The sequence below is a fragment of the Artemia franciscana genome, chromosome 7 (genome assembly GCF_032884065.1).
Source record: "Artemia franciscana chromosome 7, ASM3288406v1, whole genome shotgun sequence".
Lineage (NCBI taxonomy): Eukaryota > Metazoa > Arthropoda > Branchiopoda > Anostraca > Artemiidae > Artemia > Artemia franciscana.
This window is the reverse complement of record NC_088869.1, coordinates 21,037,337-21,109,425: the sequence shown is the minus strand read 5'-3', so window position 1 is coordinate 21,109,425 and position 72,089 is coordinate 21,037,337. Positions and strand designations below refer to the sequence as shown.

The 72,089-nt window shown below is 34.8% G+C and overlaps 2 protein-coding genes across 2 annotated transcripts; one reads left to right on the top strand and one right to left on the bottom strand.

The window, feature by feature from the left end:
• The first annotated feature begins 426 nt into the window (after nucleotides 1-426).
• On the top strand, nucleotides 427-27,394 carry LOC136028977 (galactosylgalactosylxylosylprotein 3-beta-glucuronosyltransferase I-like). The gene is made up of 6 exons (XM_065706975.1): nucleotides 427-595; nucleotides 6,554-6,749; nucleotides 12,418-12,577; nucleotides 16,085-16,228; nucleotides 22,445-22,738; nucleotides 25,118-27,394. Exons 1-6 carry the CDS (start codon nucleotides 460-462, stop codon nucleotides 25,217-25,219), a joined length of 1,032 nt encoding a protein of 343 aa, XP_065563047.1. The 5' UTR covers nucleotides 427-459; the 3' UTR covers nucleotides 25,220-27,394.
• Nucleotides 27,395-29,430: 2,036 nt separating this feature from the next.
• On the bottom strand, nucleotides 29,431-70,600 carry LOC136028976 (RNA polymerase II-associated factor 1 homolog). Its single transcript, XM_065706974.1, has 9 exons — nucleotides 70,482-70,600; nucleotides 57,708-57,800; nucleotides 52,906-53,100; nucleotides 50,697-50,835; nucleotides 48,925-49,068; nucleotides 44,767-44,870; nucleotides 37,509-37,684; nucleotides 33,769-34,041; nucleotides 29,431-29,976 (listed from the first exon to the last, which is right to left on the bottom strand). Exons 1-9 carry the CDS (start codon nucleotides 70,520-70,522, stop codon nucleotides 29,510-29,512), a joined length of 1,632 nt encoding a protein of 543 aa, XP_065563046.1. The 5' UTR covers nucleotides 70,523-70,600; the 3' UTR covers nucleotides 29,431-29,509.
• Nucleotides 70,601-72,089: the final 1,489 nt, after the last annotated feature.

Sequence of the window (72,089 nt, the reverse complement as noted above, 5' to 3'; positions counted from 1 at the left end):
CCATACTCAAGAGTTCTCACCTGAATGTAAGAATTGAAAAAAAAAATCGGTTTCATAGCCAAGAATAAAAGTAACTTTCTCACAGTTTTGATCGGATGTGTTTGGTGAAATTGGATGAGGGAATATTCCAGAGGAAGAAAATCCATGGGTGGGGAACGCCTAAACCGGTATTCTCCACGCCACTCTTTCCGTCAAATGCATTTAATGGCAAGCAAGCAGCCAGCAGTGACAAAATCAAGTGATCGGTGTCTGATAATAGAAGGCAAGCAAAAGGTATATCAGGCTGATGTACTTCTGTGAAATTACCACTATTCTTAAAATTTGGCGCATTTGTAGTTTCAAAAAATTAAAAATATATTTCGCAAGTCCTGTAAGCAATAGATAACACCGGATCTCATAGATGGCATTTCTTATAAACAATTTCAAATTACTGGCATATTGGAATAATTAAGGTTTAATATGTTCTCTAAGAACAAAAATAGCCATTGGGTCAACGAAGTATTTCGCTTTAGATTACATAGAAGTTGCAATTGGACTGTTATCCTGTTTTATTTCCTCTTCGGAATCCTTTTGCTCTCGATTATTAGATTTTCAAGTATGCATTTGTTGGCTATTATAAAGAAAATAGCCTAGGGTTAATAATCAATTTGCAATCGCTAATTTGCAAAATATTGCGCCTCTTACACTTCTTATCTAGGTAGAATATGAAAACACCAATTGATTCATCTTTTTTGCTCTTTAAATACTCTAATTACTATTTTTTGCAAATTTCATTTTGAACCCATGTCATTAGAAAATGATTAATGCAAATACTCTCATTTCTCCTAAAACTATGTTCCTTTACTTTATCTTCCAGGATGAATAAGCATTCTGTCTGCTCTATCTCTCTACATATATATACATGGACATAGCTACTGTATTTTATTGAAAGGTGGGCAAGAGAGGGCACTGTTGAAGTGACCTAGGCTATTTAACAAACACACTACCTTATGAATTTAAAAACATTACACAGTATAATATAAACAATAAAGAAACTTTAAACAATCATAAATATAAGTGCTGGTGCTTGGCTTTACTAAAATTGTCAGCAATTAGCTGTTGCAGGCTACAGTTGTATTATGTGAACAAGCTTTTGGGTTGGCAATCATGAATGTTGTATACACTTGGTTTTCTTTAGCAAGATTTGCGACTAGTGTTGTAGTACTTATCACTCCTCCACTTCTAGCACAGGATGCTCTAGCTCATAATTGAACCAAGATCTACTTTAATAGCCCCAGGTATTGTGCTATTTATTTGCTTGTAGTTTTGAATGTATTTTGGCTCTGTAAGATTTAATTTACTTCAATTCAATTTATTTCTGACCTGTCAACAAAACAAAAGAGGGTTTGTAGCCCTAGTGACAGTATAAGACAAAAAAAAATTAAAAGAGAAAATAAACAATCAACAAAAAGAGAGATTACAATCAACAAACACAAACATGACTACATACTATACAAAGAGGGAAGACCACATTTGGTTGAGTTTTCTAGTGGATGATTTGAAATCTTCCACCCTTCTATCAATAATGTTTGCAGGCAGAATCAGTTTAAATTTTTGTACCAGAGAAGAATTACTGGTTCATGGAGGCAGATGCATCAGATAGGCTACTTGGTGAATTCAGAACAGATTTGGTTAATGTTTTTTTTTTATTTTAAGCACAAAGAAAAATCCAAAATTTTTTTATCTTTGTTTAAAAGAATCAAATTCTTTAAAAATTATACAAAAGTTTTTCTTGTGTAAATGATGGTATAGGGAGTATAGATTTCTAGAGGAGGGTTACACTGAATATTGTCTCTTGCCTATAATTCCCTTTGCAAGCAAAGTTTGGTCTCCTAGTGCTGTACAATAAAACTGATAGCAATGCAAAAAGAGAATGGCTTGTTACTGCTTATGCATACACACAAAATTTAAAATTGTGAAAAAAAATATAGATATTTTGTTTAAATTCACTTTATTTTACTCTCAGTAGACATTTTGTACAGCAAGCTGATGCAGAGATAAATCTCACACAAGTGGCACTGGTGTTATATGAAATGGAACTAATTTCAGTCATGATTCTTAGCACATTTATGCCTTTTGGAGCTGAATAAAAGAAATATTTAGAAAAGCAAAAATAACAAGAAGTCAGCATGGTATTTATGGGTTACCATGTGAATTAAAAAATGTAAGGAATAGAATGTTATCTCCATATATTAGGCATTTCAATTCAAAATAAGAGAACTAGGAGCTATATTGAAGTTTCAATCAAAGACTGAAAATAAAAATTAAAACAATTAAATGATTACTTGAGCAGATCCCCCTTTACCAAATTCCATGACCAAACTATAACTGGTTTGAACTATCTAGTTATAATACAAATACCATTGTAAAAAACACTATACCTTATTTTCTTTTTTAATGAATTCTATTTTATTCAGGAAATTATATTCACTGTATGCCTACCTTCTTATCCTTCAGTGATTGCATTTCTTTCCTATTTCCAGATTTATAGGGTGTATTCATTTCCACTTTTGAAAGTTTTAACACAAGATACCCTAATCTTGAACTGGTAGATTTTGGGAAGTAAAAGTACCTAAAAACAAATTGGACTAAGCAAATGTGGCAAAACAGGAAGCATAGAACATTTTTCAATTTTGCAATTAGCCAGGCTTGCATTTTTACTTGATGAAAAGGTTTCAAAAGCATTATGGACCACTATTTTTCTTGTTTTCCTCATAATAAACTATAGTTCTTTTTTTTATTATTAGAGGAAAGAACAAAGTCTTAAAAGGTTTTACGACAGTCTTTGGAAATCCTCTAACAGATCTTCCTCTGCCTTATATAGCACTAATGTATGTGTGTGTGTTTTTCAGAGCTTGTATAGCCTTCTCAAATTATATTTTTAAGAACATAGCCCTTTCCTTCTTTGTGGTTTTAGAGCAAATGCTTGGTCTAATCAATCCGTAGAGAAAAAAAAGAGATGCATAATTCTCAAAAATAGAGTAATTTATATACTTTTAGCCTGTTGCTACTAACAACTCACAACAACACTAAGCCACTTGAGGTCAACATCGCTACTCATGCTCCTCCTCTATCCTGACATATTCAAAGGATCCCTCTTTAAATTCTCCCAAGAAGTTCCTGTATCTTCCTTTTGAGCTTCCTCCCACCCTATTCAGAGGTGGGATCTGCTTTTTGCTTGGTCCTAGATGGTTGGCTGACTAGGCTTTGGACAAGCTTTGGTGGTCTGTCATTCTTCATCTGAAGAATGTGTCTTAGCCATCTCAACCGCTCTCTCATTATAGTCCTAATGATTCCTAAGCTTTTTTTTTTACAGCTTATTGTTTGAAATATGATCAGCCCGCCAAAACATTTGGTACCCAAAATAAAGTGTCTGGAAATCATCTAACAAATCTTCATCTGTCTTATAGATAACTAATGTTTTAGAACCATACATGACCACTTTCATCACTGTAGCTTCCAAGTGAAGTTGATTGATCTTCTTATTATCCAAAATCACATATTCCAAGTCTTAGCAACTTAGTCTTCTTAATATTAATTTTCAAAACCTTTCCTTGAACCCTAGACTCTGAAAACCTCCAAAAATTCATTCATTTTGAAACTATTTTCATTGAGGATCCACAAATCATTAGCATAATCTAAGTCTAGAAGAGTTTTACTTGCCCATGCTCTCCCATAGTCTTTGTTTTGCTCCTATTGGGCAAAGTCCATCTAAATTATCTGTATAACCAGGGATAGAATACAACCCTGCTCAACTCCTGATTCAACAGAAAACCAGCTACTAGTCTTATTTATTACCTTATATGCATTGATGCTGCTGTTTTACATAGCATTAATCAATTTAATGTATTTATCAGGTATCATAGGAGCACAGTAGTGCTGTCTAAGTAAAGAGCACAGTGTTTTTTTCATAATCTTCAGAATTGAAGACTAAGGGAGTATAATGATTCAAACAGTTCTCAATTTTTTAATGTTAGATAGAAAATTTAGTTGACAAATCCTCTCCCCTTGCTAAGACCCCATGGAACTTAATCTACAGCATTCCTAAGTCTAAAAACTATCCTTTTACTAAGTAATTTGATTCCTACAGAAATCAAGCTAATGTCTCTGTAAATAACACACCCAGTGCTTGGTATTAGTCCTTAAGAGTCCCTGTTTTTGGCTGAAGTCCCTTTTTATGCAGAAAATCCCTTAACTCCCCCAAAATTCCCTATTTCAGAGCATGGTATTTTGAAAATTGAAGCATGATATTGAGATCTTCTTTAGATAATATAGCTTCTCCACAAATCTGGTTATACTGAGCTCTTGATTATGCTATTGCAGTTCAGGAAGAAGCAACAAAATAGTGGGAACTTTGTTAGTGGCCCAAGTGTCTATTAACTGTTGTAAACATAGACAGCAAAAATAATAATGGCACAAAATTGGCCTATATGGTGGTTGAGATATATGGGTTACATTGTTATGCTGTTCAAGGATAGAGAGTAACATTAGCCTAAAGAGTGGTTGGGATGGATTGGTGGTAACATTCAAGGATAGATAATTTCCTGTAGCTTCATAAAATGAACCATACCAGTGTGAATTTGTTCAAATTGACTTGTATTCCAAAGGTACAAACTACATATCCTTTCCCTCTAAAGGCTAGCTATTAAACTAATAGCAGGCTGAGTGAGAAGAGGAGGGTACTATGGGTTTAATATTCAGAGGGCAATTATCTTGTTCTCAGTGTTTTTTCTGCTGTGTTTAGACCTTCTCGTCTTCATGGTCTTCCAAGTGAATTTAGGAAATACAATGAGGAACTGCAAATTTTTTTGCTCCTGGTCAACTAAAGAAGGCATGAGTGGCAGAAAGATAAATGACTGGTGTAGGATTGGTGATTCAATTCTGTTTTTACTGCAAAACATGCAGAATAAACTTTAGCTGTTGCAAAGGCTTTTAGACTTTGAAACAACATCCTTAGTTGGACAAGCACTAGAAACATGTTATGACCTGTTTCAATCCATTACAGTCACGATTGTGTGGATCTGCTTGGGAACAGTCCCAATCTGATGAGTGATCAGCTAGCAATGGAACAAAAACTCGTGAGACATTAGTGACAAAGATGCTGCATACAAAGCAGAAATCATATGGGCACTCAAGTTCTTGCAAGCATTTATGTCTGCAGCTTTGTGTGATGGAATCATTGATGTCTTTGAAGCCATGTTCCCTTGTAAGCTCCTCCCAGGATGTCAATGAGCGCAGAGAAAGTTTTGTACTTGATAACTGATGCATATCACCCACACTGTAAACAGAGTCTTATGAAGGATATAAGGAAAGTTCACTTTGTTCTTGAATACGATGAAACTACAAACAGTTAAGAAAAAAAAAGTGACAGATTAGAGTAAGTTTGATCCTCTTTAAGAGATCAAGTTGTGTGCCGCCATCTGGTAATGTATTTTGTGAGATATTTAACTGGTAAGGACATTACAAAACAGCTGATGTCATGTATTGGGAGCAAGAATTTATCCCTTTAAAGACAAATTATAATAGTAGCAGTGAGCCCAATGTCAAAAAAAGGTATGGTTGCAAATCAATACACTGAAAAAGTAAAGGTCTTTGAAAGAACTTTTGAACATTGGAATGTGTAACATCCCTGTTGTGCATAACACATTTATGAAAGGGCTCCATGACTTTGGCGAAGAGTCATTGAACTTTGTTGTCATCTTGAGGCATTTTTTCCTTGGTTGGCCTGTATGATGCAAGGATTTTTGAGAATGCCAAAAAAAGAAATGCATCCCACAAAATAGTTGCATTCAGCAGGTCCCAACAAGGTGGCTGACATTGGGTCCTGCTGTTTGCTGAGCGATTGATCAGCAGACTCTTTCTCACAACGCTTTAAAACAATAAAAACTTTAGCGTAAAGAAAGAGGCAGTGAGGATGGGGCAACCCCTTTCACATACAGAATAATTTCTGTTCGATTAAGTTTAATGTTGCTCCTTACTTGCAGTTAAAAAAACTAGTTTTTTTTTATTTAATTAAACTTAAAACCATTAGAAGTTACCTTAAATAAGAGTTACACGAAAGCAAATGCTACAAATTCTGTTCCCTTTGAAATGGAAAACCATAGTTTCAACAACTAATGATTTGAAAGATATGTTCATAATTGTCATGTCCAGAACTATGTGTCACAATTTTAGAGAAACATTGAGCTCCTTAATATGCAGTAATAGAATTTTAAGCCGTGTTGATTACTACAGCAAAAAATAATCTTTAGAAACTTTTTTTTTTAAATCTTATCTCATAACTTCATTCCATACATTGTGAATTATCTACTTTCAAAGTGATGCTTATCGTGATGTGTGCGCTGAATTTTATTGCACTTTATTGTTCATTATTCATATCCCTGACAAGCAGAAAAGCGCTGAAATTTTCCCTTTGCCTTAAAAAGCTGACGTTCTCCTATGCACCAAGTGTAAAATACAGCTCCCTTGTTTTGCGGGATAGTATACATATTTAAATGAAAAGTTTTTATTTTAGTGTCATCAGAAGACGATACCAAACCCTTTCAAGTTGAAGATAGTCCTCATTACAGACAGCTTAGAGCAGAAATTGCACGACTTAAACAGGCTAATAAAAAATGTGGAGTCCACTTTCATGAGAATTTAAATTTGCCAACTATATATGCTATAACGCCAACTCATTCAAGACCAGTTCAAAAGGCAGAGCTGACAAGGTAGTGTTTTCAAATTTCCAAGAGCCTAGGTCGCAAAAAGTATTGGTGGCTTATAAGATACGGAAACTGGCACTAGTGGTGAAATACACCATAAATCTTTGGTAGCCTTTGGTGTTTCTTGGCATTCTTACCAAACTTCATAATTTTGTCTCATTTAGGAACCGATATCAGACACTTACAATTACCCTACTTTGCCAATACACTAATTTGATTAAGATTACCTTATTATTACACTCAAAATGCCAGGAAATACTGAACGCTAGATGGTGTTGGTTATTTTTTGCAACACTACAATCAGTTTCCATTCTTACATGTTACTAATACCCTTTGTGAATATTAACTATGTGACTATGTGGATATTAAGGGAATGAAAAATAATTCATTGTGAGTAAAATGTGAAGGCTGCCTTAATTTGCTGTAGAGAAAAATTCATTTATTTCCAATTAAATTTTTGAACCTTTTTTTTTTGTACTGAATGGTGCTTCTAAAACCAAATTTAATACTAATAGTTGTCTTGTGAGGAATAAAGTATTCTCTTTCTCTGATTACAGTCCTCTTTTTAGTATTGAACTTTTAGTCTTTTTTTAGTCTTAGAGCTTTTGCCAAATATATTCGTGGTTTTATATATTGAGTTACAGAAATGCTGGAACCTTGCTTGACCCTAAGCTTAGCCCTATGGGGCTAACCTTAGAGGGTGGGCCAAGTAGGCTTGGGCCTACCCAAAGTCTCAGAAAAACTTAAAAACTGTTGTTGTTTTATTTTTTTTTTTTTATTATTGTGAAAAGGAAAATAAATGGTATTTTAGAAATGTAAAGCATGATAAATAAAAGCTATAAATTGAAGTGTTACCATTGGGAATCTTTATTAAAGAAAACTGACTATAAAGATGAATTTTATTGCACTGGAAACCTTAATGAAGTGAAGTTTATCAATCTTTATGTGTTGGAATGTGTAAGGAATGTAAAACCAGTTCTTTTTCATTGATATAGTAAAAACCTCTTTTTCTCTGTTTTTTTTTCTCCTACCTTTTTGTTTATTTGCAAATACTCTAAAAAAATAAATTTTAAGTTAATATGATTCTGGTTACTGGTTACGCGGTTCACAGAATATCTACAGGATTAGACAATTTGTAGAATATTTTATCAGAACTTATTGCTTTTCCTTTGTAAAACTAGTTTTTAAAAGCTAGTTTTAGTATTTTATCAAGGAGCATGTTTTATTTGAAAGGATCAGTCCATGTATAAAATGCATTTGAGTTTTCAGTTTCCAGAACCTGGTCAGTAAGACCTAACTCATGTTAGTATGGCCATAGGTACCAATACTTACACCAAGTAGAGCTTATTGCTCTCATAATCTAAAGACAAGATGCAACTCAAGTTAGAGAAGACTAAAAATTTTACTGAAAGGATTAATTAGTTCATATTGATAATCAAAACAGTAAATAGATCATCAAAGAAAGTTTAATTTGTATCCTTCTTAAGTCATATCTCTGAAACAAAAATCGGTTAAAGCTTGATAAAGATAATTGTGGTTGCAGCAGTAGTTTTGACCTAGTAAGGAATAAACCACAGCCTGTAGTCAGGGGCACGCAGTGGCGAGGCGTCCTCACGCAGAACCAATGCCTTGAAAATTTGGGTTGTCTTTGGCTTTTTAACCTAACTTATGTGGCTGCATTTGTCAAAACACTAAGCAATTTTATTGGCAGGTTCCTTATATTCCACCTCCAGACCCAAAACCCTAGCTTCGCCCCTACCCGTATTAACCCAAAATTAGTTCTTTCAAAAACAAATCGGATTGAAATAAAAGTACACCATTGGAATCGCCATGGCCAAAAACCTTATACTTAGAACTACAGTTCTTTAGCTTGAAGAACAAGGAAAAATACTTTTTTTCCAACAAAGGCACCGATGTGTGTTCCTATTTTTCCTTGCTGCCAGCAGGACACTGGAACATCATAGAGAGCTCGTTAAAGGGTCGATTTAAGTAAATTGGTACTTGTACCCGCTTTTGTAATTAACAAAACACAGTATCTAAAATAAAATATTTTGACGAAAACTACACCTTTATGCAAGGTGATGAATGATATCATAATCGAAGGTTACAAATGACGCTAAAAGTAAGACGTATATGACAACGTTAGTTATAATGTTATCTTACTACAGCGTGCTTTGTAGGCTTTGAATCATGGTCGTGGCATCAGGCGTAACTGTCATCATCTGCTAATCCCTTTATGTACCTCAGACACGTGTTGAAGAAAAAAAAATAGGACTGAATCAATTCAAAAAGTCCAAGGTTTCAATTTTCGCTACTACAGAGCAACTTGATCTTCAATCAAGCTACTTTAGTAGCTGTCAATACAAGATTATTTTTAGGCTTGATGATAGTGTGTATTTGAATGTTACCCACGTGGTCCCAGGGGTAAGTGTCATAAATTATATGGAAATTACTTTTGTCTTATTCATTGTTTTCAGAAAGGTGTGAAACAACCACCATTTGCAAAATTTGTACTTGGCTTATCTAAATTTGAATGTCTATATTTCGATGTTAGGCTCAGATTTGTAATAACTAAGCCAATAAACCCTTGTAAGTTAATTTTGGTGGAAAATTTCTTAAAAGGTTTGAAATATTTAGCGTACTCAATCAAACTTTGTGGGAAATATGAGTTCATATTTCAGTTATGCCTTTTGGTGATAGTGACCCTCTGTAACCTCCGTAGGGAGGGAATTTTTTTTTAATTTTTGTCATCAAGACATTTCCAAAAAGGGTTGTCGAACCTTAAAGAAACTTAATTAGTTGTTTTTACAGTAAAATTTTATGTTAACAGGGCTAATGGAATAGTAAAGTTTTTTGGGAATCAGAACAAGATCTGGCCTTTAGCAGGGATGGCACAGATGTCTCTACTATTTTTCTTTCTTTTTCTTTCTTCATCACTAGCAAGGCTCTGTAACAGCATAGAGAGCTGCTTAAGGGCTCACTTGAAAGGGAATTGCTATATCTAAGTGTTTGTTTTAAGTGGCAAAACATGGTATTAAAATTAAATAGAATTTTTAACAAAACTATATCTTCATATACAAGATGATATCATATTTAGTATATGGTATTTGAGTGTCTGCTGCTCGATTTCCTGTAGTCAGTTCTTTACTAGATTTTTTTGGTAACTATTGGCCGTGGCTCATCCTTTACTAGGTTGCATCTATTGCTGCCACCATAATCCAGCGATTGGCCAACAAGGACAGTATTTGGTAATCTGCCATCCTTCATCCATAGAATGTTTCCTAGCCATTTCATCCTTTCTTGCGTAATAGCCCTTGAAAGCTGAACTGGGCTACATTTCCTGCATAGCTTACTGTTTGAGATACAGTCTGTTAGTTGGGTACACAAAGCAATCCGTAGGCAATTTATCTGGAGAACGTCTAGCAAATCCTCCTCCGTTCTTTGGCGCACCCAATTTTCAAAACCATACTTGGCCACTGTCATCACTATAGTTTTCAATATTCTAATCTTTGTTTGCAGACTTATCTTCCTTTTCCTCCAAACGTTTTTCGATTGTAAAAAAAACATCCTGGGCCTTTACTATTCTACTTTTATCATCTCCAGTGCACCCACCATCTTTACTAATAATACTACCTATACTACCTAGCTGTCCACTTGATCGATCTTCTCATTACCTAAAATCACCTTCAGTTAGTCCTAGTCTTAGCGACTTAGTCTTCTTGACATTAATTTTCAAACCCATTCATGCTCCCTGAATTTGCAAAACCTCTAAAAGTTTATTCATGTTGCTAACATGTTCATCTAAGATACTTAAATTATCCGCATAATCTAAGTCTAGGAGAGCTTTCCTTCCTCATTTGGTTCCGTGTTCTAATAGGCCTGTTGCCTTTGCTCTGCTGCTTGGGCAAAGTCCATCAAAATGATCCATATAAGTGGGGGTATAACGAAACCCGGGTTAACTTTTGATTTAATGCAAAACCAGCTAAAATGTTCTGCCCATCTCTCTTTAACTCTTTCCTTCTCACTAATTGTAGTCATATTAATAAGTCCAGATTAACCATGTCCTCTTAGTTTATTAACATGCCAATACAATATTTTACTATTATGCCATCTGGCTGCAATATTCCAGATCTTCGCCAATTTTATCCATGGCTTTTTGTTAATAATTGGACGTTGGAAGAAAGCCGGGAAATTCTCCTCCATCGTGACCTTCAGGCATCTTGTAATGAAAAACGTTTAATAACCCTGACCGTCAGTAAAGGAAAAAGTTCCATACTGCTCATTCTTATTTCTCTCAGGCTACTACAAATCGACATCCAAATTTTATTGTTGAAATTTTATAAAAAAAAATTTTCAATACTAAAACAAGCAAAAATCAATTAATAAAAAAAAGGTTTTTCTGATGGAAGTAAAGAGTTAAGTTGTAACTTAAAGCAGACAACATTATTACCCCCAATTTACAAACCGGCTGTACAAACCAAGTACAAATAAACCGACTGATGGTATTTCCCATGTTTTTAAGATTATACAAAACTTTCACTTTACTGAAAACACAACAACACACGATTTTCTGTACTGTATAAAAATAAAGTGGTTTAGTACGATTTTACGACATAGAAACGAAGTATTCTTGTTTCTTATGCATATATTATATTATTTTAGATTCTTTCAAAGAATCTAAAAGATAAATTTTATACAAAAATACAATGCAGTACGATATTTTGCAGTAAATGCTCTGGCGATTAATAGTACTAGTAGAAAATAACAATTATATTACTGAGTATAAGGCCAACGAAGTTTCCGTTTTGATTTAAAACCTATCTTAGAAATGTACAACTTTATTAAAACACACACACACATTATCTTTAGTTGTCCTTTACATAAAACGTTATAGTGAGTCACGGTATATCGTAGGATCTCGTAACAAGGTGACTTTTAAAGTAGCGAAATTGTTTCAAATAATCTTGGTGGCAATGGTATGTACTATTTCTCTGACAGATAGAGGTAGTCTTATCTCTGCTCTTTCGCAACCCTTGGCACCTTAGTCTTAAAGATAAATTACTTTTAATTAAGGATCATTTTTGATTTTATTTATTATTACGTCAAACGGTAAGCAATAAACCTTGTGATTTTACCGGGAAGTTGTTATACTTATTGAAGCAAATTTGTAGTATATGGAATCTCATATTATATATCGCATTACACTTTTTAGAAATGGAAATCATTAGAAAAATGCGGTTTAGATCTGAATGCGGATTGTTTTCCCATGGACAATTATGTGTTGCATGGTCAAGAGTCGATAAACCTGACAATCTATTTATATGCACAGACAATGTGACAGCGAGGAATGTTGTATATTCGCAAGTTTTATGTAGTTAAAAACATTTATATATCTATCTATATTCACAGGTGGAACACAGGGACACAACTACAATGGCGCGTTACTAATATGGCGCGTAACGACTTAAGCGCGCGGGGGGGGGGGGGGCTTGGGGGGGGGGGCGTGAAGCGCCCCCACCAACAGCTAGTATACTATAAGAAACATAAACGAAAATAACAGACTAAATAGAGGGGCCTGATCAACTTTGACACTAAACTGTTGGTTGAAATATGCATTAATATTAAATATAAATTCTATTTTTATTTTATATCATTTTTGTATTTTTCTTTGCAGGCTTTCACAGACATTTTTATTAGTTCCCAATTTTCATTGGATTATTGTCGAGGATGCCGATAAGAAAACCGATCTAGTTGCTAATCTTCTATCGAAGTCAGGTCTAACTTATACTCATCTTAATGCTGCCACCCCCAAAGATTGGAAGCTGAAACTAGATGTAAGTACAGGATCGAAATGGACCCCTTCAGTATTGAATTCCACTTGCACGAAAATCTTATGCATTTCAAATCCGTTAGTAGTTAGACTTGGTTTTACTGACATCAAAATTCGATAACTTGAATGAATATAAAATTCACAATGCGTGAAAAAAAAAATTCGTAATGTGTACGTGACATTCCGCAAATATAACAGCATTTTGCAGCTCTGTGGAAATATTGCATTGCAATTTTAAATTCTGCACCTGTTGAGAATCGAGCATTATATCTTTGCCCCACAAAATATGTCTCCTCCTTTTTGCGTATCTATATTTGCAAAGTTTAGCGGCAACTTGACGTCCAACACCTATACCAACATCTTTAAGTATTTCAAATTCAATTTCTGTGCTGTATAATAATTATTTAAATTCATTTTTCAAAACTTGTCAGCCAACTGTGCTATCTATACTGACTTGTGATTTAGTGGTATTTTAAGGTTTTAATTTTTAGGTTCTGATTTATTTATCAAATGTTACTTTTATTTAAAGCATCTGGCTATGAGGAATTTTTATGGCGAATGTATAACTATAAATAACGTGTATTTTGTTTTCCTTTGTTTAAAAAAAAAAATCAAAGTCAAAAGTAAGGTTTTGTCAAGAACTTCTATCTGCTTACAGGCTGATATCAATTCATTGCAGTGCCAAACTACCGGAGATTAACACAGCTAGAACAAATATTTTGTTGGATATTGAATATCATAATCCCACATTGTTGTTTATCATTCTTTGAGACGTTTTAGATTAGCCATGTCACTAAATAAAAAGAGACTTGGGGTTTCCGAACGATTTAGAAGTTTTTAGGACAATGAATAAAAAAGAGCTGAAAATTTCTGTTGAATTACTATTCCTGCCTTATTTTGGAATTTATGTAGGGCTTGTGCATGAACCATAAATGTGGTGAGATATGCCATGAAACAATATTATTTAAGATAGTATATAATATTATTTAAGATTATTTAAGATTCGACAAGGAAATGATACAAGATTTAAAGAGTGAAGAACGGTAGAAAAATACACATTTTAGTCTATAAAGGCAGCCCAAATCGCAAACAAGATTCCGATGCGAATGATCGCAATGTTTGCGAAACGACAACAACTCATTAATAACAATCTCTAGATACCGAAATGACATAATATTTTTGTATTAAATTACAAAATATCGGCTCATTAATTCTGATTGTATCCAGTGCCAGTGCTCAGTTTTCATTCAGTTTTCATTAAATTAATTCATTTTTCGATAAATTCATTCAGTTTTCGATAAATTAAGAGCCGGATAGTCCCAAGGAAACCTAAATAAAAAAGCCAAGGAGTTGTCGTGAGACTTTTAACCAACAAGGACGGAGTTTTAGCTTGTTTCAGTCAGTGAAGTTTCCTCTACAAGCTACTGTTATGGTGCCATCAGGAGGTAATCATTTTAGCAGGTCACTAGTGTACAATAGGAGTAATAAGGGCCCTAGTTTTAATCCCTGTGAGTCACCGGTATGAAGTTACTGCTAAGGTGTCATCAGGAGGTATGCATCTTGGCATGTTATTAATGCCCGATCAGAATAATAAGGGTCCTGGTGCTGAGTGACACCAAATCATCAAGAGAACTAGGGCGTTATACGTGTCCATTTCCAAACACATGAATTTTTTGGCCATGTTGAGAATTTAAGATTCCACTACCTCTAACTCCTGCATTATTAATCTCTTAATAATAGAATTTCAGATAAAAGCGTATAATAGCAAAAAATAAAATAGAAATAGAATTTCTTGATTTACCGTGTCACTTTTTGTGTCTTAAAAAATTAATTTAATTCCTAATTTAAGTGACCTGACAATAATTTTCAGACCTTTACTTTCACACTGAACTCTCAAAACCTTAAAAGACTCATCCATTTTGCTAACTTATCCAGGACACATGTTTCAGTACATAATCAAAGTCAAAAAGTTCTATCTTTCTATTTAATTAATACTATATTCTCATTTAAGTTTTTCTCCTTATAACTTGTATTCCTTACGACATAATTTCTTTGCAGTTTCAGGGATGTTTTTTTTAGGGAATATTTTGCATTTAAGGGATCAACGATAAGGGTCACAGTGGTGGTCGCCATGTTTTTTTTCTAAAGACGACAAAATTATAAATTTTGAATCTAGCAAAATAATAAATGATTTAAAGTTCACCATTCTTCGATGATGTGAAATATGTAGTTGTTATCAATATCTTAAAAGCTTATTTGGGATAATCTCCAGAAAAACTTAAAATTAAGGAGGGGGATTCCCTTTCAAAATAAATTTTCTCTCGTACATTATTTTTGCTAGTAACTTTGATCTTCATAGAAGTTGGAGTCACCATAAACTGGGAAACTTTCCACACTATGCTGCTTTTCCACATACTAAAATATATTATTGTGCATATTTGTAAAGTCAAAATGGTAAGCAGTAGTGGCAATTGTCACAGCTTGGTTGTGGTTTGGCCACCAATTTCAGCATTCGCCAGGTGGCCATTATCAATGTAGCAAAATCAGCTAGATGCTTCACTGAAATTTTCATATTAATTACTTGTAAATGAAGTTTTTTTTTTTTTTAAATTAAGGAAAGTAATACTTCTTTTAAATCAACATAGCTTACATGTCGGGCGTTTCTGCAATCCCAAAAGAAAGGAAATTTAAGGAAAATTCCCCTTCCGCAGGAAATCTCCTCAGCAGAAAATTCCCCTCTCCTGCGTATTAATAACGATCGGATTTTCAAAAGATTAAAAGTATTTGGAAAGTCCCCCGCGGAAAATTCCCTCCACGTACATTTCTGCCGCAGAAAATCCCTCCTCACGAGAATCCCCCCTTGCAATTTACCACTGGAAAATTTTTCCCATATGTAAAATAACGATTAAATTTTTTTAATTTAAAAGTCTTTGAGAAATTCGGTTAGTATTATAAACTTACCCGTCTGGTATTGTTCTGTCAAGTATTTGTATTCAGGCATCCATAGTTTCAGTCTGTGCGAAATGCATTTAGAGAACTCTGCTGAAGGGGGGGGGGGCGAACTTTGTTCCATAAAACCATCGTAAGAGTATACTGAACAACTTTTAAAGTTTCTTAGCAATCGGATGAACTGTGTAGTAATGCATACAGGACAGAGACGCAGATATATCATATAATCGTAGACCCAATTTTGTCTATATAGATGTTGAAAATATGGATTCTAATATACAGCGTCAGCGTGAAAACAACTCTAACCTAGTCGAATTCGCGCTTCAGATTCAATAAACAAATAAACAAAACAAATATGATATAGTTGGTTAGAAAATAAAAATTGAATAAGTCGAAAATGTTAAAAAGTTATTTTCATTCTAAATTTTAGCTCGATCAGATGATTAGTTAAATGTAATAAAATCTAGTTATTCGTCAATTTATAAAAAAAATTTTTTATCAAGCCGATTAATTTGGCAACTGAAGCAATCACGTGGCAATAATATATCCTTGTAAATTGTAGCAGCCGCAGTGGAAGAAGCCCCGAGGGGTCATCCAAAGGAATGCTGCTTTAGAATGGATTCGACAAAATGCACCTCATGACGCTCAAGGAGTTGTTTATTTTGCTGATGATGATAATGTGTATTCATTAGAGCTATTTGAAGAGGTGAGAAAAATGAACTATTCCCTGAGTTGGATTCTTTTTACTCCTTTACTCTTTAGGTTAGGAATTTAATAGTTATTTTATTGCCAGGAAATTCCTTCTTTTAGTGTATATGCTTATCATGTTCTTCTTGTTTTGATTATTATGGAGCCGGTTTCGCACTGTTGGTGTTGATGGCCAGTTGTTTTATTGAATTTATTCGATTGAAATTATTTTATGAAGAGAGATTTACCGTCGTGATACTTTGACAAAAGCTTTCCAAACAGTTCGTGGTAACGAACTGTAAGTAAAGAGTGACCCGGCTCAATAGTAACTGAAAATCTAAAAAAATGGAATTTTGATACCAATAAATACATCAAAAGAATTGGATTGTTATGCTGATTTTAAATATGTAAGTTTCATTAAGTTTAGTCTTACCCATCAAAAGTTACGAGCCTGAAAAAGTGTGCCTTATTTTCAAAAAAAGGGGAAACACCCCCTAGCAGTCATAGAATCTTCATGAAAATCCACACCATTAGATTCGGCGTATCAGAGAACCCTGGTGTAGAGGTTTCAAGCTCCTATCTGCAAAAACGTGAAATTTTGTTATTTGTTTGCGTGCTTATTTGTTTTTGTTTTGTTTGTTTTTTAAGTTCTAGTTCCCTTTTTAAGTGACCAAAAAATTGGAGGGCAACTAGGCCCCCTCCCTCGCTCCTTTTTTTCCAAAAGTCGTCCGATCAAAACTTTGAGATAGCCATTTTGTTCAGTATAATCAAAAAAATGTAATAACTATGTCTTTAAGGATGACTTGTTTTCCCACAGTCCCTGGGGGAAGGACTGCAAGTTATGAACTTTGCCCATTGTTTACATATAGGATTGATTATTGGGAAGTATACAGACGTTTTCATGGAGGATTTTTTTCTGGTGGGGGCTCGAGGGTTACGGGGGAGGATCTTCCTACGGAAGAAGTTTTCATGGGGGAAGGGAATTTTCTATGAAGGGGGTGCCGGATTCCCCAGCATTATTTAAAAAAACAATCAGATATTAAATTTTAAAAAAAGAACAAGTTTTTCAATTGAAAGTAAGGAGCACCATTAAAACTTAAAACGAACAGAAAATATTACGTGTATGAAGTGGGCTGCCCCCTCTTCAGTACCTTGCTCTTTACGCTAAAATTTTAATTTCATCCCAATTCTTTAAAGACCACTCCTGGAACACAGCGTTCATTTAATTAGAACAATAAGCTTTTATAAAATTAATAAAAAAAATTAGCGTAAAGAGTGAGGTGTTAAGGAGGGGGCAGCCCCCTCCATATACGTAATAATTTATGTTTTTTTAAGTTTTAGTGTTGTTTCTTACTTTAAATTGAAAAATCTTATTCTTTTTAACTTAATTCAGAAAATATCTTTTTTTGTCTTTGCTGAGATGGACTAAACGTGACTTTCTGATTTTTGGTTAAGCCCGATCTTGCACCAACACGAGTCTGCGTTCTATAAAATACAAAATGAATGAATGAATGAATGAACTTTATTACCCGTAAAAGTATAAAGAAACACAAAATACGGAGTATTGTAAATAAACAAAAACAAATACAATAAACCGCGAAAAAAAATTCAAACTAACAAAGACAACATGAATTAAATAACTAGTATCAATATGGAAAAAAGGCTGCAGAGGGTCATAAAAGTGAATAAAGTTGATAGTCTTTTTACATAAATCGTCTGTATAAATGTAGAACTCGTCTAAAGTAGTTTGTCTAATAAACAATCAGATAAGTATATTTGTCATATGATGGCGTAGTGGGATTGATCTACGCTTTGTAATACGGGACATGGAGTTCAATGCAGCAACCCAATGCTGGACCTGGAATTTGACTGCGTTGATGAGACAATGCGAAACCATCTCCATAATAATCCAAACAAGAAGAAAAAAGATATGAGAATGAAGAGAAATATTATATATGTCATAAGTCATGGACAATAACCAAGAGAACTTACTTGAATACCCAAAAGCCCCAAATTATACCTGGATTTCAATTTTATACCATGATCGTTGTCTGTGCCCCTTAAACTTCACAGAAAACTGGGGCAACAGCCATGAAAAAGATCCTGTTTGTCTCTAAAAAAAAAACTGTAAAGATCAACTTGGATTGCTGTTGATTAAACAAGTAAATGTGGTTAATAAGGATGTATATAAAATTAACTGTGTGTATGTAAACACTTAAGATTGAGGTAAACTAATATAGAAACATGAAAATTCATAGAGAAAATTTTTTGAACCATGAGGAATTTACCCAAGCTATAAACATTAAAAAATAAAAACAGAAATGTGACATCATGATAACAGATGTGCAAAGACTGAAGACCAGGGCTGCTGACCGTAGTGAGGAGAGTTGTATAATGTTAGGGTATATTTGCAATAGCTAGAGGCCCGAGATTGCCATTGGTGAAAGCTGGTGGCACGAGCGAGCAGATGGAGTTGAAAAGAGCCAGATCCTTTGCTAATTAATTATAAATGAAATAATATATATAAAAAGAATCAACCATAAGTGAAATGAGTAATTAGTATAAGCTTAATCTAAACCTGGGGTAGTGTAGTTTACTAATAAATGATGAAGACTGATAATATAAGACTACATAATCATTCTCTTGTATATAAACTCTTAAATTTACTAAGTATTTACCTGAATAAACACTTTGTATAGAAACACTTTTACTCACTTTCATACAAAATAATTTCATCATTCACATTCAGTCAGGATCGAAAAACTCTAGAAATTAAAAAGTAATTTCTTTCCATATAGTCATGAAATGACTGAACAGTATTTATAGCCTGTGAACTGTGAACAGCAATTGCAAATTATGAGACAAGATTAGTCCATCTCTGCATTTTTTTTTTTTTTTAAGGCCCGCTGAGGCTGTTTTGGTTCCCCCATTTATAATGGGAAACTAAAAGTTGTTTTCCGACACATAATTGAAGCTTTTTTCCAATAGATTCCTTTTTAATTTCCACTAAAACATTTTCCCTGGGGGAGTAGCTAGTGGTTCTTTTATGTGTACAATGGCAATGTATAGTATGCGCTATGTATATGCATTTTTCTTGTGCTAGAACTATTGAAATGCACTATTGAAGAACAAAAGTATATAAGAAAATTAGACTGACAATTTTAATTTGTGCATTAAGTTTTGATATTTTATTTTATAGTTTGTAGCTGCTTATGTGTTACGAAGCAGCTTACATTAGGTTAATATTATATTGTTATTATATTATTATTAGGTTACATTTATTTTATGGATTATAAGAAAGGCTGCTTACGAAATCATGCGTATTTTGCTGTTGATTATCCTAATACGAGCGTATTGGAAAGTAGTGACATTTTTAAAATGGTGCTGCCCAGGGGTGGGTCCAGGATTTTCCTTAGGGGGCGCATAATAGGTTGCTTCAATAAACTTGCGAACAAAGAAATACCCGCAATTAAAAGTGAACCTCGACAATTATGTGTTGTAGGTAGGTAATGGAAATGGTCGTAAATTTAATCTAAAATCTGGTGAGTGTTTAAGTTCTAATAAATCTGTTGAAATTAAAATGGTATAAAAATATTGATACAAAAATTGTAATTTATAAAAAGCACCCCACCATAAAAATATAAAAAGCTGTTCACCATCTATAAAAAAAATATTATATTTAATATTTTCTGAATAATTTTTTGCCTTTGCACATCTGACCACTATAGCGAGTGAGTTAAGCTTTTTACTGTAAAAAAGAATAATTAGTTTTGAATCTTGAACCATCTTTTGGGGGTCATGCACTCTTTGTGACAATTCGTATAGGTCAAACCATTTACGTTGCCGCCTAGCTTTGTGGCATCGCTTATTGACTGTGATAGTAATGAAAAATGTAAAATGAAGATAAAGACACAACTTGGTAAAGGATACACTAAAAATTAAATACTAGTTCTTTTAGGGGGTAACAAAAAAAGCAACAGAACGAAGAGATAGAAATGCATAGAAGATCTTTAAAACGAGGGTTTTAAGTATTGGCAATAAAGCATTAACAAATCACTGTTTCTTTTTAAAAATAGTGTTTTAATAAGCAGTGTCAACTTTGACAAATCTCAAAAAATTTACTAATCAAAATTTTACTTTTCTTAACAACGTGTGTATCTTGTCGCTTTTTAAAGTTCAATATATTTCGCTTAAATTACAAAATTCACAATTTTATAAGAAAAAGTCTATTTTTCTATTTCCACTCCCGTCATATGTATTTATTACACGGTCGATGTCTACCTCAATATTTCGGTGATTGTTTATAATGGCCAGTCCTGGCATTCTAGAGTCCTGTCAGTTTAGAGCTCTTCGTTAGTATTCCCTCTTCTATTCGTCCTAAAATATTCGAATAAAGACCAAAATCGTCAGAAAAATAGGAACTCTATTAAAGATGAGTGTAGATATGTGCTTCAAACTAAGCCTATGAGTCGAAATACAAATAATTATGGTTTGGTTATCTTTGTATTTGATAGGTATAGATTGGTGATTTAAATTCTCAGGGTTTCAAGCTGTAGAGATTTCGATTTTTTATTATTTTTTTTTTTTTTTTATAATCTTTAATGTTTTCAGATATTCAATTCAAATGTTTAAATCTCGATATGTCTGTTGAGTACAAAAACACAAATTTCAAATTTGAATCAGACTTAGCATTAAGTAAGAGAATTGTCGTGTAAAAATTTGATTTATAAATCGTCGAAATATGAATGGATGGCATGTATCAAAATAAGTATAAAAATCCTCACCGGTATATATAGTAGTTTGAACAATTTTATGGACAAACATATTCAACCCCTATGCAAAAATATAACTATATTTTGTGACTGGTTGGTGTTGAGAAGGTGAGAAATCCTGAAGTAATATTGCAGTTGAATTCTGTTTCTGTGGTTAACTCAAGTTGTGTGAATTTTCCCTTTTTATCATTTTTTTTTAATCTATGAAAAAAATTAATGCTATTCCACTGATTCAAACTGAGAATTTAGAGACCCATCTATGCCAGCTAGATAAAAAATAAATAAACACATAATTATTTGCCTTCTTTTATAAACAATTTTTCGAAAATCTATTCTTCTTAAATGATTACTATAACCTTTGCCTCATATCCTTATTTTTAAGTGTATACTTATACAAGCCTTTATTAAAAGTTAAATAATATGGCCTTTATTTTAATGTTTTATGATGAACAGAAGTGATTTGTCATATAATGTAGACCTTTAATTAGATGAAAATAGGCAGTAAAGTGGCCACTATTTGCTCACCAAAATTCAAAATTTTAATTGATAATTTTTGCACTTCTCAAACATTTACTTTCTATTATACAAATCCCCTAAAAAACAACAATGTTGTGAAAACCACCCTTCTTTGCAAAAAAGGCAAACCAAAAAAAAACAAAACAGAAAGCCAAAAAAGTAATGATATCAATTTCTTTGCCTCAGTTTTCGAGCAAGACTCGGAAACAAATTTTGACAGTAAAAAGAATTAAATATTTTGCTTTTTGTGATAGCACAATCCTGAAGTATCATTCTGACAGCCTAAAGAAGCTACGATTTTAAATTCCCCCTCCTTGTTATTACGAAATGAAGATTTTTGCCTCCCAGTTGGCTTTTGTGGTAAAACGGACACATTCCCTTGATAAACTTAAATTTAATTAAATACTTTTTGGCAGTAAATACTTGTGTTGCAGACCGCACAAAGCAACTAGAACCTTTTTTCAAGCTTGTTTGCAAAAAGAAACAGTCTTAATTATTAAAAACTAAGCTATTAAAAACCAATTACAAAAAAATAACTTTCATCCCAAACCAGAGCAAGCAGGCCAAACCACAAATCCACCTCCATGTTAGCCCCCCCCCCTCTGGAGCCGCCACTGGTGCTTCCTAAGCCTGTGGAGAGCAAATTTTTGCTCAGAAGTTTAATAACTTCGTTAATTTTCATTTGCCGTAAGTTCTAGACATACAGAGTTAAATTTCGTTTTCTATCCATTATCAGTGCTATCTAGTTAAATTACGAGAACATTCTTTCGTGATATGAAATATTAAGGTCTGAAAATTTTGCTCCATGCAAGGGTAAGCATAGATGGTGTTGACTTTTTCTTTGACAAGCTTTCAATTGATGAAGAATTCTGGAGATTATCTTCTCGTAAAATTTCCTGACCGTGCTCTTAATTAAATTTCCATCAATTTATTGTTTCTTCTTATAGATGAGATCAACTAAAAAAGCCTCTGTGTGGCCTGTTGGTTTAGCTGGTGGTTTACTCGTTGAAAGGCCAATTTTAAACGCAGATGGAAAAGTATCTGAATGGTTTACTTTATGGCGACCAGAAAGACCCTTTGCCATAGATATGGCAGGCTTTTGTATCAGTCTGCAACTGATCAGGGATAACCCGAAGGCTGAATTTTCCTGGGAAGTACCTCGTGGTTATCAGGAATCCCATATACTTTCTGCCGTAGTTACAAAAGAGGAATTAGAGCCAAAAGCTGATGGCTGCACTAAGGTATGATTTTGGATGAGATAACAAATTGATTTTGGAACTTTGAATTTGCTGATGAATTATAGAGTATTTAAATTTTTAGAGAAACTTACAATTTTGAAATTTGAGATTAAAGTGGCAGTTTTGAAAAACAATCTGGTATTTGATATTTTTTAATTCCCTTGTCATTGTGTTTGAGCTGTTTTTATTTTAATCATAAAAAATATCTGGCTTAAACAAATCGATATTTCAGATTTTTACAGCCATTCACACAGGAATTTATCCTGGGGGAAGGGGTAAATAAATTAAACTGGCAAAGAGGTAAATTTGGCCTCAGCTGGTTTGCACACATTTGAGCAACCCATCAGTTTTTTAAAGACTGATAGGCTATAGTTGTGATGAATATTTTTTGGTCGACAAATTCGTAAGCTAAATCTCAATGACGTTTTTTCTTGATATATTCGTACAAAATATGTGTAAAGAAGAATCAAATTAAACTCCTTCCCAGGCAACATTGTGGTCATCCCAACCTCCTCCCGGATCTAACGCTACTCTTTCGTCAATTTCCTCAGCACCCATCCTGATATTTTAGCCACAATCTAGCAATATAATTGCTATAACTTTTGACGTCTGTGCAACGCAACGGGCAGACGAAGACTGTGGACAAGCGTAATGCATGAGAGCTCTTATAATTTATACTGTGAGTTGTTTTCCAATAATCAGAGGGACTATGCGTTTTTTCTTTAATATGCTTGAAGGCAAGTTTACTTCGCATACACTTAGTAGCTTTCATTAAGTGGTGACGGATTTTCTGTGTAGTCCGACAAGTATGCCATGTAGCAAAGTAGTATGCCATGTAGCCTAATGTATTGTCTCACGGATGGGGATTGAGTTGAAACTTCCAAGATCTTTTTGTGAGGTTGGGGGGGGGGGTCTGCTAGGGGGCCTAGGCTCTTTGATGAGTGTATTCCTAATGTAAGAGATTTAGTCTTCTGAACATCAAACATCAATTTTACGTTACATCCTCAGCTCGTCCACTTTCCTTACTTATCATGATACCTCTGTAAGTGAAGCAATCCACTTGGTAAATTTTCTCGGTGCCTAAATTCATCTGAACATATTCCTAATCACTGCAGTACCTCTACAAAAACTACTACTAAGGTGTCATCAGAACGTAAGCATCTTGGCAGGTAAATAGTATACAATAGCAGTAACTAGGGTCCTAGTAGTGACCCACATGTGATGCTGTAACCATCAAGAAAACTAGGGCTGCAGACTTTTTCAGTCACTACAGTATCCTCTACAAAAACTGCTGCAAAGGCTTCATGGGGAGGTGAGAATCTTGGTAGGTTATTAATATACAGTCGGAGAAACAAGGGTCCTAGTACTAACCCCTGTGTGACACCGAAATCATCAAGAGAACTAGGGCTTCATACTTTTTCAGTCACAACAGTATCCTCTATGAAAACTGCTGCTAAGGTTACATAAGGAGGTAAGAATCTTGGCAGGTTATTAATGTACAGTAGGAGCAACAAGGGTCCTAGTACTAACTCCTGTGTGACACCGAGATCATCAAGAGAACTAGGGCTTCAAACTTTTTCAATCACTACAGTATCTTCTGCAAAACCTACTAAGGTGTCATCAGGAGGCAAGCATCTTGGCAGGTTATTAATACACAGTAGCTATATATTAATGTTATTTTTCAGTTTCCTGACTAATAACAATACCTCTGTTATTGAAGCTATCCGCCTGAGAATTTTTCTTTTGCCTAAAATAAAACGTATAAAATTTAAACCGAAATAAAATAAATAAAGCAAAATTAGTTAATTAAATAAATAAAATTAAAATTTAAGACATTTAGACTTCAGATCATTAATTTTAGACCTTCGATGTACCCATCTTCCTTGCTAATAAGGATTTAATGAATTAATTTCAAGAGCATGGATGGAAGAAAAAAAGAAATAAATCGATCTTCAATAGTGTGTGAAAAAAAAACTGACATTCTTCGTAGTTGGAACTTGCTATTTTGTAATCTCTAAAAACAGCCGATAGACTAAGTCTATACTGGTTGCAACACTGTTCAAAATCAAAGTTTAGAAAAACTAGTAAGTATTTCATTGTTATATAGGGTATGATTTCAACTGTATGTTGTTAAATGAAGACAAAATCGTCAATACGCTCCCAAACCAATGGCGCTAGTCTTAATACTGTAATTGGCAAGCCCTGTAGTCCTTGCATTATAACTGGTGCGGCCATAGTCACATCACCATTCAACTTTAAATTGTGTCTCATTTCATAGTCATACTTAGAGGACTGAAACAAAAAGTATACCATTGGAATCGCCATTTATTTAGGGCTCAGCTTAGGAATTATTATCATTATTATTTTCTTTTTCTTTTACAGGTGCTTGTATGGCATACAAGGACAGAAAATCCGAAAATGACACAAGAAGAAATGCTCAAAAAAGAAGGGAAAAAACCTTCCAATTATAATATTGAAGTATAGCATTATTTTCCTTAGTCTGTGATGGTTTAGGATACTTTAAATTTCATTTTTTATACGAATTTCAGGGCTTCAGGTTGAGATGGCTCTTTTTAAGGGCCATCTCTAAATGTTTCTTTTCGGTATGAAATTTTTCAACCTCATATTTTTCTTGGAAATCATGTTTTTTGCTTGAAAAACAGAACCATTATGTAATGTTTAGTGACAAAAATGCTTTCATGAAAGATTTGGTTTGCATTTTGGGTAAACAAGTAACATCATAACCAATTTTTCTTGGGCGATGCTAACAATATGCTGCGAGTATGATTAGAGAACAAGTATTGGTAATTACATGATAATTACAGGACCTTGTATTTCTAGACTCCATTGCATTTCGTTTCATACTTAAGCCACATTACAATCCTACTTGTTTAAAATAAACGCCTGATTACGCTTCAAATAACGTATCCCGGGCGCTATTCAGTGAGTTGTGCTAGTGATCATCTTTGTTCTTGACCAATTGTTCTGACCATAGTTCTTGTTCTGACCATAGTTCTTGACCATAATCTTTGTTCTTGACCAATCAGTGTGAAGCAGAACTTTTTTTTAAATTGGAAGCATTTAACAGCAGTTACCCTATCTATATGCTGAACCTGGCTAAGATACAAAGACATATTATTAGTAAGCAAACTTAGAAATAAGTTAAAGTATTCAAACCAGTCCCTCGCCGTTTTGATTTTACTCTTCTTTAGTTCGTTAAGTACATTATGCGAAGTGGCACGTTATGCATCTTTACTATATTATGCAACATTAAGATAAATCTTAGATTTTTATCAACGGACTTGGTCATAAATTTATGTTAGATAATATTTCCCTTGCAGTTAGTAAAGAAAAGATGGATAGAGTTGCTTAAAACATCTTTGCTGAATAATATGTCATTGATGGTGAGTCATACCAGTCAACAGTGGACGGCTGGTTATAGATGAATGGTACTCATGCGCTGATTCAAAAAAAAATTGCTAGATGTCACAGAACTCAATAAACCCTATGTTTTACGATCAAGGTTTTCTTAAAATGAATTCTGCGAAATATTTTTCGATTTTCTTCCGAAATTTTAATTTCACAGCGTATTCCTTGGATTAATATTTAGAACGTTGAGACGCTGCCTATCAGGCAAAACGAAATGAGAGGCAATAGAAAAGAAATCAAGTGTCAACTGTATCAATTTCATACTATGGATTAGTTACACTCTTGAAAAAATTAGTATTAGTGGAAGTAGTAGTAGTAGTAACAGAAGATGTTGCTGTGGGATACTAGTACTGGTAGTATGGAGAAATGCCGTAGAGTGGTAGCCTTGATTTTAGTGAAAAATTATTCTTTGTGCAATTGTAATACAATTGAACTTTTCCCCAAGATTTCAAGCTCAGCACCGAAATTCCAATATTTGGGAAAATGGGAAAGAGCGGCAGCCTTGACTTTAGTGAGATATTACTCTTTGCACAATTGTAATGGAATTTTCTCTTAACGCAAGAAATGCAGCTCAAAAAATTTTGTTTTTTTACTCTCTCACAACAGCATTTTTCCCTCACTTGTAAACATTCTTTAAAGTTCATTCTAGTACATAGGTGACAGAAATTAAAAAATAAGGGTACAAATGGTAAGTGTGGGTATTGCGGAAGAGGATAATAATTTGGCCCATTTCCTCATGGAGTGCCAGGAGATTGAAAGTCTTAGGGATGAAATTTTGGGGGACCATTGGTTGTTGCTGCTTTCTGATGTCCTGAGGTCTTCGATGCCTGGAACCATATGCAAAATGGCACGATATGTGGAAAAGGCGGGAGAGGCTCAGTCGAGCCCGAGTGAATGAAAATAAGTATTGTTTTATATTGAGTGTGTGTTCTGTGCAGTGGTGTATTATTAAAATCATGTTGTGTATGGCCGTAGGGCTCAAATAAACTTTCTTTCTTTCTTTCTATAGAAGACACTGACCAGGTTTCTTTTGCCCATCTAACAGAGTTCTTACTTTTGGGAATCCATTTCCTTTTTAGCGGCATTTATGCCGCCAAAAGAAAAAAACAGTGGTTTTTCTCTGCAACACCATAATTTTATTGCCTCGAATGTCCCCAGTGATTGCTTTCTTGGTTGAGGATGTTTTTATAATTTTTATAGCTTTTGATCATAAAGATTATATTTCATACATATTTTCGTTGTTATTGATTCCTCAGAAATCGATTATTGAGCATACAGATGTGGATTTTTTTATTTGTCTTTTTTGCCCCCCCCCCCCTCCTCCCTCCTCAGTACTACAACCTCTTTGGACATTGTTTAGGCTTGAATACCAAACTCGTAGGGTTTTTTTTTCTCCCCTACTCTTTATTCTTTGTATACCGCGTCACTATTAGTAAGCATAGAAATCAAACAAACGTTCTTTGTACATTTACAAGTGTAGTAAAATTTTACTATTTATTCATCTGTATTTGACACGTGAGCATGTGTTAGACCTGTGAGGACTGCTCCTTCTTCCTTGCACAATTTTAACGTTTCTAATTTGTTTTCTAGCCACTAAAACTCCGGTGACAAACTACAGTTAAGCTATCTCAAAATAGCTCTCCGAGAAACTGACACTGTGTGTTAATATGTTTTCTGACACTGGCATTATTTACATCTTCATGTATTATGCTGTTTTCAGGTTCGCTTAAAAGATCATTTTTTGGAATAAGCAATTTTTGTTTCACTTTATACTAAAAAATTAGATTACAAGGAGAGCATAGTCCCATTGTTAAAAGGAAAAGAGAAAAATTGAAACTTAAAATTCTATTCCTGACTAAATATCAAACAGTCGACATGTACACTTTCGGGTCAAAAATAAGATAGGGATGTTACCATTTTGTATTCCTTTAGAAGAATCTGATTTGGTTGTACGCCCACGTAATGCTTATTTCAGACCAAGATAAAATAAAAATAACCATTTAGTCCTTCGAAATCGCTTATATGTGGCCTCATAAGGTCTGGCACCATTTCTGACTTGGATTTTTTTTTTTTTAGTCACGACCACTTTTTTGTTGATAAGCAAAAGAAAATTATATAGATATTAAGCAGAATAGGAATGAAGAGCCTTCTTGGAGATAAAGCGCATCTATTTGTTATGCTTGTTTAAGAACCCCCGCCCACCCCCTAAAAAGAAATCGCCATCAAGACTCGGAAATCGCTTACATTAGGCCCTCATCATAAGGTTCGACACAATTTCTGGCTTGGATTGTTTTTTCAAGTCACAGTTGCTTCTTATTTGTTTAGCAAAGGAAGATTATTGAGATCTTAATCGGAAAAGGAATGAATAGTCTTTTTTAAGAAGAAGCACATACATTTGTTAAGAGCGCCATGTTGAATTTTCTCCAGAATGATAACTGCTTGTTGCTTGGGTAGTTGTGATTGGGATTCTCGGCATCATCACTATGTTTACATTCTCAACTCATTTTCATTAAGACAGGAAATACGACAATGTTGCTTTCAGTGTAGCTTTTCTTCTTTATTCGTTCAGCTTTGACATAACTCAAATAAGGCGCAACCCAATGTTGCTCCCAAGAAATTGTGCAAAATTATTGTGCCATATAAGCTTAATTATAGGCTACAGGGCTTTTGTCGTAGGTGATTTTCCTTCTACACTTAAGTTTGGCTTTGAAGCTATTAAGTTGGATTTATTATCGTGAAATTAACACAAAGCGTGTAGCACACAAAATTGGTTCGAATTCGATTTCTTCGAAATCGCCTTTCCAAGGGTGCGTCAATTTTACACAAATGGTGCGATATAGTTTTCGTCAACTCCTATTTTAAAAAGCATACAATCCCTAATTTGGTGCTCTTCGTCACATAAATTGTCATTTATATTGTCGTTTTTTTTTATACCTATCTGACGAAAACAAGAACTTTTTTTGTACACAGACAATAATTTTTTAAAGATAAAATTTCTTTTTTTCCTTTTTTGTCAAATTGCATCGTTCTTTTGCCTTTGTGTTACCATGATATTTTACTAGTTCAATTTTTATGTTGCTAGGTTTTACTCAAATGCTAGTCCCCTGAGAATTGTCAGATATCAGGGGGAATGGGGAGACTAAACCTAAATATTCTCATAACTTCCATGCATTAGGAAATATTACTTTTAGTAGGGCCTATAAAGCACACTAACCACATATTTTTTTTATGCCTCCAGTTTCCTTAAATTTTATCTTTGTTCAGTATGCTCAACAACACTTATTTATTAGAATAAAAAAAAAGTTCAAATCAAATTTGAATCATAATAGATAAAAAAAACTCATATTAATCCGATTCGCTTCCACTAGAAGCACTGCTTTTCTCGGGCGATCCAGTACGAGAGCTAGCCGCACTGGCACTTCTAGAGCCGCTTGGTGAATGAGTGGGAGACTTCGACGGACCTCGAGATTGGGATCTTGAACGACTGGGAGATGGTGATTTCGAACCACCAGAAGAACGGGACCGTGAACGCGACCTCGAGGGCGATTTGCTGCGTGACTTCGAACGAGATGGTGAACGTTCTTTTGTTGAACCAGCTGGAGTCGCAGAACGCGAGCGAGAACGAATGCTAGACTTTGAACGCGACCGAGAACGCGATCGGGAGCGTGATTTTGACTTTGAGCGCTTACTAGTAGCAGAAGCAGCACTAGAAACTGAGCGACTGCGAGATCTTGAGCGACTTCCTGACTTCGATCTGCTTCTTGATCTTGAGCTGCTACGAGACCTAGCAGATCCAGCTTCGCTTCCGCTTTCTAGAAGAAAAAGAAAAGATGAATGTCAAAAAACTTTGCCAGTTAGTAGAGGTTGTCACTTGTGCACTTTCGGGATTAATTCATCATCAATGCTCTAAATTTTTTAAACTATTCTGATTCGAATTTTGTTTTGATTTTTGTTGGTTTGATTTTTGTGTTTTGATAAGTTCTCCAAAAGCAATGCGACATTTTTAATTGAATATGTAACAGCTAAATTATAATAACAAATAATGAATTAAAAATATTCTGAACCTCTGCGTATGCAGAAAAAAATTGGAATGAAAATAAGGGTTAAGTCTCAGGATGTAGAAGCCACGGACCTGAGATTTTGTTGGATCATGGATCCACAGAAGAGTATTTTTTCATAGCTAAGACATAACTCTACGTATATGAAGAAAATGATGCTGGGAAATCGGTTGACCGATCAATCCACAACGACTGGTCGGGGATTGAGTATCAACCAGACTAACACACAGAAAATTTGACACGTCGTTATTTTAATTATCACCAAAAATTGTCTGTCTCAAATGAAGGCTTCATTAACATAATTTTAAACCTCTAAAAACATTTTTTTTTTCACCACCAAAGTTCGAAAAGAGGGACATACGTGGTTTATGCTTTAAATTATCAATATCAGCGATCTAAAGTTCTGCTAGCAAGGCGCTTGACCGCACCGTAGGTAAATACATTCTTCCTGCTTCAATGTCAACAAGAAACCGTTTTAATGTCAGGAGAACTGCCAGGCAGTTTTTAATTATTATTGTGTTTTTACTTCTTTTTTTCTGCGTAGCTTTGCTAGTGTCCTGCGGTAAGAAGCTCTTAACGGGGTTTGATGGATGTAAGTCAACTCGGTACTTACACATGACGGTTCAGCTGAATAATTTCCTCAAGTTTTGATATCATTTTAATTTCTAAAAAGCTGAAGTCAATTAATCTTGCTAAGTGAATAATCAATCCGGGTATTCAACTAGAAAAATTGTTACGAATGTCAGTTTACATCTGATCATGACGTTCGCCTATACTTAATCTGTAAATACGAGAAGAAGGTATATAACTCAACATCGAAATTAGCAAAATGGACGAAAAACTTCGAAGTTGCTTGAAAATTATAAAAAACCTTCCGCAAGACAAATTTTTCAAAGAAAAGTAAAGAGCTCCATTAAGCCAAGAATGAGCAAAAATAAAGTCAAATAACATTCCAAACGTAAAACTGCGACAAATCACCATCAATAAATAAATGAAACTCAAAAGGAACAGAAATTACAATAAATAGCCGAGCCAACCTAAATGCCTTCTCAAGACCAGAACACAATTTTCACTTTACTAAAAAAAAAAAAAACGAACAAACAAATAAATGACCGTGGGTGGTCAGTTAAATTGACATATACTGACATTTCTTCGTTAAGGTTTTCATAATTTTTCATTTATGAAAGTAAGAAAGGTGAAAACATTTAAAACGTAATTTGTGCTCAGTGAAGCGCAAATTGTGTTCTAGTCTTGAGAAGGCATACGGATAATCAGCCCTACTCATTTTAATTTTTGCTCGTTTTGAGTTTGACTCGGCTATTTATTGTAATTTCTGTTTTAGTTTCATTTATTTATTGATAGCGATTTGTGGTAGTTTTACGATTGGAAGATTATTTGAGTTTATTTTTGTTCATTCTAGGCGTACAGAACTCTTCACTTTTCTTTGAAAAAGTTGTTTTGTGGACAAAGCTTTTAAAATTAATTTCTGTTCGGTTTTTACTGATATAGTCTTTTTCATGAAAAAAAAAAACCTTGATAAATCTTTTCAGTTTTCTTCAATAAGAATCCCTAGTTTGGGTTGCTATTTGTATGTTGGAAAAGCTTTTTCAACAATTTTTGATTCTGACACAAATAGTATTTTTTTTAATTTAATTTTATAGCTTCTAAAGTTGACCTGAAAAAAAAAACTTGATATAATTCCGAAAAGATTGTATCTATGCTCTTTGACAACCTGGATACACTTGTACTCTTTTTATTTATTTAAATTATAAGAGCAGTAGATAGTAATAGTAGTATCCCAAAAGGTTTCAACCTTATAACGCACGTCGTTCTCGAAAATATTGCTGAGGTGTCTTATTGGCAACCATTTAACACAATGCCTTTTGATTTATTTTAAAGCAACATTTAGTTTTAAAGAATAATGCGCCAACTGTATAATTGGGGGATGGGGGGGGGGGGTTGGGTTGACATGCCTAATATCCCTAAAGATATAGTTGCCCGACCGTTCTACTATGCTTAACAAAATGGCTGTCTCAAAATTTCGACTGGATGCTTTTCGAAAATGAATGGGCTTGAGAGAAGGAATGCTTGCCCTTTAATCTCTTGTTACAACATGTCCTAATGGTTCAACTTAATACCTTCATCTGTTCCTAAGATGTCGTAATACACCCTTATGACACACTTGGACGACCATAGTGTCTTTTGATTTAGTTCAACATCCCCAATAGCATGCTCCAAAAGTTTCAACGTACCACCTTTTTTCCTGGGATATTGCACACACGGCCTTTTGAAAATCTGTGTATCATTGTACCTTTTGATTTAGTTTTATTCCCCCTCTACTTTCCCTGAAAGTTGAAACCTAATACCCTATTCTACTCCATAGACATTATATATATGCTTCTTTGACAACGTGTATGCAATTAAACCCTTTTGAAGAAAAAAAGATTACCCACAATTTTATAGATGTGTGTCATCTGATACATACTGGGATATGTCCCAATGTGTACCAGTCTGGGTGTTTTTTTTTGTTGTTTTTTTTAATATTTTTGAAACCAGATGGTCATACAACATGACGAGATAATTTGGCTTTCGTTTGGTACTAAAAACACTAAATATGACTGAACTAAAAATGGATAACCAAAGCAAATCTAAAGGCAGAATAAGTTTTTGGGTGTATTTCCCAAACTTTGAGGTACCTTCACTTAAAAAACAAAATTGAAACATACCAAAACAATTGGTCTGGATGGTTGAACATCAAACTAGCTATGATAGATGACGTCTACGAATTTTTTGGAGAATGTTAGAGGGCAAAAAGGCGGCCTGGCCCACTATATTCTGCGTCCCAGTCAATACCACTCTCCCCTACTTTTCCAGAGTCAATATACACGAAACATATTTTCGGAAACAAAGAAATGAGCATCTCTGCAATTACAAACTTGAAACTTATGAACTTTCGACACAACACCATCGATATCATTGACGTAATTTAAGCAAAAAACGTAGTTGACTAGGGGAAAATATCAGCTAGGAACTTCACCTTAACACGGTGACAAAACCTTCTTTAATAGTGAGTTCAAGCATGTCTTATTCGACTTATCGGCTGAAAACTACTTCCCCAATACAACCTGTAGAAAACACAAATACTTATCCGACCCTTGTTAACCAAAAGGCTATGGACAACTAGGAGAAAAACAACATTAGTCATATTTACTCCAGTCTAAACATAGTTTATTTATAAGTCCCTTGGTATGTGCCATATTTCACAATTACTGTCCCTCTTTCTGTGTTCCCTACATATAATTTCATAAGCTTTTTCGACTTTTGAAAAAACTGAATTTTTATTGACATACGACTACATTTTCACTTATCCTACATTTTCTGGGGTTAGTAAATTTAGCTTATCTGGCAACTAATTCTAACCGTTTCAAGTAAGATTCCTCTTAACCTCGTACGTCATTTACGTCTCATGAAATGTTAAGTAATCGGATAAGTAATCTTGTGACAGTCGAACGCTTTGTAAGTAATGACAATTGACCTCGAGTTTACCTTTTTTTTCTTCTTCTTCGTCTTCTTCCTCTTCTTCTTCACTAGTCGAACTTTCTTCTTCATAGTTACCAGGCGGCTCCAAGTTCCTCTCTCTGATTCGTAATAGCTTGTCCTCTTTACGCGTAGATGGACGATGTTTGACAAGCAAACGCGTATTGCTTACGGGCGGTGCCCCAGCCTTTGGTCGACGTTTTGTTAAACGAACCCTCGTTTCTAGTTCATTGTAGTAAACTCCATTATCACGGAATAGGAAAAAGTAGTTTTCTTCATATCCTAAAAATAAAGCACAGAATAGTTGATAATACATCTGGTAATGCAAGACAATTAGTGATGAAGCTTTGTGATAAGAATTAAGTGGGGTTACAACAGGAAAACTTATAAATCCGACGTCTTAGTAGAAGTGGCAGCACAATAATTTAATACAAATCAAAGAAAAGAAATTCATCAGCACCGCACAAAAACTAAGATTGCACACGTAATCTACTAAACAATAATATTACTACTACTACTAACAACAATATAGGCTAGTGGGAATATGCAGATATTAAGTAACGAAAGTGATATTTTTAAATCAGAAGAAAATAAGGATTGTGTTTATATGGCAGTAGTCAACTAAAGGGATAAATATAACAGAATAGCATAGCCTAACTGGTCTTTCTAAAAATATGCTTCCGTAGGTAAGTCAATTATGTAATAATCTAAAGCATTTAATCTTGGATAATTTTAACCAAATTCATCCTTATTCACAGTTTAGATTAATAGCATTATTTGTCTTTTGCTACAGCAATCAGGAAAGTTACAGATTCTAAACCTACATGAAGATATATTTTTTGCTCATTTTCTGCAGATTTTCAAAACACGTTCCTTATTTTTAAACTTGGTGCCCACTAAGCATAAAACTACATAACTGCATACAGAGGTCTTAAATCAGAGTTCATTTTTAATGTCCTTGTTACTTAAAGTATTAGGAGGGAAGCTGTTGTTTCTAGGTCGTGATGGCACGTCGAAGTACTTTCACACCCAAACAACGAATTTTATCACAATGAAATCAGTTTATCACAACGCATATCTTTTTTTTCCTACTTGTTAGCAATTTCAAAGCATTTAATCAAATATTTTGACAAATAAAATCCGACTAATTGTGTATTTTTCACTATCAAAGTCCTCATATGTTATCATAGTCGGCTCTTTTTAACCGTTTTAATAGTTACATACTTAAGCGTTTAAAAACAGAATCGACCCTATTAAGTTCTAAAAAAAGAGAAAATAAGAAAGGGGAATGAGCATTATTATGAAGAAAGACAGGGATTAACCTTACAGTCAAGTGGTAATAGCGCATAGTTATCAATGGGGTATTGAGCTCTATAAATAGACAAAGGTACTACTGTGAATATTTTTTTAAGCAATTCGGAAGAAAAAAAAAAACGGTAAAATGAAATCGCAGAACAAAACAAAAATAAATGCTCTGCAAAAAGTATGACATGAAGCTCATCTTAAAATATTCTAGCAAATATTGTTTAAAAATAGAGAATCTAAGTAAATAGGCCTTCCTGATCCTCCAAAGACATACAGGAATGTATATTCGTTCAGTCTCATGCCCACGAAATCTTTCAATTCGCCCATTTCTTTCCTGTGTTTTCCAATTATTTCGCCAATTTTCGCTGGGTTTTGGAAAACCTATTTGCCCATTTTTCTCTGTATTTTCCGCTTATTTCGTCAATTTTCGCTAGGTTTTGGAAAACTTGCCCCCCGTGATAATTTTCTTCACCATGTTTTGCAAAAACATTTCCTAAAAATGGAATTCAACGTCTGGTTTCAAGGAATTAAAGAGGAAGGAGTTAAAAACATAAAGTTAACCGTTATTCTACAATCGTAAATTTAAAATTTTGAATTTTTCAGACTGTCTAATAAGTTACCTTAACGATAATAAAATCAACTTTAGACAATAAGAGAAATGATAAATTTAGCAGTTCAGTATTGCACTTTAAACAAGGCAGGCAATCCTGACTTTATTTTGTGTTACTAAATTCCGGAAATACTTACAATTATGATAATTAAGACATGGTTGACCTCATTCATAAAAATGAAGGAATTAACTATTGACATTATAAAAAATCAAACATTTTCACCATATACTTGTTAAAACAGCTCTTATATGAAATTCACATTCCAGGAAAGTTTCCAATTAATCATTCAGTCGGTGTATATTCCTAATTATTCACTCAGTATATTTAGCATTTATCTAGGATATGTATTCATTATTCAGAATATTTATCTATAATATTCAGTTTAGTATCCTATTATTTATTCCTATCTCTGAAAATCAAGGAGCATAAAAGATGCTGCAAATTAAGTTACAAATGTTTCAATCATACTTACCAAAATTTCAATTCAAGGGCATGCCTGCATAACGCATAGAAACCAAAGATATAATTTTATTTTATCTTTAAATGTTGGCAAACCATTTTTTTTATTTAAATTACCTTTTTTTTTTATGCCTTCATAGGCATAAAATTATGATAATTAAGACATTGTTAACCCCATTCATAAAAATGAAAGAATTAACTATTGAGATTGTAAAAAATCATACATTTTCACCATATACTTGTTAAAACGACTCTTTTATGAAATTCCCATGCCAGGAAAGTGTTTTATAATTTTTTTATGTCTGTGTTGAATTAAGAGTCTTCATCTCATACGGATTTATGATAATCTTTTGTCCTAGGAAGGGGTAAAGTTGAAGATCACGGCATTTGTGTCCGACAAGGAAGTCCATTCTATATTAGAAAATAAAGTTATAGATTTGCTATTGGCATCAATGCACTACGAATAAATAGCACAGTGGAATTGTTTGATAGTCGGGAAAATTTTCTTGATTCTAACTGTATGTCCTATTATAGAAAATTTCCGCGAAATCGTTCCATTAAAATTCATTGACTAATTTTTCACTCCAACAAATAAAAAAATTGGCAAGAATTTACGAAAAAAACACGCAATGGACCTAGAATGGAATTCGTCGAATAAAAACAACGAAAAATTAAAAGATATCGAGTGTTTATTACTTTCTGGAAAAAAGGGTTATGCACAGATATGATATTTTCATATTTACTGTAAAAAATTTTGAATTTGATGTTAGCTAATTCAAACGATTCGTTAATTTTAGTCTCAAGACTAATTTTCTTATACTAAACAAACCGGACAACCAAATATAAACTTATACTAGTTCAAACAACAAGCACGAAGTGATGAAAAATCACTAATTTTAAAATCGTGAGAAAAAAGTGAAGGATAAAGGACAAAAAAGAGGGCTACTTGCATTCAAGAAAGAACAAACAACATAACAACTAGAAATAATTTTGAATATAATTCAATAGGCTAAAGATTGCTATCACAGATTATGGATTAGGTTAAACCAGATATCTCACTCCTAGCAAAATACACGGTTCGTCGTGATCCTCAATTACATTGGCTATCTAAAAAACTCGCCCACCCGTGCCATCTGGCGCTATGTCACTGGATTTGATGACGCTCCGCTAACGCTTAGATTGGATAACGTTCCTTCCGCGCAATGTCATTAGATACTGTCAACCTTTGGGAAGGCATATCATCTTATCAGGTGGCTTCGGAGTTTCCAATAATGTTGGAGTGAGATATCTGATGGAACCTAATAGATAATCTGTGCCACTATCAATAATATTATTCAAATAAGTGTATAGAAAGAAGAAAAACCTCTAGTGTACCTTTTGATGCTTTGCTTTTAACATTCCAATGATACTGTCGAGTCATTACGTATTCATACTCTTCGTCGTCTTTATAGTCAACTCCTTCCAATAGGTCATTGCGACGTTTCTCCATCGTTTCCTCAGTTGGAAGGAAATAAGCAACGAACTGTTCTCCTGTTTCGTCCATCACGCCTCTAATAATAAAAATGAAAAAACTGTATGTACAATTAAAACAACCAATTAGTATTTACTTGAGTGCTAGGTACTATACTCCCCTTCTAAGCGTGACAGACGTGTCTGAAGAAACCCGTACAACAGACACCAAGCCTTTTCATGAAGAAAGTGACCAAACACAGAGATAGTAAATTTATGGCAACAAATGGGGAGGGGCTCACGGGACTCTACTAACGTGTTTTCTGATATCAAAGGATTTCGGCCAGTAGATTAATCTATCATCAGTTAATCGACATTAGTCAAACATCAATAATTAATTTATTAATATTTATTAATCTACTAACTTTGTCTGATAGTATTCAGGCCAATTAACGAGTCAAAGTAATTTTGGTGAAATGGGTCAAACCAATCTTCCCCTCCTGAATACTTTGTGGATAATGTAGAAAATATCAATAAGTAAAGCCAGTATAAATAAAGACAACCAAAACAATGGTGAGTTAGGATTGGTTTAATATAATAGCTGATAATATTAATAGCTACCATTATATCCTTTGGTCTTGGACCTGATACTCCTTAATTTTTAACCGATTTTCGTTTTGTAAGTAGCATACGGATTTTTCAAGAAAGATCAAGTTCAATGTATTCCTTAAATAATTCAAAGGTCTGAAAAGTGCGCTTGAAAAAATACGACTCTTGAACTATTCGGCGTATTCGCTAAATAATACCCGGAAATTTATAACAGCGGAAAGCGAACTATATTTATTATCAAAATTACTGATCTAATAAATGAATTTCAAATATGAATTCAAACTGAAATTGCCGTCATTGGCAAGTCATCTCATGGGAAAACACAAATATCCTTCCTAGATATATCCTTTTTTATTATTTATTTGATGGATCTATTATGTTAAGTGCACTTTATGATTTAAAAGGTGCAAGACATTAGTCATGGTAGTATATATTCTTCTACAATCCTCTGAAGGAGTCAATAGTGACCCAGATTTAATTTTGTATTCAGTTTCAGGAACAAAAAGATAAGATTCCATGTGGGAATATTGTATTTGATTAGGGGAACCTCAATGGCTAGGTTAGTCTAACAGGAATAGATGGTATCCTAGCTTAGGCTGAAATAGTATAGGGAAGACAAAGAAGAAGGGTAATAGACTACATGAAACAGGTTATTGATACTAAAATTAAGTATTACCATTTAGCATCATTAAGAGTTAGTTTACATCTAAAATTTCGGAAGGGTGCATAATTACCAGTTAGTTATGATGTTGTTAGACTTCAGGTAGATAATCTGAGAGACACATTCCAAGAATGTTTGGGGTATGAAATCGAAGAGTTTGAAGTTGCGATAATACAGAAGATGGATGGAATGGAAAATAGTGTGTGAAGTAGCAGAATATGGGGGCGGGGGGACTTAGGAAACTGACCTACATTGTTTCATCACCATAAATCGTAAAACTATTCTTAAAATGTAGATTAACTGTTTTACACTAAGAGATATTCCCCTAAATGCTATTGTTGGTCTTTCTTTTTTCCCAGGGAAATGGGAAAAGATGTAAAATAGTCAAAAATTTTAATTGGTCGTTTACCCTAAAGAGCGGCTCGAGTACAAGTGACTACTACGTGGTTTAGTCTTAACTAAGCTGTTGCTAGGAAAAACTAAAGGATTCTCCTGTGTGTGACAAATGTGTTCAGTAAAGTAATACAAAGAAGATTCGGATCATAGTCAGCCGTGCTGGTTGCAGCGACTTCATGGTTGCAGCAATAGCTACAGCCTGGTGGGTGTGCGATGGTATGCTCCGGCAAACCACTCAGGGGTTGCCGTCCCTGCCCGCAGAGCTTGGGCGATAGGTGCCGACTCCTGCCCCTATTGGGGTCACCATCACCCTTGTTGAGGTTAAGCATGAGGTCTTATGACCATTCCTAATCTGATGAAGCAAAGTCTGTCTTAGGAGTTCTTTTGTCCGCTGACTCTGCTATGGCTGGATCGCAAAAACCCGAGAAGGTCGACTTTCGGTGGAGGTAGTGTTGCTACGTACCTTAAAAATAATATCCTATTTACGGCACTTTCGATTCCTAGCGATAAGGAGGTCCTTTTGGTGCAAGAAAACCTACCTAACAAATCGTCTGTTATTGGTATAGTCTATGACCCACCAAAGATGAAAACCACTGAATATCTGGAAGACTGCATGGAATTTGTGAAGCAAAAGTTCCCTAAATGAGGTATAATAATCCAAGGAGACTTAAACATTCACTATGAAAAGTCTTAAGACTGATGCGGAAGGCGTAGCTCTGCTAGACCTGAGTCTTGCTTATGGCCTAGAACAGCTTGTTGAATTTGACAATTATATTGGCCCTCATGGATCGTCCCGGCTTGATCTCTTCTTAACTGATCATTCGTATTTTTTTAGTGTTGAATGCTATCCTTTTGCTAGCGACTATGTGGCAGTTATACCTCATGGAAATCTGAAAATACCTCCACCTGTAAAGCACGAGCAGATCATCAGGCAGTATCACAACACAGACTGGGATGGTCTGCGAAACTTCTTATCGGCAAAGCCGTAGAGTAAATTTTCAAAAGAGGCCCCACGTAAAGCAACGGCATTTCACTAAAAAGCAGTCACAGAGGCCATTGAGCAATTCGTCCCGTCCAAAACAGTATAAGTCTCATCTCGATATAAGCCTTGGTTCAATGCTGATTGCAGAAAGGAAGCCAGGGCCAGAAAGAAAGTTCAAAAGAAATGGCGTTCGACTGAATCCGACGAGGACCGGGCTGCTTTTATTAGCGCTCGAAACGAGTTTGTGAAAGCTGCACGTCAAGCTAGAGCCGATTACAAACTCAAGTTTGTAGACTAACTGAAAAGTACCTCAGAAAAGCGGTGGTGGAGGGTCATCAAAGAACCTCTACCGTCATCTAAACCAACATCAATTCCCTCGCTTCATGTCGAAGGAACAATGATCCAGTCAGGCTAGGAAAAGGCAGATGCTCTTGCACAAGCCTTTTCAAGGTTTCCCAACTTGATGAAGCCAGAGTCTCCCCTCCCCTTTTCCGCCAAGAACAGATGCGAAAATCACCAGCGTTAACATAACTATTAGTATGGTGCTCAGAACGCTAAGCCATCTGGGTGTCACCAAAGCTTCAGCACACGACACGATTCCCAATCTCATCCTTAAAACATGTTCCCATGAACTTGCTGGTCCTTTCGACTCTGTGTATAGAAAATGCTTTGCAGTGGGATCATGAAAGCCTTGAAAATTTTTCATGTGGTCATTGTTCCAAAGGCAGAGTCCGACCTTACTAATGTAGGATCGGATCGTCCAATATGTCTGCTGTCCTGCGTATGTAAAGTTTAAGAAAGCGTCATTAATAAGACACTTTACCAATACCTTGAGTACACATCTATTGTTGGCAGACACGCAATACGGTTTTCGCAGAAAACGCTCTACATTGGACTGTCTGATTGCAAGATATCAAAAACGGGTTGAGCTTCTTCCTGAAGAACATGATATTCGCCTTCTCTCTTTTGACATCGCCAAAGCCTTCAATCACGAATAGCACAAGGAACTTCTTTGTAAACTGAAAGCATGTGGAGTTGATTTGAGGTGCTTGCTGACTTTCTTCGTCGGCGATCATTGCAAGTTGTCCTTGACGGCTTCATATCAAAAGAACACTCAGTCTTATCAGGAATACCCCAAGGAATTATTCTTGGGCCAACTCTTTTCTTGGTGTTCATAAACGACTTAGGCGACAACCTTGTGAAGAAAACTCAACACTTCGCTGATGATAGGATAACAAAAAAACATCAATTGCAAAGGACAAAGATCCTAGCGAATTCCACAGGGAGCTTCAGGCTGACCTGGAGAAAATTCAGGCGTGGGCAGATGCATGGCTTGTAAGTTTTAACGCATCAAAAACGAAAGGGCTCCTAATTTCTAAGGCGCGTAATAGGAAGGCTCATTCTGACTTCGTCTTCAAAGGAGAGGCAATAGCGCGAGTTGATACACTGCGCTTACTTGGAGTCAACTTCTCTTCGGATCTCTCATGGACTGAACATCTCAATAAAATTAGATTCTCTTGCTCCAAGAAGTTAGATGTTATCCTAAGATGCAAAAGTCTTGTCCCAAATGAGTTCATTCTGCCACTTTTCATTTCATGCATCAGACCTGCTATGGAATATACATGTCCTCTCTTCGTTTGCGCACCAAAAATCCACATCACTCCACTCCAACAAATTCAAAACCGAGTAGTTCGTGGAGCAATCTCTGGCAACATGAAAGCTAAAACACCACAGTTGATCCAGGAACGTCTCGACGTGGCGTCCATGTCGGTTTTCGACAAGTACATGTATAACCTCCATCAAAGGAGCTATCAAAGCTCGTTCTTGAAAGAGCAAAGCCCTTGCGATCAACTCTCCGAAGTACAGCTCATCAGAACTACCTTGAGCAGGGTACTCCCCGCCAAGAATATCTGAAAACGAGTTTATGAAAATGAACGTCGATCAGATAATTTTATGTGACAGGAAGCACTGAACACTCAATACGAAACCTTTATTGATTAATATTATACACATTTTTTTAATAATTAAACGGACAATAATTGTGTCCATATATGTACATGTTTTTTCTCGGGATCGGCTATTTTTTTTTTTTTCTGAAAAATTATGCTTTCGACATTTCTTGTCCAAAAAAAAAAAGATATAGATAGGTCTCAACTTTAAGAGAAATTTATCTGTTTCTTTTCCCCCAGAGTGATTGTAACAAGAACTAAAGAATAACACAATTATGGTAATGCGTAATTTGATATTTCAGAAGATTGGTGTAATAGAACAAGTCTGGTATTTTACTAAATTATGTAACAGCATAATTAAAGCAAAAATAATTACAAGTGAAAAGGCTGAAAAAGAAGTTCAAATTAATCTATGGTTAGAAGGCAAGCAACATCAAGAATCTCATGTACACAACACTGTCACTAGTCGAGTGCCAGAGACGAGCTTTTGATACTATAAATATATTAATAACTTTAATAAATCCAAAGTTATTAGGGTCATTAGGAATGAATATCAGTATATATTAAACTGACAATCTATGCTCATTTGCTGTTTTCAGCGATTATAATAAAATTATAACCAAGAAGTGATAAGGGTATAACTTCCGTGATTTTTACAAACAATGCGGACCTAAGGCCAGATTGATGAATACAATATTACATTTTGGAAAACTCCGCATAATTCTTGCCTGCGAAGGAAATGATGGTTTTTACAAGTAATGATACGCTTTTACGATATTTAATAGATGATTTACACATACGTCATATATTAAACACAGGAAAAAGTTTTGGGCTTTTCCTAGCTGGATATAGTAAAGAACAAAACCCAGGGATTCAGGTAGGAGAATCCCTCAAATATAACATCATACCCATAATAACGTCATCTCGTATACAAAGATGCAGCTTTTTGTCATAAACTGTATTTTGTTTTTAATTACATTTTGTTAATTATAAAAGGCACTAGATATGACAGTCTCTTTTAAAATAAGCCTTTAGACAATTCTCTCTTATGTTCCAGTACCCTGCTAGCAGTGGAAAAAAAGGGGGGAAAATAGAACACATTAGTGCTACCCATGCAAAAAAGTAATTTTCCTTGTTGTTCAAGGCAGAGGACTCCAAGTTTCCTGTATAGGATTTTTGCCATGGCGATTTCAATGGTGTACTTCTTGTTTTGTTCCAACGCTATTTTTTGGGATTTCAGGTTATTTGTCGAAATCCCATAAATTTGTTTTCAAAACAACATTTCCAAACAGTTCGCGGTAACGAACTGCTCATCGGCAGACAGAAATTATTCCGTGTATGAAGGGGACAGCCCCCTCCTCAATACCCCACTCTTTACGCTAAAATTCGACCCTTTATCTCAATTCTTTAAAAACAATTCCTGAAACACAAGGGTCTTATAATTAGAATCAGAGCCTTTTTTAAAAGTGCTTAAAAAAAACTTTAGAGTGAAGAGAGGGGTGTTGAGGATGGGGCACCCCCCTTCATCCACAGAATAATTTTTATTCATTTAAAGTCTTAATGTTGCTCCTTACTTTCAGTAGAAAAAAAATTCTTTTTTTGACTAATCGAGATAAGGGTTACCATTCCTGAAACAGCTACATATGGCAATTTTTTCTCACTAGCCAGTTTTTTTTAACGTGTTTTATAATTTTGTTTACTCTGGGTAGGTGGTCTGTTCTTTACTAGAAACACGGTACGAGCTATTTACTTCTGAGTCCCTCATATGTTATTTGCTACAGGGCCAAGAAACAACAATGCATTGCACTAACGGGAAACCTAACTCACAGTTTTTTTAATTAGAATCAATAAATTTATTCCAATAGTCTTAGTATTTAAAGATGTCGTTCTGTGCATAACTAAAATACGGCACCAGTATTTTACTTTGTTATGTATTTAGCAGGGATAAGCTAAAACGACTTTTTAATTTAACCCTCCATTAGCAAGTCAAAACATTTTTTTTTATCACCTATTTAATAGGATTTTTAGAATTACCCTATTTATCATTTTAGATATATTTTATCGGCATTTGGTTGTATTGATATTGGTTATAATGTGTAAAAATTGTATTACTTTTTATTATTGTGTTGTACATGTATTTTAATTGCTGTTTGACAATGCATAGTTGCAGTATTTTGATTCCCGTTTTTCAACGCAGGCAGTTACTGCAAGCAAATAACCCCCCTCCATTAGCAAGTCAAGTGATACTATTCTGGTTCAGTGAATACTGACTGAAGTGACACCCAAACAAGCTAGGGATTATAGAAGGCACAGAACAACTGAGTGATACGAACGCATATGACCTATTAGTCGAACACGTCAAACCCCAAACAACAACAACATCTATTTAGCAGGGATAAGCTAAAGCGACTTCTTAATTTAACTCCTAAAAAGGCAATAATAGCAGTAAAAACATGACTGTTAATTTGTACCTGAATGAAGTGTCGTCTAAGTCCTCTGAGGTGCCGATGAGCAGTTCTGTCCCTTATGAAATTAAAATCAACTACGAAAGTGATACTAAAACACAAAAACAATGAAATAACTGACCTGATCATAGCCTGAGACATTTCTTCCATTTGATGAGAAGCGGACATGTTTGCTGGTGCTGGATCAGCATCAAAAATAACCTGAGCACATGGATATTTCCAAAGCTAAAATAAAAGAAAAAGTTTTATTAATGAGTTAAATGCATAATTATCAAGATTCTTTTCAATCAAAAAACAAGAAGAAAAACATACTAACATCCCACAGTCTTGTCAACGGGCATATTTAAACTCCTGATTAATAAATAAATATTAGGCTAGAGGCTGTTTTAGAGGGAACAGAGGCGGCACTTGCCCCGGACGCAGAAATTTTAGGGGCGCAAATTTCAAACAAATATTCTAACATTCATTTTGTGATTTTTCAAATTTTATTAATAAAGTAGAGAACGCAGTAAAATAAATGAAAATAAATAGCAAATTATTAATTAATTAATTAATAAAATTAAAATAAATAATAAATGTAAAAATATTTACAAAGTAAATTATTTATCAAGGAGGCACACTCGTGCCTCTTTAAAGAGGCGAACCACGACAATGTTAAGCGATCTTCGGTTCCAGTGGTCGCAGAGGGATGGGGAGGGATGCATTTCGTAGCCCGAGCTCAAACTAAGAAACCTGCCAAATTTCACCCCCCTCCGACTTTTCCTTCATGGGGAAAATCTGGCCAAAAGTTTCGACCCCCCAAACCCACCCACCCCCCCCCTTTAACGTTGTCCGATCGGGCTGAAATTCACAAGTTAAGGTCCCCTAGGGCCCAGGAGCTTATTCGCGAAATTTCAGCTCGATCCGATAACTCCTTCCCTGTTTTCCAGAAACCACGCATAGCCACTTAATGTTCATGTTCTTTTTTTTTCGCCACGCCTACAGGTCACAGCCGACATCGGATCTGGGTGTACGAAGACTCATTCGACACGGAATTCTCCGAGTAATTTTCCTGGAAAGTTTCGTCGGAAAATCTTAACCCCCCGATTTTCTAGCTCAGAAAAACCCATTTCCCCATAAGAGCCCATGTTAATTTTTGAAATTCTTAAAAGTTATTTAAAAGTTATATTTATACACATGCAGGTATTTCGACTTCAAACATGCCCGGTTAGCTCAGTCGGTAGAGCGTGGGACTTTTAATCCTAAAGTCAAGGGTTCAAGTCCCTTATCGGGCGGTTTTTTTCACAAAATATGAAAAAAACTTCGTTTTCTTAAAGAGTTAAAGAGGCTGCGTCCCAAAGTCGAACCTTAAAACGTACAGGAATTAGGAGAGGCAGTCCTAATTCCTGTACGAGGAGTACAGGAATTATTAAATTACATCCACCATGGATTGTAGAAAAACGTACAGAAATAATATGAAAAAAACTTCGTTTTCTTAAAGAGTTAAAGAGGCTGAGTCCCAAAGTTGAACCTTAAAACGTACAGGAATTAAGAGAGGCAGTTGGGGGGCTGCCGCCCCCCAAACCCCCCGCTTTTACAGACTCTTTTGTACAGGTTTTTTGTTGTGGGGGGCTACCGCCCCCCTGACCCCCCGCTCTTGGCTTCGGAAAGGCCCTCTTTTAATTAACAAAACAAAAAACCTGTACAAAAGAGTCGTTAAAAGCGGGGGGTTTGGGGGGCGGCAGCCCCCCAACTGCCTCCCCTAATTCCTGTACGTTTTAAGGTTCGACTTTGGGACGCAGCCTCTTTAACTCTTTAAGAAAACGAAGTTTTTTTCATATTATTAATTAATAAATTGAAACTAATTTTTTAAATAAACTAGAATCTGGCCTGAGTAAGACAGGAGGGGGAGGATAATCAAGATTTTGCTCCGGGTCCAAGAGAGACCCGAAACACTACTGTATTAGGCAGATTTTTTTTTTCTAATCAAACCTTTAAGAGCCCTTTTAAGCTTACCAGAGAGCTAAGAATTTACTGCTCATTCATTTCTATTGACAAGTCCTTTCTCCTTTGACATAAAGAAGACAAAACGATCAAAAACGGGGTTCTTAAGGCCACCAGATGGTCACCAGAGCCATACTATTTTATTTAATCAAGCTAGCTTAATTTCACACGACAAAGGTATTGTCAAGCACTATAGAGATGCTGTTGAGATTTATAAATACCAACATTTAGGTTTAGCTCTGAACAGAGATACCAGTGATTTAAGAATACAAGACTCATATTTCGGCTTTTTCAAAAGAGAAGCCACTGCCACAGTAATCTCGTAGATAAACCTAGAACCACCTTCACATTCACATAATCAAAGATGTTATCAACCGCTTAGATTTCAAAGGGTATCTACAAGGAATGCAATTATTAAAATCCGAACTCAAATGACATAGTTCTCAAACTTATTTAATTGCTGGTGTGTTTGTTTTGAATGAATGAATTTTTGTTATTTTATTTGCCAATTGTTTGCTAGTTTCCGTCGATGGCAGTTCAAATTTGTGGGTTTTGTGCAAATTGGTGAATGACTCGCATTATGGTTGCAAAACGAACAAGGTAATTATTGTGTAGATGCTTTTGAGGCAAATGATTTCTAATGCCCGTCTGTTCCCAGATATTATACAGGGCTCCCGCGGCGCCATCAGTTTTTTTTTAATGCAATTGTTTTTCATCCAATTGCTTATCCCACTCACACAAGCATTTCATATTTTTGACTTTAAAACAATTTTTTCATGGCAAATAACTGAATTAGTCAGGCGTAGAGCCAAGAAAATCATCTCCTTAAGCATTTTTTTTCCTTTTTAATAAGTGAGGCTTCCATGAAAATTTTCTTTTGTCTAACCCTTAATCTTTTACAAAGCAAAATATTTAAACAAGTATACACTACTATAAATGTAGATAGCCATTTCCCACAAGTCTTCTGCTATTGGCTGAACTTCACTGACTTTCTTGAAAATGTTCAATGAAGTTCTACTTTTTTCTGACAGCAATGAAGTCAACAAAGTTATGCGAGGAAAACGGTTTGTTAGCTTTGTGAACAGCATTCTTAACTTTATTGACGCTGTGGGAGCTCCAAAGTAGAATCTCTGAAAGGTAATTTATCGCACCAAACAAGACTTTTCACAGGACTATTTTCGAAATATATTCTTCAGACAAAACATAATTCAACTTTTGCCACATAATCCAAATACACAAAGACTTACAGGTGTTACCTATTAAAAATGTTTAAGCTCTCGCCTGTGCACCTCACCATTTGAGAGTAAATTAATAAGATCCTCCCCCACTGTAGGGGCAGTAAACATGCACGAAAACGTTTCCATATGCACTAATTAGTTCTTTTATTTTAAATACCAACATTATACAGACAATCAGGTAATCAGGACAATGCCCTGTACAAGGATCGTCAAAACAGTCAACAAAACCAAACCGGTAAAAAATTTGAAAACAGACATACTAAACATAATCTGGTGCAAGGTGAAAACAATCAGATTTTTCTTTCTTTCTTTCTTTACAGCATCTTCTGTCGTTAAACGACACTGAACTTTACTCAATTTCTATCAGATGCACTACCTTAAAAATATTGTTTTAGAAAAACAATTATAGGCTCTGAACTGTAATTTCCAAAAATACTGAAAAGTGATGGTAATTAGTTTACCTCTGAAGTTCAAAAGCACAGCTATGTAACTGTGGCACTTCCACTTTTTTTTACAAAAATTAAGCAAACAAGTACCTTAGACGGAAAACACCTATCCACCTTACTGTCTGTGAGCCACTTATCGTGAACCAATCATTTACCACTGCACACTGGTCAAATTGCATGGAGTGTCAGAGCAATTTTCTGGTGCAGGAGTGAGGTTTATGAAACCAATAAAAAGCAAAATTTTAGTTTGAAATTTTGAATTAACCTAAATAGATCTTCAGGGCAAATTTAAGTGAGTCAACCTTTTGATGTATGTATGTATGTAGGTATACCTCCGCGATTTCATAGAAATTAGAGCACTATTGTCACGGGGATCAAACCAAGTTTCAAGGCCGACCGAGTCCTTTTGACCGACCTTACGCGGTCAAATTGTCTAATGGAAAATATTACAACCTGTTTGCTGAGCTCATAAAATTCAGAAAACAGGTTGGACGGAACATTGTAATGTCAAAATTAGGATTGCTCCTCCAAGGAATTGTCAGTATGTCATTGCAGTGGTAGGCATAGTACACGAAGGATTTTACTGAAATACATGACAAGAACAGAGCTTACCTCATAGTCTGGAAGAGCCGGAAGGATTTCAACAGGATACACGCCTGCTTTATTATGGTGTCTTTCTATAGGGACCTTGGCATCTTCAAAAGTTTTTTCAATTGCTTTAATTTGGCTTTCTTTATCTGAATACAGAAGATCCTCCTAAAAAGAATGAATAACTTGAAGAAACTCTTAATTACGGTAGTTAGAGTACCAAACAACGACAAAGACCACACTGCCTTTCGATTATAAAAACAACAAAAAGTAAAACAAGAGGCAATTTACCTCAGACAGTGAAATTGTCAAATCCCTGAATATTTCGGCTTTACATCTAAGCAAACCACGCATATAAATAAAAGAGAACTTAAAAAAAATCGAATCTTTATAACTGAAATTGAAAAATTAAAACTACCCCAGATGTTCAACCAGGACCGAAGATGACTGAGGGACATAAGAAACAATGCAATTCATTCAGGTACAAATTAACAGTATGTTTTTAATGCTGTTCTTGCCTTTTTAGGAGTTAAATTAAAAAGTCGCTTTGTAACTGGTTCATTGGTTTTGGATATTGGTTTTTTAATGTAATTTTTTAACTCATTTTTAATCAAATTTGAGTATATAGCATTGAGTGAATACTCCCCAAATCTCAAGTTAAATGAATGTTATTATTTTTCTTAAGTTTCAATTTTGATTGCCTCGCGTACAACTTGTTTAATTCCAAAATCATGCTAACGAAGGCGGTGTTTCCAAGAAGTATTTCATGGTTGGGATTTCCAAAAATAAATGATTGTTTAGAGGAGGATCAAAAGAATTATGAACGCTATTTGAAATAAATGCCTTGGTTATATCATTTGTATGCTGGTACAGGCGTTTTTCTAAGTTTAGATGGGTTCTACCCATACAGTTATTGCCGCAGTTGCATGGTATTCGATAAACCCCTCTTTGGCGAGTAAGTGGGGTTTCATCTTTAACAGAGTTTGCGAGATACTAGACTCTGTGTAGACTATTAGTATTTCAAAAATCACGAATCTCCTAAACTCTGGTAAAGATAAAACCCCTGTTACTCGCCAAAGAGGGTTTACCAAAAAAAACGTGAAACTGCAGCAATAACTATATGGGTAAAACTCATCAAAACTTTGAAAAACGCATAAAAATGATATAACCAAGGCATTAAATTCAAATAGCACTCACAATTATTTTGATTCTACAGCAAACAACCATATTTTTGAAACCCCAACTATGAAATACTTTTTCAAAACACATCCCCTTTTAGGCGATTTGGGAAACTCCGCGTCTTGGGAAACTCTCTGGCAACATCACCTTTAATGTCCAGATGTTTAGCTTTCCATCTTGTTTAGATACCGTCTCTCCTACTTCCGGCTTTAAGGATATATCTAGATCAATTATAAAATGTATCCAATTCAGGATTAAGATCAAAGGTTTTCTTTTGTGCTTTCGGGAACCCGCAGCTATTTCGGTCGATCACTAGTATTCAACCCTTCGTGTCGTTCTATTTTGATCCTTTTTAGTAAACTTGAACCTTAATATGTATATGATAAGGTTATTTATATTTGATAAACGTCTAATATATTCGTTAGAATTACAAATGTGCTGTCTTCGTCCTGGTCCGTGCTTATTCAGAATTACTAACTCTGGGATCAAACCAGAAAAACAATTCCTTGTGCATGAGAAAGTATTGCAAAACGGAATACAGATAGACAATAGCAGTAAATCTTAACAAAGAGAAACAAATAAGTATTGATTCACTTGTAAAGCATAATTGTACTCACTTTGAGCGATTTTTTGACATTGTATCCCACTTTTGCTTCAGCCTTTTCAATTGCTGTCGTTGGCTGGAAACGTGTCGCTTCTGTTGATATATATTCTGTTCTTCGGAGCCAAGATACTGTTTTTCTATGCTGAGCCGACCTAATGAATTTTTTTTCCGTAAATGAAACATAAAAACAAAATCATTATTTACTTAACTCTTAATCTCGGTTTCGTTAATTTTTATCTACACTTCTCTTTTAGATCTCTTGATTTCTGCTTAACTTTTAGCTAAAGATTTAGCAATCACAATGTATGCAGCTCTATTGATCCATCAGTTCTTAAGCAATTACTTTTTTTTTGGTTTCTACTTTCGTATGGTGGATCTTTTGAAAAAATTGGCAAGTTTTCTAAGCTTGCTGTTAAGAGGTTCCTAATAAGCCAAGAGAAAAATCTTTAAAAAAATTAAAAAAGAAAAGAAAATATCTGGTCAGAACAAAATTATAACCTCCCCCCCCCCCACCGAAACGATTGTCTGACTCGTAATAACGTAATAAAATGAATATAAACAAACTTTTCATGCATTTTTAAGCTTTTTTGTACCCCCGACCCCCCGAAAAAAATATTTTTGCAACCAACTCCCCCCACTCCCGTAAAAATCCTAGATACGGCCCTGTGTGAAACGCTAATATTAAACGGATTACTCTGACAGGTTATTAATATGAAACTCAACCATTTATCAAATTCAATGCCATTAAATTTATAAGAACTCATTTCTTCTTACCCAGGAATAAAATTTAATAAATAGATGGTTCGCTCTTCTATTGTTCTTTATTAAAATAGCATTGCTGCTATTAGTTACAGTAGCCTGCTGTTTAAAAATTTAGTAATCTAGTGAAAAACAGTAAATATAACACATTCATAACAAAGGTGATAAGACTGAATATAGTACTTATTGAGTAACCCGATTTAAAAGCGAATTGCTTAAGATCATTACACTTATCAGACTAAACGGTGCTGTAGACATAGTTTTATGGGCAGATCAGGTTGATTTGGGACACATAAAGAGGTTGATAACCGAATCAACACACTAAGATTAATAAGTGAGAAGAACCTAAATTTTCAGGCACGTTTCCTTCGAACTTTTATAGATTATGACAAAGCCTTTGATTCAGTACATAAAAAGTCTTTGTGAAGGATCTATCCTTGCAGTGTACTAATTATGCACATTAAAGTAACTAGTGCTCTTTAAGACATTAACATTGCTACGGTTGAGGTAGGAAGTGAGTTAAGCAGATAGTCTGGTGTGGAGTCAGGAGTCAAGCAGTGAAGTAAAAAAAAAAGTAAAAAAAAAAAATAAGTGAGACGGCACTAGACCCTTAAGGTCCAAACCGGCAGTGCTGATCTCCGTTTTGGGGCCCTTCAGCCAGGAAGTGCAATGGGGGGACAACCATCCTGTGCTTTCACACACCCTTCTTCGTTACCTTCCCCAGATTTCTCCAAGTACCCGTTTAGAGCTGGGTTGATTCTGGCTCAGCTTACAAAGTCACAACAATGACCCATACCCCAAAGCAAATGACCGTCTACGTCTGGGATCGAACCCGTGCCCCTTGGACAATGAATTTTCATGCCAGCCACTTAGCCAGGGCGGCTAAGTGGTTAGTAATTTATGGACTACTCTCATGCCTCTAGAAGTTAACACTCAGCAAGATTTAGTTTATACAGTTGATTCGGATGTCATGGGTCAAAATATTGGCGATATGAATGGCTTTGTAAAATTAACACGACGAAGACCCACTCAATTAGGAATAAATGAAGATGAAAACATGAAGTTACGTAACGAGAAAATTTACTAAACAAATAGTTTCACCTACCTAGGTAGCATTGAAGTGAGGTAAGGAAGGATGCACTAAAGATATAAAATGTAGAATGGAAAATTCAGTGCATTTTTCCCAGCTGAAAAAAACTACAGATGAACCGGAAGCAGAGTCTTAGAATTATGATATGCAAAGATATACAAGATGCTTCCCAGAAGAATCATTAAAGGATAGTTTAATAAACTTAATTGAACAACTGTGTATCAAATTTGTACAAATACGGGGTTCAATCCTAGTGATTATACTGAAAGAAGGATTGAAAGGTTTAGGCTATCGAAGAAGAATATGTTGCTCAAAACCGCGCTTTTTTTTAATCCAACTGGGGCTGAACGAAAAGCATTACAATAGAAAATACCTTTTTGAATCTTGTGGAGTATGAATACTGTCTTCCTCAAACAATCTTTCATCAGCCGGATCCAATTTTGCATTTGTATCTGTTACTATGTTAGGATTATTAGTAACCAAGTCGATGGCCACGCCCAGATCATGTTCTGCCAGTACATCATATTTGTAGCTCCTTTCTAGGCTTGTTTGTTTATATTTGATAAATCTAGGGAAGAAAGATAGAATTATAATAATATTTCTCATGGGACAAACTCATTTTTTGGGGGAGGTAGGGGGCAATACTGATTTTACTTCATAGTTCCGATTTAAATTCCCAGGAAACTAAAACCCACTCTATTCTCGATGAATTTAATTGATTAAAGTATACATAAGAATACATTTGCAAACGCCAAGTCCCCTCCTTGCAGCCAACTGGTATGCAACTGCGTTTATGCATCTCCCCATTATTGAACTGTAATCATGCAGTCTCTTAATTATGAATTTCCCTACCGCACATCACTTACTTCGTAATAATGGTATTTAATTTCACTGGATATCAAAATAACCATTATCTGTGTCTCTTAAAATCTGAAGCATACTCAAATCCAAACTTCTTACTTACACAATAATTCTCGCCATAGGAACGAAATTCTAAATTATTTTCTTCTTTTCAGAAAAAAAATAGCCATGCAGTGGGATTTTTTCGGAAGAGGACAATGATAAAAACGTTAAGACTTCGCAATAAAAAATGCGAATGGCTTTCATGTGTCTTGATAATTTTTTGACTGATTTCAAACAGTTCGTGATAACGAACTGTAGCAAGGAGCGACCAGGCTCAACAGTAAACGAAACTCTAAAAAATGAAATTTTGATACCAATAGCTACATCAAAAGAATCGCATTTTAATGCTGGTTTTAAATATATAAGTTTCATCAAGTTTAGTCTTACCCATCAAAAGTTACGAGCCTGAGAAAATTTGCCTTATTTTGGAAAATAGGGGAAAACACCCCCTAAAAGTCATAGACTCTTAACGAAAATCACACCATCGCATTTGGCGTATCAGAGAACCCTGAAGCAAAATTTTCAAGCTCCTATCTACAAAAATGTCGAATTTCGTATTTTTTACCAGAAGACAAATCACGGGTGCGTGTTTATTTGTTTTTTTTTTTTTTTTTTTTTTTTCCCCAGAGGTCATCGTATCGACCAAGTGGTCCTAGAATTTCGCAAGAAGGCTAATTCTAACGGAAATGAAAAGTTCTATTGCCTTTTTTAAGTGACCAAAAAATTGGAGGGCACCTAGGCCCCCTCCCACGCTCATTTTTTCTCCAAAGTCAACGGATCAAAATTTTGAGATAGCCATTTTGTTCCGCATAGTCAAAAATCATTATAACTATGTCTTTGGGAATGATTTACTCCCCCACAGTCCCTGGGGCAGGGGCTGCAAGTTTACAAACTTCGACCAGTGTTTACATATAATAATGGTAATTGGGAAGTGTACAGACGTTTTCAGGGGATTTTTTTGGTTTTGGGGGTGGGGTTGAGGGGAGGGGGCTATGTGGGAGGATCTTTCCTTGGAGAAATATGTTATGGGGGAACAGAAATTCAATGAAAAGGGTGCAGGATTTTCTAAAATTACTATAAAAAAAAATGAAAAAATAAACATGGAAAAGTTTTTTTTCAATTGAAAGTAAGGAGTAACATTGAAACTTAAAACGAACAGAGATTATTACGCATATGAGGGGTTCTAAAAATACTTTAGCATAAAGAGCGAGGTATTTAGGATGAGATAAAAACCTCGCTCTTTATGCTATAGTATTTTTAGTAATTTCAACTATTTATTCTACGGCCTTTCTGATTCAGGGGTCATTCTTAAAGAATTGGGACAAAACTTACGATTTAGTGTAAAGAGCGAGGTATTAACGAGGGTACAAATCCCCTCATATACATAATAAAAATTTAAGAATATAAAAGTTTGTGACGTAAGTTAATTCTTAAGTTACGTATATTTTTTACTAATAAAAAAATTCGTTAAAAATTAAAATTTATAGTAGCCTTTTTATGTAACCGAAAAATTGCATGGCAACTAGGCCTCCTCCCCCATCCCTTATTTCTCAAAATCGTCTGATCAAAACTAAGAGAAAGCCATTTAGCCAAAAAAGGAATTAATATGCAAATTTCATTTTAATAATTTATGTGTGGAGAGCCAAAATCAAACATGCATTAATTCAAAAACGTTCAGAAATTACATAAAAAAACTAGTTTTTTAACTGAAAGTAAGGAGCGACATTAAAACTTAAAACGAACAGAAATTACTCCGTATATGAAATGGGTTGTACCCTCCGCAATCCCTCGCTCTTTACGCTAAAGTTTGACTCTTTGCCACAATTCTGCTTTTTAAAACAATTAAAAGCTTTAGCGTAATTAGCGAGGGATTGCGGAGGGGACAACCCATTTCATATACGGAGTAATTTATGTTCGTTTTAAGTTTTAATGTCGCTCCTTACTTTCAGTTAAAAAAACTAGTTTTTTTTATGTAATTGAAGAAAGAGATCCCAATGGAAAACAAGTGTTACATGTAAACAGGGAGATTTATAAAAAGTACAATGTGTTACAGATAATCTTGATAAGAACTGGGAATAAGTGACGTTCAACAAAATTCTTGACATGTATTTTAAGGAATCACCCAAGACCACTTAAACGTGTGGTTGCGCATGCTTATTAATAAATCAACAATTCAAAATGCAGTTTTAGGTACATATGTTTTACTTTCCTCTACTTTTGAGCAATTCAAAATTTGAACATTTATATATATATAGGCATATATTTTGGGGGTGATACCTAGCACGGGGGTACCATAGGGAATTTATGGTAGGCAAGCCACTTGCCTGGGTAGGGAATTTAAAGTGCCGAAACCCAATAGGCAAGTGTGTATTCTCCTGATGAGTCCTTGTGTTGGGTTGTTGCCTCTGAATTATTTGTCTTTTTTTATTGTTTTTATTATCTGGTAAATGACGACTTATACTTACTGACGACACGACTGCCTGTCCATGGATTAGTCTTTATGGTTGATTGTGTATGGCTATGCTGTTTGGCCTGTGTGATTGTATGGATGAGTAGAGTTAATTATATGACTTATCAGCACCATTACATTTTTTTAACTAATTAGTACGCCAAGAATAATTACAAAAATAGCCAGCCAATGGCAAACAGGCAGCATAACAGCAATAAAGGTGAGTATATCATATATTTCTACATAACTAGAAATTTGGTTAAAGCCACTCTAAAAAAGTCTTACAAACGTCAATGGATGTTTTCCTGTCATATGCTAAGACATAGTTGCAATTAAGATTTTAGGTGACTTAGATTACAGTTTGAAGAAAACAGAAAAAGAGAAGAATTGACCAGTTAGAATAAAGTGTTGCCCCCCCCCCCTCTTTGTCTTTTTGTCCAACGTCCTCATTGTTGCAAATCATGGTACAAGATTAAAAGTTTAAATAGTCATTCGAATGAGAAAGACTGAAATATATAGAATCAATTTTCTAGAAGAAAAGATCTGAAATATCCTAAATATGATATTAAACAATCAGAACCCAAAAAAAGAACACGAAAGACAAAATTTAACATTTTTTTCAAGTGGAAGTAAAGAGTAACGTTAAAACTGAAAAAAAAACAGAAATTGACCTGTATATGAGGGAAGCTGTTTTCCCCCTCAGCCTTTGACTTTATGCTAAAGTTTCACATCTTTCCACAATAGGTTCAAGAATGAATGTTGTAACACAGGAGCAATGCAACAAAGTTTTTTTTTGCAATGCCTCCAGAAACTTTTTTGTTGTCATTTTTTTTAAATAGTAAAATTTTCAGTTCAAATGTTTTGAGAGGGAATCAAAAATATAACATTTGTAAAACCAACTGGCTAGATTTTTATTGCATTGTAAGTGGTAGGCATCGTTGTACATAGGATAATTTCTACTTATTTTAATTTTTCATGTTGCTCTTTACTTTCGTTCAATTTTTTTTTTTCAATTTAATTACTAAAATAAACCGTTTGATGGTTTTTGAATTATGCTTTCGCATGAAAAAAACGTTTTAAAATACTTTTATTCTCTTCATGCTTTATGTCTTCTTAAATGCCATAGAAAAAGGAATGAGAATAAAACAAAAAACAAAGGAAGGCCAACAGATCCTAATTTTCATGAGATGTTGTGAAGCCTACTTTACTTTCCCACCTATTCCAACTGATCAATACATCGCATCCCTTCATATTGAAAAATCATTATACTAAACGTTTGAAATGCTCACTCAACCCACAATCCCCCTCAAAATGAATCCGTAGTCATATTGCCTTTACATCAATAGCTTTAAAAGTCCTTGAAAATGGCTTCTGTTCAGCTACCTTTGAGGTGCATAGACTTTTTGTCATGATTTTATCTTAATTTCATTGATATAAAGTTTAGGTTTCATATTCCTGGTTGTCTCAGGTAGTATTGTCACACAGGAAAGTAAATTGTAAGCCACAAAGTAATGGCACTATCTCTTGACTGAGAGCTATAATCAATTATCACTATGTCAACCATTGTATGCTGCAAGAATAAAGTTGCCACTTTTCTTGTTTTCTTTTTTATTGCATCTGCCCATCTTTTATCCTTGGCACAATTTCAGAATAATTGGCACTTATGACTGAACTTTCAGGATCCCTCCCTCTAGCTTGACACCTTTGAAGTCAACTATCCTGCTTGATCCCATGAAATCAGCAGAAGAAATTCTAGTGCACATTATAATGACCATGCAATTCAACATTGTTCCCACACATAATAAGAAAAATACTAGACCTACCTATTGGAGGCAAATGGATAAGAGATGAACTTGAGGTCAAATGGAATATCAGGTAAGTTGTTAGAGTACTTAACTCGACATACAATATCGGTCCTAGAAAAAAAATGAAATTACTTGACGCTTTGTTACTTATTTTAGCCACAACAGCATTGGTGCACACAGGTCCAAACTTTAGGGAAAGAATCAGTACTTTTCAGGAAAAGAGGGGGATTGAACTTCCAGAAAAGTATGATTTTATGGGCAGATTTTCTAAACTTTGCTGAAAATTCCTTTGGTCTTTTCTGAAAGGAGAGATTGAAACCCTGTTTCCTCTGTTTGCAGTTATACAAAGTATACTATAATCTTTTCATTTTTTTTTTTTTTAGTGAGTGAAATTATATTTTGTCAGATAAAGTAAAATTTAATGTAGAAGTAAAATCTACGTAAAAGTTTAAATAAATTTTAATGTTAAAGTAGAATTTAATCCATATATATTATTTTTCTATTTCAAGAAAACTTAGAGCTGAATCCAGGAACAACAGTTCCAATATACATTTAACAATAATAACAAATTGTTTCATATTAATCATACAGGAAACCAAACAAAGTAACAAAGAAAAAAGGAAGAAAAAACACGTAAAGAAAAACTCTCCCTATGACAAAAATAAAATTAAACATCAAAATAAATACATAAGAATATGAAAAGGGCCTAACTACAAACAAGCCTTTTTTGAAACTCTGAATAAAACTTTTTAGATGATGTTAATATCTATGTAACACTAAACCTTCGAATAACCTTATGACTACTGAAAATTTATGTGAAATAAATAAAAAAATGTGTTTTGTGTTTGAGAATGTAATTGAGTAAAACAGCACTGCCATTTTTGTATGTAGTGAAATTTTTCTTTGAGTATTTTTGTAGTTTAAATAGGTAAAGTAAAATGGAAAGGGCAAAAATTATAAATTTAAAAAGTGCCATCATTATAACTTTTGTTGATATTTTGTCTTTTATGTATTAATGATGTTTTTGTAAGAAAAAATTATAATGACTGATTTTTTTTTGAGACAAGATTGGTACAGAATAGCAGCCACAAGAAGGGCTACCTGAGGGGATAGGATGTCCTTTGGAACCGAACGGCATAATTTCTTGGCTTTAAGGTTTTATTAGTATATGGTAGCTTAAAATATTTCCAATTTGGTTGTTAATAAACAATTAAAGTGTAGGCAATTGCAGAGGGCAGAAGCCAAGCTTATTTTCTCTACAATGTGGAGGTGACGCTTAAAATTAAAATTGGCTTTGTTCTTGTTTTTAGGTGTTGTAATCACTGAGAGGATAGGGGCGGACACGACAGTAACAATATTTACCTTCCACAAGTAAGACCAAGACAATGCAAACAATTGAGCCTCTAGTTATTTACTAAGCCATCTTTTGGGCAACCACAATCGTTCCATATAGAAAACCATAGCTTGGCTGAATTCACTGGATCTCTATTTTTTGACCAATCCTTTAGCTGAGACTTTTTATGAACACTTTGAAGAGGGCACTTTTTCTTTCAGCACATTTTTGCGCGTGATTTATTTGTGCTAAGTAGGAAGGGAGCTCAAGGGAGTTGAAGAAAAGAAGAAATCAATTGATGAAAATTTATATTATTGATTTCATTTATTTTCTGAGTGAAAGGAACTAAAGCTCTTGCTACTCCTTTTGTTTGAGAAGTATTCTTTTGCTTTTTCATATAAGTTTATTGCGTGGTTAGAGTTTCTGGAATTTCCCTCTCCTGAACTTAATGTTTCCTAGCTCTTCTAGCCCCCTCAGGGAAGGGGGCCAATCATCTAATTGGTTATCAGAAGCGGATATTCCTATTGTTGTATCTCCAATATCCAATGATGATAGCCTGAATGAAACCATGATTACTGTCTCTGAGTCACCAATCTCTGAAACTGATAACCTGCTAAATGAGGATTTTCAGACAGTGGGCAGAAAACAGAAACGAAAAAAGCCTTCTATGAGTCCTCCTGAAATAAGTGCTCTCAAACTCAGTCCCAGCTGTGGAGATAAAGGACAAACCCATTATTCTTTTTTCAATCTTATCAATCTTTCTCTATCAAAAATATTACTAATATTAGAATGAATCTTTTCAAAGCTTTTAGATGCAGCTTCACTGTGAATGTGAACAGAGATGGTACACTAACGTTTATGTTTCTAGATAGAAATGAAGCCCGCAAAGCACTTAGCCTACATAAAATTGGCAATATCCTTGTTACACCTGAATGGTGGAAACCAACCCTGAAAAATTCTCAGAAAATAGTGCTGTACAACATACCATTGGAACTGTCAAATGATGACTTGAAAGATGGTCTTATGAACAATAAGAGGGAAATGCTGGAAGTTCTGGATGTTCATCGTATGGGCAAGCTAGATTCTAAGGGAACAAGAAGTAGTAAGAGTGTCCTCTTTATCTTACCTGCTAGTTCCCAATTTGACTCGGTTTTCCTTTTTGGTCAGCAAAAAGCTCATAAAATATACCAAGAAAAACCTCTTCAATGCTCAAAATGTTTTAAGCTTGGTCACTCATCTAAGTATTGTTCTTCTTCTGAACCAGGGTGCCCTAATTGCCTTGGTAATCACTCCTTGTCTACAGAAAGTAGATGCACTGAAGTGCCTAAATGTACAAACTGTGATGGTAGACATCAATCAACAGATCACAATTCATGTCCTAAATATGTTCAACGAGCTAAAGTTTTAAAGATTGCTCTTCAAGAAAATGTCCCTTTCCCGATAGCTGCAATGGAGCTGGCCAAGCTCTCCAAAGTACCATCAGGTCCAAGAGTTTATGAGGCCAAGGAAGGGAATTTAGTCCTTCCTCAAAAACCCTGGCTACAGGTCCACAAGAACAACCAAAATCAGGCACTCAATCCTCCTACTGAGACTTTTTACCCCCTGTTGGCTAAGGAGCATCCCAAGGTGGTTGAAGCTAGTCCATCCCTCAACAATCCTAAAACTAATCCAATATCTTGGTCTGAAAGAGTGGCAGCTTTTCCTAATATGTCTACTCAAGCCATCGCTATGCAAGATAGAGTTGGACCTCATATTACTAATTTAATTAAATGTGTTGCATCAGTGGACTTAATCTTACAATCAAATATGGCTAAAGATAAAAAAGCCAGTATAACAAAAGAGATTGCCGAACACTACTTTTCCAATGTTATTTTCAATGAAACAGGAACAGAATTATCATCCATTCTCTCAAAGTATCATGCATGTCACCTATTCAACTCTTCCTATGTTAGCTAAGCTGCAGATCCTACAATGGAATTGCGTCTCTTTAAATTCAAATAAACTTGCTGATCTTATACAATGTGCAAATGATAATAGAATTGGAATTATTTGTCTACAAGAGACTAATCTTCATCAGTACAAGAAAATCAAAATGCCTGGGTACAAGTGCTACAGGAAAGATAGATCAACTAACAGAAAGGGAGGGGGTGTGGCAATCTTTGTACATGTTTCAATCCAACACTCCCCTCAACCCTTAACTATCTACAGGGATGAAATAGATGTTGTAGGTATAATAATTACCTTAGCCAATGGTAACCATCTTGCCATAAAATCCTTTTATAATCCATGTGGGAGTAAGGACATCCAAAGTATCTTGGAAACAGAATTATCAGGTAATAATACCTTTATTTTTGGTGATTTTAATGCCCATAGTCCTCTCTGAGAACAATCAGCTGGTAGCAACAAAGCAGGAAGAGGAATAGAGTACATATTGTCCAATTTTCCTGACACCTTGATTTTCACTCCATTTGACTTTCAGACCAGGTATAATATTTTTTCTAGCTCTTTCTCAACTATAGATTTGCTTCTCGGATCTTCTTTATATTATGATTTAGTTCAGATGGTAAAGGTGTCGTCTCTTCAGTCTGATCATTGTGCAATTCTTACATCATTTCAAGATTTATGCTACACTCCCAAACCCTACGTCCCTACATTTATTAACTCCAAAGGTAATTGGTCCCTTTTTCGTGAGATATTAAATGAAGTAGATTTTTTCTTTGTTTCTCCTAATTCTGATATTAATGCAATTGAGTCTAATTTGAGATCAATCCTGCTGGAGTCAGCTAAATTGGCAATTCCAATGACTAGGGTGCATTTTTACATTGGCTCCAAAAGACCCAAGAATTGGTAAAACGATGAGTGTAGGGTTGCAGTTCTGGCAAAAAGAAAGGCTTGTAAAATGTTTAAAAATCACCCATCTCAGTCAACAGCAATCTCTTATAAGCAGTCATGTGCTAAGGTGAAACTAATTTGTAGGAGAGCTAAACAGAGTACATGGCTGAATTTCAGCTCAAGTATCAGTTTTAGAGCCCCAATTTCAAAGGTCCATAATTTCATTAGCCAACTAAATAGTGGAAAGCAGCCTAATGATGACCGTAGATATGATATCATTCAGGATGGATGTCCAATTGTCTCAGATAAAAAGAAGGCAGATCTGTTTACCGATATTTTTAAAAATGATAGCTCAGATTTTCATCCCAGCCGACCTCCTTTTTGTAATCTCCCTCTTACCTGTTCTTATAAGGGTACTCTGATGAAACCTTTTTCCCAAGATGAATTTTGTGTAGCACTTAATTCTCTTAACATCAAGTCTTCCCCAGGTTATGATGGTATTTATATGAAGTGGATTGTTGAGTCCCCAAAGGTGGTTCATACAGCCCTCTTAAGTCTTTATAATCTTATTTGCTCAAGTCAAAAGTTCCCAGATGCTTGGAAGATTGCTCAGGTATTCCCAGCTTTAAAACCTTCTTATTCATCTAACGATCTTAAGTCTTGCCGTTCTATATCGGTATTACCTTCCTTTAGTAAAGTTCTGGAAAGGCTTGTCTTATCAAGAATTGAGTGGTTTTCTGAAGTCAACAATCTCTTTCCTAGTGAACAAACAGGTTTCAGAAAAGGACATAGCTCTTTAGACAACATTACCCGGCTAGAAATTGATGTTTGTAACTCTCTTAAAATAAGACATGTCACAATGGCTGTTCTGTTTGACTGGTCGAATGCCTATGGAAATGTAGTCCACAATAAATTATTGGAAATCCTAATAAATCTTGACTTCCCGTATCCTTTTATAAGTTTTATAAAGTCTTTCCTAACTGATAGATATTTTTACGTTCAAGTAAATCAGTCTAGAGGTGAGCAATGCCCCATTACGAGAGGACTTCCTCAAGGTGCAATATTGAGTCCTCTTCTATTCAACTTGTATGTTTCTGAATTTCAAGTATCTCATGCATCATTTGGCCTTTATGCAGATGATTTGATCATTTGGAAGTCGGGAAGGGATATTAGCCTTCTTCAAAGCCTTATTCAATAGGATATAAGTTTAGTCCAGAGATTCTCTTTAGCATTTGGCTTCCCAATCTCAATCAGTAAAACTGAAGCCATTATATTTACTAATGGTACTCTAGATCCTCCTAATCCACTGACAATTTTCTCAAGGGAGATCCCATATAGCAATTCAGTGAAGTTACTTGGTTTAATAATGGATTCTAAAATGCAGTGGCATGAACATATTAATTCTTTGAAATCTCTGATTATTCAGAGACTTTGTATTCTAAAAAGACTTGCTGGAAGTAAATGGGGATGTCACCCAAAAATTATTTTGGATTTTTACAAATTATATATTCGTTCAAATATAGAATATGGGATACAAAATTTTTCAGCTCGTCCTCCATCCTCATTCAAAATCCTTGAATCTTTACAAAATTCTGCTATTCAAATAGCTTTGGGTGTGCATAAGCATACTCCTCTGTCAAAGTTGAGAATACTGTCGGGATTGGTGTCCCTAAGTGAAAGAGCATCTAGTCTAAGGATAAAATATTTCTCGCAAATCCAGGCTTATGGAGCCAAGCATGCTGTATATGCACATATCTTTGCTGAGAAGTCAGCCTGTCCCATTTATCATGGAATCAGTTTCAACTGGAGGTCCCAAACTGGAATCAACATTCGCTTTATGCACATCCCTTTACTGAGTCCCCCCCCATGGGAAATGAGTCCTCCAAGCTGTCAAGTAGAACTTATCTCTATTAGTAAAGGTTTGATTCCTAATTACGACATCCAGACTATTTTGGCTGAATACATCTCAAAGGCTTACCCCAACTATAGAAAAATATATACAGATGGATCTGTCCAGAGGGAAAGAGCTGGAGCAGGAGCATGCATCCCATCCCTGAATTTGAACATCTATTCTCCTCTCCCATTGGGATCTTCTATCTTGTCAGCTGAATTATGTGCCATCCGCCTGGACTTGGATGTACTTATAAATTATAACATGGAATCTGAAAATATACTCTGTCTCTCCGACTCTAAATCAGCATTACTACTGATCCAAAATATTAATAGAATTGCTAATGACAAAGATTTATATAATATTAGAAGACAGCTTCTTAATCTTAAGATCAAAGAAAATGAAGTTTATTTTCAACATGTTCCTAGTCATAAAGGTATAAAATATAATGATATGGCTGATTCTCTAGCAGCAAAGGCTTCCATGTTATCTCCTCGTCCTTCCTCTGACCTCAATTCACGAGATATTATCAGGCAAAGATCCAAAGTTAATCACAGTAAATTAATGTTATCTCCATTTCATACAAGATTAAATACAGTGCTATATTACCGGCTGAAATCAGGTGCCCTACTTCTAAATAGCTTGTTATTTAATTGGAAGCTACATCATTCCCCTTTATGCCGAATCTGCTTTTCAGCAGAGGAAACAATCGAGCATATTTTATTTGATTGTCAGGCTCAGAGTGAGGAGACTGTTGCTCTTAAGCGTTTCTGCTCCTTGGCTAAGATTCAAAATACTTATACAGCTATCCTGGATTCTAACCTGCCATGGGAAATTGATCATAAGATATTTAAGGAAGCAATTGATACCTTAAAGAAGAGAAATATTGTTTAATAAAGATTAAAGCTTGAAGAAGTATATTTTTAAAGGGACACAATTTATCCATAGTTTTTGATTGTGCAGAAGAGAGCGGGAATGAGTAGGGAGAGCCGTATTGGTACCGGCCGGCCTAGTGCCTTAAACTGCTGGGGACAGGTAGCTCAGGTACTCGCACTTCCCATGATCAATAACAGTGTATTATTGTTCATAATCGTATATATCCATTGTTTGCCGACTGGAAGAGAATAGCGCTTCCAGTAGTTAGTTTTTCTGGAGAAGGAGTCAAAGAGGTGAAAGGACTTGCTGTTAGTCCATATACCTCCCTACAATTTTTGGAACTGGAACTGGAGCTCAACTGAGGGGTTCTTTTCACTTTGTGGCAGCACAGCATGATTGCATAAAAGATTGAAAGGCACTTTGATTTTGTTCAGCATCTTGTCACAGACTTAACTGAAGGACTCACTTGACACATTTTTCCAATCTAAGTAGGGAAACCAGTTTGATTCTGTGTTTTGAGCCATAGGTGAGGATGACTAAAAGCAAGTAGAGATAGGAAGGTGGTCAGAGTAGAAACCTTCTTTTAAAACTTTGACCTCATGAGTGTCAAACAAAGGAACAACATGGTCTAAGTTAGAAATTGAGGAAAACTGCCCAATGTATGAAAAGTTGTCATTCTTAGGCCATACACAATGGTTGGGAGGAATGCAGCCCCAAAAGATTTGTGATTGGAAAGACATTGTGTTTGTTATATTTACATTAAAATCTCCACTGATAATAACAGATTTAGAGGTAACTTTTTTAAGAAACCTGCCTAAAAGCTTGCAGGTAAACGCAAATCGTGAATCAGACTGTTCGTTATTATAATTTGTATGCAGATAAACGTTAATTACTACATGATTTTCAAGCGTAGTGGCAATAAAGTAATCAGTCTCTGCTAATAGCTTGCAAGGGAATTAGCATAGGATACCAAGACTGCCAGATGGTCTGCCTTGTGGTGTCACAACTGCCCTACAAAAGAGGAGATAAAAACTAGAAAATAGTGGCAACAGGATTTGGCAGTCTTCTGACAGGAAATGCTCCTGAATCAGGACTAGGTCAAGGGACTGCAAGAACTGCAAAAGAATTGCGATTCTATTGGTAACTTTTGCATTAATATTCCATGACAAAATTTGGCATTTGAATCTCATTTTGAACTAGATTTGCCTTTCAGCAGAGCCTGTGCAATATGGTATTTGTAACTGAAACATGGGTGACTGTCTGATTTGCAAAAAACACATTTTTTTTGTTTCTGGTAGGGGATTGTTTTAGGCAGAACAACAAATTTTGTTTATACATATACTTGAAATATTTCTATATGATTGGCACTTATAAAATCAAAGGGGTAGAAACAAAAACTCTTGAATGGGGATTGTTAGAAACTAATCACTAATGGGGACATCATTGCTTGTAGTAAATCCTCATTTATTTCAAATTTCAGTTTGAAAGATCTGGTAGAGCCACTTTGCTTTGCTTCACTACAATTTGGTACAAGAGACTTGACATCATTAGAAGTCAGATCATTTGGGACATGTCTAATTATTCTGAAGTGAGAAGGACTTTTAACCTTAGCACCAATGGTATAGCTAGAGCTACAAAGCACATTCTCTATTGCATAAGCATCACATTTGGATACAGTGATAGCTTTCCAGTCACCTGGGGTGCACTTTAGCTCAATAATTTTTGAGCTAACATCACCAAATGCTTGTTCAAGGAAGTCGTTCCTTGATTCCGGTTTGGCTAGGTTACTTGGTATATTTTTGACAACCACAGGATAGGATGGTTTGGAAATATATTCAGCAGTTACTGGTTTACTTTTCAAAAAGTTTTGCTCTATCAGAATGTCTAATTTGTTACACACTTCTGTAGTCTTGCATGTAACAGATCACTGTACTTTCACCTGGGGTTGAGGGGACTTCTGGCTCAAAAATAAGGAAAGTAGACAAAGCAACCTTATTGTCATCACAAGTCTATAACAATTTGATAATTTCCAAAACATTATCACTTATACCAACCTTTATGGACATTTGAGCAAGACAATTTGCTTCTGTCCATAAGGTCTTTTTGCTTTCATAATGTCTTTTTTTTGGAAAAACTGGGCTGCTCTCTTTGCAACTTGATCATGGCTTTTTACAATTTTTACTGCACATAACAAAAATCTTAATACAGCAAGTCCAAAATAACAGACTGTATATTGCAGCATATGTTTTTATCATTAGGAAATATGTCAAGGTCACTTATTTAAATATCAAGTCTGTCCAGGAGCATGGGAAGCATAAGGACCCACTTACCTATTCCTTGCAATTTAAGGGTAACTAAATACCAGCAGGTACATATGACCCTTGTAGTGGGTTCCTCCCCTCTTCTCCTTGTTGCCTAAGATGCCTGCAGAGCACTGCCAATATGCTTAAAATGCTCTCTCAAAACCAACATTCTTATAATCCAAACTGACTCAATAAATAAATGTTCTAAAACTAGGTCAGTAGACCATAATACTTCATATCCTTATCTAACTATTGATCTCTTAATTAACTCTAGTCACTGAACTAATTCAAGAATATACAGGATTTCAAATTTGATTAATCCAATCTAGATAATAGAAAGTAAATGCATGAGAAATGTAAAAATGATTAATTTAAGTTTTGGATTTTGGTGAGGAAATGGTGGCCACTTAACTACCTATTTTCATCTAATTGAAGGTCTGCATTATATAACATACCACCTCCTCTGATCATCCTAAACTATTAAAATAAAGGCCAAACTCTTTAGAGCTTTCATCAAAGTTTGTATTTAAAACTAAGTGTATGAGTCAAAATACTTGTTCTAAGGTTGGAGTAATCATTTAAGAAAAATAAATTTTCAAAAAATTATTTATAAACCAAGTTAAATGACTATGTGTTTATTTTTTTATCTAACTGGTATAGATGGGTCTCTGAATTCTCATTTTGAATCATTGGAATGGCATTGATATTTTTTTTCACACATTTACTAATTAAATGTTGATAAAAAGTAGAAATTCATGCAACTTGAGTAAACCATAGAAACAGAATACAACTACAATATCACTTCAGAATTTCTCACCTTCTCAATATCAGCCAGTCACAAATATAGGTATGTTTTGTATAGGGATTGCATATATTTATCCATTAAATTGTCTAAACTGCTTTATATATAGCTAAGGATTTTTATACTTACTTTGATACATGCCATCCAAACATATTTCTACAATTAGTTGTTTATAAGTCAAAATTTTTACAGGACAATTCTCTTACTTAATGCTAAATCTTAGTCAAATTTCAAACTTTTATTTTTGCACTCAACAGATGTATCAAGATTTAAACATTTGAATGAATATCTGAAAATCTCAAAATTATAAAACAACTAATTAGAAATCTACCACAGCTTAAAACCCTGAGAATTTAAATCACTAATCTATACCTATCAAATACAAAAATAAAAAAGCACATAATAATTTGTTTTTTAAGGAGTATTTTGCCTCATATACTTAGTTTGAAGCAAATACCTACATGCATCTTTATTAGAGTTCATATTTTTCTGATGATTTTGGTCTTTACTCAAATATTTTAGGATGAATAAAAGAGGAAATACTATCAAAGATTTCTAAACTGACAAGACTAGCCATTACAAACATTCACCAAAATATTGAGGTAGACATTGACTATGTAATAAATACATATGGCAGGAGTAGAAACTGAGAAGTAGACTTTTCTTATAAAAGTATGAATTCTGTAATTTAAGCAAAATATATTGAACTTTAAAACATGGAAAGATACACTGCATTGTTATGAAAAGTAAAATTTTGATTATTGAATTTTTTTAGATTTTGTCAAAGTTGACACAGTTTATTAAAACACTATCTTCAAACAGTGACTAGTTAATGCTTTATTGCCTATACTTAAAAGCCTTGTTTTAAATGTCTTTATGTCTTGTCTTGTTTTAAATGTCTGTTTTAAAAGTATGAATTCTGTAATTTAAGCAAAATATATTGAACTTTAAAACATGGAAAGATACACTGCATTGTTATGAAAAGTAAAATTTTGATTATTGAATTTTTTAGATTTTGTCAAAGTTGACACAGTTTATTAAAACACTATCTTCAAACAGTGACTAGTTAATGCTTTATTGCCTATACTTAAAAGCCTTGTTTTAAATGTCTTCTATGCATTTCTATCTCTTTGTTCTGTTTTTCTTGTTACATTCCTAAAAGAACAAGTATTTAATGTTTAATGTATCTTTGACAAACATACAAGTTGTATATTTATCCTCATTTCCTAATCATCATTACTAAGCAATACCATAAAGTTAAGCAACATACTAAATGGTTTGAGCTATACAAATTGTCACAAGGAGTGCATGTTCCCAAAAGATGGTTCAAGACCAATTTTTTATTTTTTATTTGACAATAAAAAGCTTAACTCACTTGCTGTAGTGGCCAGAAGTAGTAAAATTCTAGTTAATTGACTTCTTGTTATCTCAGAAAGGGTTTAGGTTAGGAAAATGAAACTTTCAGGGATAAACCTACAGACTAAAGTATGTCCCAGGAAGGTATTTTGAAGCAACTACCTCCACTCCTTCTCCCTCTAGAGGGCCCTGACCTTTGATGACCTTTAAAAATATGTGTGTTATAAAAGTGAAACCTTGCAAAATAGATCTTCTCCTTAATTGAAGCACAACAAAATTGTTTTCAATTTCATAACTTTGCTCAATTCCATTTTATAAGGTTTTAAAGTTATGCAAATACATTTCCTAAGTTCTGAAAAAAAAAAAACATTGATATGGCTCAAAATTCTACTGAAATAACAGGAATTGCATTTTCAGAACTAAAGGCAGAGAAAAAGCAACTCGTAACAGAAAATTAGGGTAAGATGTTGTTTTGTCAAAATTCCATTTAGGCAAATTTCAGGGCCCTCTAAAGGGAAAAGGAGTGGATGTGGGTACTTTAAAATACCTTCCTGGGACATACTTTAACCTGTAGACCCATCCCTGAAAGTTTCATTTTCCTAACCTACACCTTTTCCAAGATAGCAAGAAGTCAATTCACTAGAATTTTACCCAATATTTTTATACCATTTTAAATTTAACAAATGTAACCATCAGCAGATTTTGGATTAAATTTATGACCATTTCTACTACCTACCTATGATGCATAATTGTCAATGTGCTCTTTAAATTGCAGGCATATCTTTGTTTGCAAGTTTATCCCAGCAACTTATTATGTAACCCCCCCCCTAAAGAAAATACTGACCCCCCCCCCTGCTGGAAGCTGACCTAAGATGCTGCCAGATCTTAATGAAGTTTATACTCCAGCAAGACTCTCTGCAAGTGGTTCAACACCACCCTATTTTACTGGCCAATGTGATTCAATGTAGGGTAGCCTAATGACTCCATTTCTCAACATTTCCAATTGTAAAAGGTCAGCAACCTTTGGAGAGGAAGGAATGGAGTTAGGTATTTAAAAATACCTTCCTAGGAGATCATGAAGATTCTGAGCCTATTCCTGGGCTTTAGAACCTTATAAATGAGGGTAGAGGAAAGGCATGAAGCTTGGAACACTTACCTCATGCTTCAGTTCAGCAGTAGACTACACATAGGCTATTTCTTCAGGTTTCATTTATAGAGCATAAAGATTGCAAAAGCTCATTAATTGTTTGAGTGACCTTAAAGCTCGAAATTGGTTTGAACTAGCCATTCTATGCTTTAACTAGCCTATATTAGAATTATCTATCAGAATGGCATAAGTTATCCTTACTGTGATACAAACAAAAAAATATTAGGCTAATGATAAAGGAAAAACAAAAACCTTTTTTCGACTTGTTTGGATCTTGAACTCTGTATAGTCATAATATTGAACTAGGCTACTTGTTATTACACATAAAAAAAAAAACAGGAAAATATTTTCTTCTTGTTCTTCAATGATCTATATAGCCTACGTTCGTAAACTCCAATCTTGCATACAAAGGGAATGATGTCTGATAATAAATCAGGAAATAGCGGTGATGCAAAAAAAAGGAAAACAACAGATATGTTTGGTATTGTATAGCTGTTTTCATATCTACTAATAGGGTTGATCTGTTCATTTTATTTGTGCTTCATAATCCTCGCTATTGAACTCAGTAAGCAATGGCGTAATTTGGTCAAAGCCCTGGAGGGGGGGGGACAAACACTTGGCAAACTATAGGTTCTATGACTATGGACGGACTATAGGTTATATGACTATGACGCATGGACGGATAATAGATAGACTCATCTATTAACAAATCAACTATCATCATTTTATACAATCCTAATAAGGGGGTTAATGCCAGATTTGCCTCTCACTCAATGAGTGTCAGGCAAGGTGGTTGATTCAATTCATAAACTTAGACATTTGCACTAATAAAAATTAATTCAATGTTAGTTGACCAACAAGTTAAATGGAATTATAAGGGGAAGAAGTGCCCAAAGCCTAATAGGGCCTCTCTGCCTAAAATGCTAGGTGAGTGAAACCATTTATAAGCTAAGACATTCTAGCTGTTTTTCAATGATGTATATAAGTTCGCAAACAGAAAAAAACATACTCCAATCACTAGAAGAGATCATACACGAAATTCTTTGATAAAAGAATACCAAAACAATTTGGTATTCAATAGCTGTTTTCATGTCTACTAATAGGTTCGATCTCCTCATTTTATTTGCGTTTCATAATCTCCCCTATTGGACTCAGTAAACAATGGAGCAATTTGGTCAAAGTTGGAGCCAATTTTCCTAAATCAAGTGAAAATGTCATTGAAAAATAGGTCATATATTACCAAGATATATTAAGATATAAGGCAAAGATATATTAAAAAAAAACTGACCTGTTTCTTTGGATACTTTAATTGCTGCATGCTGATCTGAATTTTGACAAGATTTTTTTCAGAGACTAAATTTCAGCTGTGGGGCAAACTCAGGTCTGGGGGACAAACTTGGGTCTGGAGAAGGCAGTTGCCCTCCTGCCCCATAGTAAATTACGCCCTTGTCAGTAAGTGCGTGTTGGGGACGAAGAATTATCATAAGTTAAGTGCGAACCGGGGCTCCATAACAGAGTTGTATGGGCCCAGTATTGTCTAGTCAGTTTGTCAATGATTTTTCTTCTGTAATTGAGTTTATTGTAGTGTATTAGCGTATTTGGAGTTTTTCGAAACCTGACATAGTTATTTTTCAAATTATAAAAATAAACAATTTTTGTCAGTAGTTTTCATTAGAACTTCTTAACAAGTATCAAGGATACTCAGTACTGGGCAAGGTGGAAGCACTTGCTTTCCATAAAAAAAAAAGCACTGAAATCAATGTGCTCAAGACAGCTTATTAAGCTCCCTAACAAAAGCAACGTTGGACATAAAACCCTTTTTCCTTGAAAGGTTCATATCAGGAAAAAGGGTTATTTAAA

Bases quoted from the DNA above. Each gene is read 5' to 3' on its own strand.
- LOC136028977 (XM_065706975.1), top strand. From the start codon at position 460: ATGTTCTCTAAGAACAAAAATAGCCATTGGGTCAACGAAGTATTTCGC. The intron at 596-6,553 runs GTATGCATTTGT...TTTTTATTTTAG, and splicing joins CTCGATTATTAGATTTTCAA to TGTCATCAGAAGACGATACC. The intron at 12,578-16,084 runs GTAAGTACAGGA...TGTAAATTGTAG, and splicing joins ATTGGAAGCTGAAACTAGAT to CAGCCGCAGTGGAAGAAGCC.
- LOC136028976 (XM_065706974.1), bottom strand. From the start codon at position 70,522: ATGACTATACAGAGTTCAAGATCCAAACAAGTCGAAAAAAG. The intron at 53,101-57,707 runs GTAGGTCTAGTA...TTTCTTCCCTAG, and splicing joins TATCCATTTGCCTCCAATAG to ATTTATCAAATATAAACAAA. The intron at 34,042-37,508 runs GTACACTAGAGG...CTTTATTTTTAG, and splicing joins TAAAAGCAAAGCATCAAAAG to GATATGAAGAAAACTACTTT.